The following is a 54495-nucleotide window of genomic DNA, read 5'->3' on the forward strand; positions in this document are numbered from 1 at the left end:
ACCTCGACAAAATCAACCAGCTCCTTAGCGACACAAATACTTACGAAAAACTGACGAAAAATCCCCTCCAGAACGTTCCCACAGAATTTTTTCGGAAAGTAAGATTAATTGGCCAAGACAAAAAGAGTATTGAACTATTAGAGAAATTTAAAGTAATTAATCCTAAATTACCCTACTTTTATGGTCTTCCCAAAACTCACAAAGACAATCTTCCATTCAGACCCATCATTTCATGCGCCGGAGCTTTCAATTACAAAATTTCTAAATGGTTAGCTGGCCTCCTTTCTCCTTTTTTAGGCACTTTTTCTCCCAGTCACATCAAACATTCGGAAGACTTTTGTCACAAATTCAGAGAAGCACATATACCACTTCACAACATAAAACTTTTAAGCCTTGACGTAGACTCCCTATTCACAAAAGTACCAGTACAGGACGTTCTTCAGTTTTTAAGAGAAAAATTATCCCTATTCAGATCATTTCCCTTTGGCACTTGACAAAATAATAAAGTTAGTTGAATTATGTGCATCTAATAACGTATTTTCATTCGGGGAATCATTCTACAAGCAAAAATTCGGGTGTAGTATGGGTAGTCCTTTAAGTCCTATTTTAGCCAATCTGTACATGGAATACTTTGAAACTACAGTAATAAATGCAATAAAACCCAAAAACATGCTGTGGATGAGATACGTGGATGACATACTAACATTTTGGGATAATAATGTGGGGTAATTTTAATGAATTCCTCTCAAAATTAAACGCATTAGTGCCCAGCATCAAATTTAAAGTTGAATGGGAAACAGACAACAAAATTCCTTTTCTTGATGTTTTAATAATCAGAGACACGACAGAATACAAATTTACCATATACAGAAAACCGAAACGTTCTCACTTTCATATATTCACTACTTTAGCTATCATGACAATACTATCAAGATAGGTGTAGCTAGCAACCTATTCTTAAGAGCCTTACGAATTTGTTCCCCAGATTTTCCTGGAAAAAGAATTTGAACTAATTCGCAAGCAACTTTCATCTTTAAAGTATCCTGACCATATAATTGAGAAAGCAATTCAAAAAGCAAACGTAATTTTCTACCGACCCCCTAAAGACAAGACCAGAGACACACCCAACAATAAAATAAAAATTCCCCACCTGGAGACGATTAAGAGAGTAACTCACACCCTTGGGAAATCCAACCCTTTTGCATTTACCTACCCAAATACCTTAGCCAAATCCCTGATTAACGTCCAACAAAAGACATCGCCCAAAGACTCTGGGGTATATGAGATCCCATGCCAGGACTGTGACCAATCTTACATCGGATTTACAGGTAAATCACTTCCCCAGAGATTAATACAACACAAACGGTCAGTTAGGTATGGACAACAGAACTCGGCTATTTTCAACCATATAAATGAACATAACCATAGAATAAACTGGAATATGTCACGTGTAATTTATAGCAGCAACTGCAGGTACAAGAGTCAAATGATGGAATCGGCCTTAATAAAGAGAAGCAGGTATGAACATCTCAAAAGGGAATTGGACATCGGACATCGTCGACGCAGTGTTCATTCAACCAACGCTTAAGAAGATTAAAGGAAGATTATCAGCGGGGGTGACCTAAATTGGCTTACTTGTGGACGAATCTCTTGGTATAAATACCACCTTTTCTGTAAACTTTTCTCATTCATATACCTGAAGAGAGAGACAGCAGTCTCTGAAATATAGTACTTTTCTCTCTACATTTTGGTGTTTTTTATGGGCTCCTTTTATTAGATATATATATATATATATATATATATATATATATAGATATATATATATATATATACACACAATGGGTACTTATTATATATTTTGACCATTTATGGCCATTATTTACTCAGAAGTCCGATTGTTAGTCCCTATATCAGCGACCGCCCCCCCCCCCCCGCAAATACACTGACCATCAGTTACCCATCCCTACCTCTCTTCATTCCAGAACAAAAGAAAGTCGAGAACAAACATGAATAAATCACCTTTCTATGAAGACCTTCGTGTTTTCCTCCAGCATGAAGCCAACCAGGGAATTCTCAGTAGATATGACGTCAGTTCTGCCGAAGGCGCTGCTGTGTTTATACGCCGGGTCGTCCTTGGACACCACGATGCCCATCTCATGGATGAGCTGCTTCAGGTTCTCGAGATGCAGGAAGTTCCGTTCGCCCTCGACTTCAGCTTCTCTGCCGGAATTGAGGTCGGTGAATTTTGGAAGTTTTGGTAATGGTTGGTATTGGCGTTGCTAGAGTGTTTTTCATTTTGTCACTTTTTAATTATCTTCTGGTTATTAGGGTGTTGATTTATTAAGACATCGGCATTTGGACGTTTGCATCGTTGTAAGAGAGGTTATTATTTTTGAGGTCGAAACAAACAAAATTCCCTACAGAAATTATAGAGTTTGTAGAGTACTGTGAATCAAGAATGCCAGTGAAAATCTTTACATTACGGATCATTATTCATTTGACAGTTTATTCATTTACCGAATCATTTCCTCGACATTATGAAGGCTCAAGATACTATCCCAGTCAAAGAAGTTTGCGAGACGCAGAGTATCTGATGATGCAGACGGCTCAGAAGCAGTTGAGGACTTGGTAACATTTCCGTTGCTGTTCAGCCTCTTAAACTCGTTCATAAACCAGGTTGTGTCTGAAAAAAATAATTTGTATATATTTTCTCTTTACACTCTTTAACCCCTTTAAGGGATTGGTGTTCTTAGGAAATATGTAGGGATGAGGTTGCTAGCTCTATGACCTTGACATAACTCGTAGGTGATGCTGCTGTCCATTTGTAGTTGGATCTAACACTGGGTGGTTTGCCAGGAGCAAGACACCAATCTTGACTGTGAGCTCAGCTCTAATCACAAAATTACTGCACCAAATATACTCACACACACAATTATATATATATATATATATATATATATATATATATATTATATATATATATATATATATATATTATATATATGAGGGCCTCAGAACCACAGAGTTGTAAACGCCACCCCCACCAATATTGAGTTAGCCGTACCAGTAGATTTGGCAACGTTTCCTCTGTCTATTTGTTGCATTTCTATGCTATTCAGGAGTTTCAAAAAGGTCGAAATCCCTACTTGAGCATTAGGAATTATCGATTTTGTCTACATGAATGAACGTTGTGTCACGCGGAGGTTACAGCCTCATAAGGGCTCAGTTAGAACCACAAAGAAGTACGTGCGCAGCTCAAGAGTGAGCCAATGAGAGCGCGCGTCACTAAGCGGGTAGTCAGCTCTAAGCAAATCAGCATTTTTCCCCATAAGGCGGCCGTAAGTGTCGGCCAATCACTGCACAGTTTACATTCCCCACCTCCCCTTGTTTTCAAGTTCTTTAGCGGATGTACAGTATTTTCATGGTGAGTACAGATTAAAATATTTACTTTTTTTTTTTAGAGAAGTAGTAGTGAGTGTAGTAGTATTATTTTTCTATAATTTTTTTGTTTTGATTATTATTATGATATTGGTGATGATTATTTTAATGGCTAAACATTATGATGATGGAATGTTATCATGGTCAACATCATCAATACTAATATTACCGTATTATCATTATTATTTGCTATTATCATTAATAATATTATTATAAATTTCTCCTATTATTATTATTATTATTATTATTATTATTATTATTATTATTATTATCATCAGTATAACATCCATGATTGTTATACCACGAAAATATTTTCATGGTGAGTACACATTTTATTTCAATTATTATTATTATCAATATCATTAACCAATATTACTGTATTAGCATTATTATTGATATTATTTTTATATTATATATTTTTTTAATATTATTATTATTATTATTATTATTATTATTATTATTATCAGTGCTATTATTATTGATTATTATTATTATTATTATTATTATTATATTATTATTATTATTATTATTATTATTATTATTATTATTATTATTATTATTATTATTATTACATCTATTGCTGTTATAACACGAATATAATAACACTTTATTATCCTTTTACACATTTAATTATGGTTTAAGTGCTGGTTATGAAGAAAATATACACAAATGTGGGGAGTTAGGCGTACATTTTGAATGCTAGCGCACAAGCGCACCCCACAATTTTTTTTAAATTTTCACCAAAAATTTATAAAGGGTAGGGCTTTCATATGAAACTTAGTTTAAATCAATATCTTTCTTAGAAGCAGAGTAATGAATGCTAGACTTTGAGGGCAATTTACTCATTTTTTAAAAAGTGGCGTTTACCACCTTGTGGTTCTGAGGCCCTCATATATATATATATATATATATATATATATATATATATATATATATATATATATATATATATATATATATATATATATATATATATGTGTGTGTGTGTGTGTGTGTGTGTGTGTGTGTGTATGTATGTATACATATACATATAAATATACATACACACACACACACACACATATATATATATATATATATATATATTATATATATCTATATATATATATATATATATATAATTTTTAGGACCAAAGGACACTCGTTTAAGCAAATTAAACAAACAGGCAACTTCACCTACCTCGTTCGTTGCACATCGTTCTGGCATTAGCTAAAAATGCAAACTGGTCTAATGAATCCCCGTAGATACAAAAATATACTTTTTATTTCCCAAATTAGCTAACATTAAATGGAACAAAATGAATACATTAAAGTGGAGTTAAAAGAATAAAGTCTGACCCCCAAAAAACTGTAAACTGTCATTTTCCTCTCCTGAACCAGGTTTAAATAAACACTCCCCTTAAAATCTCACTTTCTGATTAACTATGCCATTTTAATGGTCATTAAAGTCTTAGAGAACCCATTCTTTTATATGGTGCCATGAACCCATCTGAAATAAAGAGACATATTTATTACACCACTCCACATGTAAAAGTTAATTAAAATGAATGTGGATGCAATACACTTCCCTTTCTCTTTTCACTTCAAAGGGTAACTTTTCCAAAGTCTCGTATTACTCTACCTTGTGATGGGCATTCTCAAACCTCCTCCAGGTGTGTTCTGTACAATGACACAAGCAATCAAAGAGTGTGCTCTCTTCTTTGCATCACTTATCACCAAGGCCCATACATCATACGCTACGAACACTCGCACAGACACGCCTTGCGGAGTACCTAGCAACGACGGGCAGCCGCATGATCCAATCATGTGATCTCTGAGGCGTTGATAACCTCAGGTCGCATAGGTTACCATTCCTGGCTGTTTTTCATCTCAGCATTCTTCGAGAAGCCAAGTGCTTATCACTAAGCGCCTCTGTCTCTAACCGGAAAAAGCTGAGATTAACAATTCACTACCACACCTTTTTTTAAGATGGCTCGGCCACCTATGTCTTTTGTGCACTCCCATCACACACCACATCAGCAACTGGTATATACTGGTTCATAATGTTTGCAAGATAGACCCTATAACACATTTCGACCATCACTATGGATACCATAACAGGAATCACTGGGGCTGTGTAGCATTCGTCGAAGAAGAATTCATCCTCGTAATTATCCTCCAATGGTGGGACCGTAACCGTCTCCAAGATAGGTGGAACTTGAGCCGCCTCGTGGTTCCATGTAAGTGTTTCACGAACACCTTTGCCAAATAATTGCAGACCCAGGCTGAGCACGTGAACCATCTCGAAACAATTCAGCATGCGCCATTATTCAGCATCTGCGACCCCTGTAAGTGTATCCAACACCCCCGTCGCCGAACTGTAGATTCAACGTCTTCCGATGAAGGAATTGTAACCACCACCTCGTTGTCAACGAAATATCCTGTGACTCATGTAAGTGTGTCTCACACCCACCTCATAGAAGATTGTAGACTCCTGATTTGTCCTAGAACATATCCTGAGACGATCAACCGACGACATCTCGTTCATTGCAAAGGTGATCCATAACATCGCCGCTCGTGTGTAGATTCGACCTCTGGTACTATAGAAAGCTGTTTCCGTCGTCACCATTGCGTGAAGTTGGGAATTCTTTAAAGTCATTGTGCGTCCGTATTTGAAAATTCTACATGCTCATACAATAACTAAAGTCTTGCTTTACCACACGAATCTGTCATTAACTGATATACCCAATCTCATAGTCAATTATTAAAAATTTCTCACTAAACAAAATATGATTTTTACCCTTTGAATCCTCACAACTAATCCCATATCTGACAAATATAATATCAAAAACCCCCATAATTTTTATACAGCAAAACCCCTGTACTGTTTATATAGTTAACCTCCATCAAATATAATGCCGAATACCCCTTCTATCTGACACATATACCCCTATAAATTCTACCTCCTGTCTAAAATAGAAATGCTATGTAAAGCTTAACCCCGATTACAAATATCCCTTGTAGGAAGAAAAATAATGATAATTGAACTTTTCCCATTACAAAATGTACACGGTGAGAAAAATATATATATATATATATATATATATATATATATATATATATATATATATATATATATATAATCCAATGCTTTTCCACATAAACGCAGTATGTATCGTTACGGAATTTGCTGCCGCAACATATCCCATCGACCGGAATTGACCCCTTACATTCATCCCTATGGAATGTCATAATCGACATCCCTGAAAACAGTGCAAATCTACGAGTAATCAACTCCGAAAGGAAAAATCAGCAACCGGTCTCATCACAGCATTATCAGCATTAATCCACCTGTGAATACCTAATGTGCACAAATCACACTTTAGATTTATCTAGTCAGATTTGCAACCTCAGAAATCATTATTCACCAAATGGCCCATAAATTCTTTACTGATACTATATAACCATATTCCACAAAATTATCCTTAGGACATCCACAAAGGTACCCAGAAATTGTCCTTGAAAACATAACTCATTCACGATACTGCCACAAGTATATAAAACCATATACCCACCTCATTGGGATATAAACCACAGAAAACCACAATTCAACCATTATATACCGCCAAATATAACCACCGGTGAATATAAAAATACAACTTCTTCACAGGGACCCTTAAAACCAAAAGTACCACAATACCCACCTCTCGGCTCGTAAAACCACAGATCACTGCAAAAAAAAAAAAAAAAAAAAAAAAAAAAAAAAAAAAAAAAAAAAAAAAACAAAAAAAAAAAAAAAAAAAAAAAAAAAAAAAAAAAAAAAAAAAAAAACCAAAAAAAAAAAAAAAAAAAAAAAAAAAAAATCAGACCCAAAAATTCACCACCCAAAAAACCGCAAAAATTCAGCCCCAATAAACCCATATGCACAGAAACCACCACAGGCTTGTCATAATATTTCTCAACTTAACAGAAATTTGCCATACTTTTCAACCCGATTTTCCATGTGAAATAATTACCTCTGGTTTTTATGCCAAATCGCCGCAGTTTCCGCATAATAAGAAAAATAGTAGAAGAAATGAAAGAAAAAAAAACATTAAACACATTTCACCATCAATTTGCAAAACCAGAAAAAAATGCAACTGCGCAACATTATATTAGTTACCACAACCAACTCTTTTCCGTTTTGATATATTGGTTAATTTTGACCGACCTGTTTTTTCCTCTAAGACTATAAATCTGTTTCCAGTCTTTTCCTCAACGACTCTAAAAAGACCCTCAAATTTGGTACCCAATTTGTAATTTAGTTCATTTCTCATGTTGATTTTCAGAAATACCTTGTCTCCAACATTGATCTTAGGATCAGATGTTCTGCTATTACTTCTTTCTACCATTTCTCGGGTCGTGGCCTCGAGATAACGGCGGAGACAAGCATGTCTCTCTCTCGCTGTAGATATTAATGCTTCAATTATATCTTCCCCATGATGAGGTATAGTTAACAGATCGAATGTGCCTCGTGCTGGGCAACAAAACAAAGCTTCAAATGGAGACATTTTAATGGAATCACTAACCTTAGTGTTAATATTATGTCTAACAACATTAATATATCTATCCCAGTTTTTATCATTACCACCTACAGTCTTCCTGAGAGCTTTGAGCACTTTCCTGTTTGCTTGTTCACACAACCCATTAGCTTCAGGTCTGTATAGAATAATTGTTACTTTCTGTATCCCCATGACTTCCGCCAAACATTCTAAAGTTTTGTCTTCAAATTCTCTGCCATTGTCGGTCAATAAAACCTCGGGTGAGCCATATCTACAATTGATGCCATTGAAAAATGCTATAGCTACTTCTTCAGCTGTTTTATGTTTAAATGGAAAAATTTCTACTATCCTCATAAGATCATCTATTATTACTAACAAGTACTTATTCGCATATCTAGATTTACAAAAATTTCCTAGGATATTAATATGTATTCTCTGAAAAGGTATCGGATATGACCCTAATTTGCAGGAAGTTATCCTTGCAGGTTTGCAAGCATTGCATACTGTACAGTTTTTACCAAATTTTCCACATCTTTCCCCATGTTTTTCCAAATATATTTAGCGCCCACCTCATTATACGTTTTTCTATCCCCAAGTGTGGACTACCAAACCTGCAATGTACTATATCCAAAACCACTGGAATTAGGACTTCCGGAATTACGATCTGTGTCGTGTCTCCTTTACTTTCACTGGTTCTCAGTTTATATTTAATTTTCCTGGCCAATAGATTACCCTCTAACTCTAAACCCGGAAAAGGTAACTTGTAACGTTTCCCGACTAATTCCCCTCTAAGAAACGCTTTTGCGTCTGCCAAAATTTCATCTTCATCCTGCCTTTGCTGTATGAGACCCATATCCCATTTTATAGAATCCCTAGTGACTAGCACAACTTGAAATCCTTCCGTGTCATAAGAACTTCTACTAAGGGCATCCGCTACTACATTTAATTTGTGTTCTATATATTTGAGCTTTGCGTCGAAGTCTCTGATAGTTAGAAACCACCGAGCTCTTTTAGGCGACAAATCGGGCTTATTAAAAAGATCCAATAATGGCTTGTGGTCTGTAAGGACTTCTACTTTATTCCCCATCAGTAGCATTTTAAAATGAGCCAAACTTGATACTATTGCAAAGGCTTCGTTATCTATGGTAGCCATTGATCTTTCATTGCTGCCCTTTGTCCTAAACTTCCTGTTATAAAAGGCTATTGGATTGAATTTCCCAGCAAACTTTTGCATAAGACAAGCACCTATACCCTCCTGACTGGCATCAGTCACTATTATGAATGGTTTGCTGAAATCTGGAAATTTCAGAACTGGGGGATTCATTAACGTGTCCTTACGTTCGTTTTTGAAAACTATCACTCGGGTTTCCCCCATTGATTGAATGTCTTCCCAAAATATATCTGTTAGGGGAGCTGCTATGTAAGAAAACCCTTTCACAAACCTACGAAAGAAACCGGCAATACCTAGGAATGACTTAATTTTCTTTCTTTGATCTCGGGATGCTAAAATTCGCTATTGCTTTGACTTTATCGTCGATTACTCTAAACCCTTCCTTGGATATGACATGGCCTAAATATGTGATTTGTTTTTTCAAGAACGAACACTTAGCTAGCTTAATTTTCAACCCTGCTAATCTAAGCCTCCTAAGTACATCCTTAAGCACTTCCAGGTGTTGCGCGATTGTGTCTGTTGCGACTAATATGTCATCCATGTATACAAAAACATTTTTACCCAATAACCCATGCAAAACTGTGTTCACCAACCTGGTAAAAGTCATTGGACTGCCCGATAAACCAAACGACATCCACGTAAATTCATAGTGTCCCTTGGGCACTGAAAAAGCCGTATATTCCTTACTACTCTCACTAAGAGGGACCTGCAGAAAACCCTGCGCTAAATCAATTGAGCTATAAATATTATGTCCCCCGATTTCTACAAAAAGATCTGGTATGCACGCAACTGGATACCAGTCAGGGATTGTTTTTTCATTTAAACGTCGAAAATCGACACATACACGGACAGAACCATCCTTATTAGGCACTGCTAACAGAGGAAAGTTGTATGGAGACACATAGGCCTAATGATTCCTTCCTCTTCCCATTTATTGACCTCTTTCTCTACCTGTTCTCTGATTTTTTTATCACCTTGTAAGGCTACTGTATCCCCAAATTCTGCCAAGAGCTAGCTTACCGCTTCAACATGCTCACTATAATCCGCATTAGCTAAATGTTCTCTAAATATTCGCTTCCTTGATTGCATTCCTGCCTCTGAAAACTCAGATTTCCCCTCTACAATAGCCACTGAACCACTGTCATTACTCCAATCTTGGAGATCTACCACATATGGCATTATGGGTGGTGATACTGATACTAATATTGATATTATTATTGATACTAACAATGGGGTTAATGTAATGAGAACCACGGGTGGTGATATTTATGGGATCGTGAAACAGGGAAGTACTAACTGTATCATTACAGTTCAGTAATTCTACCCATGTAACACCAGTGTTTGATACACTGTTCACTGATGCCGTGCTATTAATCCCTCTTCATTCCTCACTGTCCTCAACTACGCACACATCCGCGGGCTTTTTCACTTCCCTCAACTTGACTTTTACCATAGTCTTTGAACCTGGCATTAAAACAACATCCTCTGATAAAACAAATTTATATTTGTGGTTAGTACCTCCCTGTTCCACGATCCCATAAATATCACCACCTGTGGTTCTCATTACATTAACCCCATTGTTAGTATCAGCAATAATATCAATATTAGTATCAGTATCCCCACCCATAATGCCATTGTCACATTCACCAAAATTATTACCACCATGGCCCCCAATATCTTGTTTAATATCACTGCAGTTATTCCCTGTATCATCAGTGTGGGTTTTGATATTACCACTCCTCCATGTCCCCAGTATCATCACCATTAGCACCGCCAAACGCACCCCCTTTTTCAATAATCTCCATATCCTCAGTTCCAATTACGTCCTCATAAGGAAGAAAAACACCAGGTATTCCAACCATTATACCACTAACACCTGCATGGGCCGAAATCTTGTGTCTCCTACATGCAGGATGACCCAGCAAAAGTCTGTTGCCCAACGCAACCCCTTTTATAACCAAAAATGATTCTATTAACACTATCACCGAGAGTAAACCTTATTCTAACACAACCCAGGGTGTTTAATCTATGGGCTTGCACATCACACATCGTCTCCATTGAGGGTTTCAAAGGGTAATGGGAGAACATGGATTGATACAAATTATGATCCATCAGGTTAATACTTGAACTGGTATCAATAAATACCGGGATATCAACATCCTCCACTGTTCCATAAACTATAGGTCGGGGCTCTGGGGCATCCCCCACGAGACCACAATGGCACGTACAAATCATCTGTACCCTCTTTGTTGATCAGCTTTCCAAAAATTTCGCCGATCCCTTTGCCCTCTTAAGTGACCTGCCTGGGAAGTTCTCGTTTAATAACTCCCAGAACTTTGAGGTGTAGGTCTCGCATCTTTCCGTATCTGAGACTCACAAGTTTGCCAATAGTGATCCACACTCTTACACATTCCACAATATTTGACTTTACACACTCTCTTTAGGTGCCCTGGTTTATTACAATTGTAGCAACGCAACTGCTGTTGCCTTTGATCGATCAATCTTATATTGTACCTTTGCACACAAATGGGGAGAAGAAAATTCTGTCTCTTTTCACTCTATTTCCCGGACAGGTCCCATTAAGAAATGTACTATCTACGGTGGGACATTTAGACATGTTTCTGAATTTGGGCATAAATTAATTCTTTGTCTGATGTAGGTTCAATCTCTTCATCAAAACTGTCCACTATTGCGTCCGGTACATCGTGTAATAGCATCACAAAATGGATCAGTTTATGTAAATTGTCAAGTGAGACACTACCGCTGTTAACCCACTTAGAGGTTTTCAATTTTTGTATAGCCCTCTGAAATCTCTCACCATATCCCATGTTCCTTTGAGCCATAAGCTGCTCTTAAAAATGCTTGCAAATCAGACCATGACCAGCATTTTGCATACTGAAAGCTTTGACAGTGAAAGGAAAGATCCCCCTTATTGAAATCTAACATGGCTTACACCTCTGTGAACGCCTCTATATCATCTGTAATCCATTAGGCCCTTAAATAATTATTCACCCCTTTAATAAAAATTTGCACCGGTTGTGAAAGAACTCCATCCACAACCCCGAGGAATGGGCTCACACACGCATTAACATTTGTAATCCGGTGAAGCAGAGTTTGCATACCACTTGCCTCAGCCATTTTGCTCTCTTTACGAAAACCCTTATACCTCACGATCTTCCCCGATCTTAGAAACATTAATATATTTATGCACGCACAAATCCCAATCTAGAAAAATTAATAATAATCATACACCAATAAAAGTTGAAAATAAACATGCACCGCACCCAGCAAACCACCATAACAGCTGTTAATATGAAATACAAGGTCGCACTGGGAACAAAAAAAAAGGGAGAAGAAAAAGAAGGAAAAAAAAAGTTCGAGAGAAAACCGCTTCATTCAGCATCCATTCGCACGGTTGCCTCTCTCTCTCTCTCTCTCTCTCTCTCTCTCTCTCTCTCTCTCTCTCTCTCTCTCTCCAGGGCGTAACCCACAGTACTAATTTCCCCGTATATCTTACCATAAAACCACTAATGTCCACTGAATCTCGAGGGACATCAAAATAAAACACTTATTAGCAAATTATCACCAATAAAAAGAGAACAAAAAGAAAGGAAAGGAAATATAAAATTATACACTCACGTCTTCATAGAACTGGGACCAGAACTTGTTTACCCATTGCAAATGCACGTAATTTATTCACGATACCCTGTAAACACTTTAATATGCCAAAAATTACACTTCACCTTTCTGAAACCCTGAGACACGACTTCACACAAACCGTTGCTAGAAAGACTGGCTGGCACACACAGAGATACACAGCCACACCCCCGAGTATCTACAATCAACAATAATGCGAGTTGCCGTGACATAATACAAACCTTCTTCCAAAAAATATGCCTAATCTATAGTCTCTTCAGAAGCGTACCTACGGCCTACAAAAACCTTTTAACGCTGCCACCAACTATTAAACGAGTTTTTAGGACCAAAGGACACTCGTTTAAACAAATTAAACAAACAGGCAACTTCACCTACTTCGTTCGTTGCACATCGTTTTGGCATTAGCTAAAAATGTAAACTGGGCTAATGAATCCCCGTAGATACAAAAATATACTTTTTATTTCCCAAATTAGCTAACATTAAATGGAACAAAATGAATACATAAAAGTGGAGTTAAAAGAATAAAGTCTGACCCCCAAAAAACCGTAAACTGACATTTTCCTCTCCTGAACCAGGTTTAACTATGCCATTTTAATTATCATTAAAGTCTTAGAAAACCCATTCTCTTATATGGTGACATGAACCCATCTGAAATAAAGAGACATGTTTATTACACCACTCCACATGTAAAAGTTAATTAAAATGAATGTGTACGCACTACACTTCTCTTTCTCTTTTCGCTTCAAAGGGTAACTTTTCCAAAGTCTCGTATTAATCTAACAAGGGCGTTCTCAAACATACTCCAGGTGTGTTCTGCACAATGACACAAGCAATCAAAGAATGTCCTCTCGTCTTTGCATCACTTATCACCAAGGCCCATACATCATACGCTACAAACACACACACATAGACACGCCTTGCGGAGTACCTAGCAACAACGGGCAGCCGCATGATCCAACCATGTGATCTCTGAGGCGTCGCCAACCTCAGGTCGCATAGGTCACCATTCCTGGCTGTTTTTCATTTGAGCATTCTTCGAGGAGCCAAGCGCTTATCACTATGCGCCTCTGTCTCTAACCGGAAAAAGCAGAGATTAACAATACATTACCACACCTTTTTTTAAGATATATATATATATTATATATATATATATATATATATATATATATATATATTGTGATGAAGTACCAAGTATCTGGTTACTACACTTGCCAATCATTAATTGTTACCTTACAACAGCCAGACACCTGAATCTTCACCACAGGTACTAAACGACTGAATACTCTAAAGGCAACAGTGATCCCTTAAACAACTTACCAGTATTGCAGGAAATCAGACTAAGTTCATTGAAACAGGTGTGAGATAATCTCATATGCAATTAAATTAATTAAAGGGCATCACTCCATCAATAACTTTAAAAGTCAAAGTATTTCCCTGATTTCAGAAGTCTGAGTACTTCCCTGGTTCTAACTCACTTCAAGTAAATTGAAGGAAAACAGCTCAATTACCACTCTAGGTTTCTACTTATACAAATCATACAATTATTTACTTATACTGGTGAAAAAGAAAACACTTATAAAAATTTAAAATACAAAAATTTATTATCAAACTCAAAATTTATAAGTGAAATTCACATTATCATGGAAAATTACTGTTACTTGAAAACAAAGTAAAGTTTAATTAATTCTTGAATTGAATTAATAAAATTAAATCAAAATTAGTTTATCACAAAATTCAAGAAAATTAATTGAATCGAAATTCAAAAGTGTTAGGCAATAATTAAAATTTGGGAATTAATTCACAAGGGCTAAACAACAACAAAACTTGAAAAGAATTCTAAGTAAATGCAAATTAATTCATGTGTTAAATTCAATTAAATGTGCAATGATTAAGTAATGAAAACAACTAAGTTAATTAAATTGTGAGCGCAAATGAAAACACAGAAAAAGGTGTAAAATACCAAAATTGCAAAAAGCACTAATCACACTGAATATAAAATAAAAACACACACTTCAATAAGAAAAAATAGATAAATGCACACACAAAAAAAAATCACTTCAACAAGAAAATGGATAAATGCACAAGAATCACTTCAATTGAAACAAACACAAAACATAAAAATTTGCAATGTGTAAAAATTTAAACTTTCACCAAACCATTGTAACTATTAGTTCTCTAAACCATTGTAACTATTAGTTACAACTAATAAAGACTATATAACATTACCTTGGTACCAATTTTCTTTCTGCTGAAGCGCGTTTCACAATTTCACCAATTCACAATATTTCTCAAAAGAAAAGGCGCCGTTACACACTTGTACAATGTTTGTTCAGATTCCAATACTGAATAACTCTAAGAAATCCAAAATCTAAAATTCACGAGTGACCGATGTCTAAGTATAAATCTTTACGTTACGTTAATATCAAGTATGGCGAGAGAGAGAGAGAGAGAGAGAGAGAGAGAGAGAGAGAGAGAGAGAGAGAGAGAGAGAGATCTAAATGCTATGAGGATTTAGGTCTGAATAAATATTTCTCTTCGCACGAAAACTGAACAGTGGATATCACACAAAACGTTTAGGCTTGCAAAAGATTATGCAATCTTTCTAGAAGCTTCTAATATGATGTAACTTTACAGAAAAACCGTGAAATCTCCACGTGCTATTCGGCAAAGATGTACGAGTATGAAACCAGTCATGAACGTATGCTCAACAAAGACACTCAATCGAAGCAAAAGTCCCTTATCAGACGTGATGACATGTATGTATATCTTTCTTGCAGCATAAGACCCTACGAAGTTGAAATTGTCTTGGACGCCGTTCTTAAAAAAGAGATCTGAATACACTTAAGAATCTAGGTAAACGTGAAGATCTAATCACTTCCAGACCTGATAAAGGTAAAGGTGTTTTACTGCTTAATAAGCAGGAATATATTGATAAGGTTAGTCACTATCTTGCAGATAACTCCAAATTTCAGTCTCTCGGTGAACAAAATTTGTTAGAAATTTAGAAGAGGGAGGATAAAATTAACAGATTCTCAAAAAAATATAAAAATGAGGGCATTTTAGATGAAACCACTTACCAAAAACTATTTGTAACAGGCTCTTCATTTATTATTTTACATGGTCTCCCTAAAAGGACGATGTTCCCATGAGACCTATTATGGCAGAGTACAATAGTCCAGCCTATTCAATATCTAAATATCTAGTTACTTTACTTAATGAATTCGCTTATAACCAAATCTCACTGAAAAATGGATACGAGTTCCCAGAACAAATAGTTACAGGATGGTGATCTACATATGACCAGTTTTGATGTAGAATCACTCTTTACAAAAGTTCCTGTAAATGAAACTATTAAGATGATTTTAGATAAGATTGGTTACGAAGATCATATAACTTTTCACGCTTTTAACAGACAACTCTTCAAGTCGCTTCTTGAGCTTTTTGGGCAAGACTATGTTTATTTTCAACTGTCAACTTTTCTCGCAGGTGGACGGAGTTGCTATGGGTTCCCTTTTGGGACCCGTGTTTGCTAACATTTTCATGTCTTCTTTAGAAGAAACTTTTTTTAACTTAACTGCCCAGATGTGTGTTAACCCGCATACTATAGACGATATGTCGATGGCACTTTCATGTTATTCAAAGAACCTTGGTAAAAGGAGAAGTTCCTAGATTATATCAACACACATCAAAATATGAAATTTAATTTGGAAAATGAAAGTAACAATTCTGCCTTTCTTAGAAATTAGTCAGTAGAGATAATGGGGAATTTACCACGTTGGTATACAGGAAAAAATCCTACACGGAACTTGCCAATAATTTTTATAGTTCATGTTTTAAGAATTTTAAATCGAACTCCATTTACAATATGGTTTACAGGGCTATCCGTTAATCTTCAAGCTGGTCCCTTTTCACAATGAAATAGAGTTTTAAGCAAGTTTCTTTTCACAGAACTCATAACCAGACAATTTGGTTTATAAAATTATTAACAGACTGCTTTCACAAAAAAATTTTAAGTCGACTCCCTCTTACAATGAAGAAAAGAAAAAACAATTAGCTACCATCCCTTTTATCTCATATAATAAGTTTTTTAAGTAAAGTAAAACGTATTAGAGTTTGGCTGCCTTAATATGCATCTTATCCCTATCATATTTTTCAACCACATAGACAAACTGCCGACCTTCAGGTGATCCAACATTATTTACAAATTTAAGTGCCCGGGATGTTCCGGTATTTAAGTTGGTTCTTACCGAAGGTTGTTGCAGATGATATTGCTTTCACATGGGATATAGTTTCAGAACGGGATAGAGAATTAGCAAACCTGAATTCTGTAATATTAGGAACTATGAGTCCATATGCAGGAATCAAGTCGATAAGAAACATTTTTCTATTATTGGTGGTACAAGCCACAGTAACTACCTCACCATCCTTATCTTTATACATTAAACCGCTAGTTCCGTTTTTAAACTCCGTGTCTGCTGCTCCTCTACATCTAGCATAACTAAAGTCTTGGGTAGGTCTGCAGTCTTGGTCATTCGTTCTTCCTTCTCCACTCTAACAGGTTGTTAGGCACTGGGTCTCTCTTTTACTATTGACACAATTCTTATGACTTTTTTTTTTAAGGTAAAGTTAACTATTAAGTTTTTTATTTAATTTTTTTTATTTTTATTGTACTGTCATTTATAATATTTTTAATGAGTATATTTTAATTTTATAGACTGATGATGCACTAAGTTTATGTGCGAAATGTTTCTTTTATGATTACCGATATATATATATATATATATATATATATATATATATATATATATATATGTGTGTGTGTGTGTGTGTGTGTGTGTGTGTGTGTGTGCGTGCGTGTGTGTGTATGTGTGTATGTATGTATGTATGTATATATGAACAAAGTTAAAGCCATGAAGGAAAATTGGAACACTGGAGATGCTAAGTACTTTCGTCCTATTACCAAGACCTGGTCATAGCAACTAAAGATATGCAGAAGCAAAGGCCAATGTAAATGGTGGGTACAAGTCATAAAGGAATACAAAAAGTTTGGGATATCACAGAACGGTTAGCAGACAAAAGTCGAAATCTACTATCTCTCAGTTCCTTTTGCAACATATGTTTTATGACTGGGTCAAAAGAAAGTAATCCTTGACTTTCATGAAAATTATTCACCCAGGTTAACTGAATAAAAACAATTCTAACAAGTTCCTGGGTGAATAATTTTTATGTAAGTCAAGGATGATTTTCTTTTGACCCGGTCGTAAAACATGTTCCAGAAGGAATTGAAAGATGGAATAAAGAGGATTACCAATAAATAGATTTTTTTTTATAATCTGCTGACTGTTCTGTGACCTCCCGAACTTTATGTATTCCCTTATTACTTATACCCACCATTTATATAGGCCCTTGCTTCTGTATATCTTTAGTTGCTGTAACCATATCTTGGTAATAAGATGAAAGTACTTAGCATCTCCAGTGTTTCAATTTTCCTTCGTGGCTGTAACTTTGTTCGTACAATCATAACGTTTTTTTATTTCTTCTGATTTAAAATTAAACATATATATGTATATTTTATATATATACTATATATTAATATGTGTATATTAGATAAGTATATGTACCGGGTGTTTCGAAATTAGAGGCCCCCTCCACAGAACAAATGGAAAGTTATGAAGTTTTCTGCTATAGCCTATCTCCAAGTACATCATATTAAGTTTCTATTCAGCTATTTTTCATTTTACATTTCTTGTATTTTCAGACTGAGTGACGGAGTTAGATACAGCCATGGCGAATGACTCGGAGGAAATCAGACACAGGAGCTGCTTTGAAACAGTGGTATTGATTTCTTCTCGTCAAGTCAATTTCCAGGTAGCTCCCCTGACCTTAATGTGTGTGAAAACATTGGTAATATCTTAAAGGATTGTGTTGAAGCGTGCACAATGAACTATACCAAGCCTCGACGACCTGCGAAGCGAGGTGACAGAAGTGTTCAGGGAAATGGAGTTCGAGTCTCAGCTTTTTTTGCGATTTTGTGTGGTTTCCATCTGCTTGTACCACAGTCTGCATTCTTGAGGGATATGATTTCAGTAAATCACAGAAACGCTGAGAATCGAACTCCATTTCCCTGTGCACTTCTGTCACCTCGCTTCGCAGGTCGTCGAGGCTTGGTCCATCATACTTCATTGTGCATGCTTCAACACAATCCTTAAAGATATTACCAGTGTTTTCACACACATTAAGGTCAGGGGAGCTACCTGGAAATGGTGGTCAGCTGCCTGCTGTTGGCTACAGCCAAGGTGAAGTGTATGAGGCTAGTAACGTCACCCCAAAAGACTTTGCCAAATACTGAAAAGATTGTTTGTATATATATAATATATATATATATATATATAGATATATATATATAATATATATATATATTATATATATATATATATGTATATATGTATATATATATATATATATACACAATCTTTTCAGTATTTGGCAAAGTCTTTTGGGGTGATGTTACTAGCCTCATACACTTCACCTTGGCTGTAGCCAACAGCAGGCAGCTGACCACCATGTGCCTATTTCATGATAAAGTTAACAAAGGCATTGTGGTTTAATCTTGACTCTACCTCAGCTCTAAAATACTCTTGTTGTTTTTTTACTCAATAGAAAAAATGAATTAATTCCCTTTATTTGAAGTAAAAAACAAATTAACTGTCTAATCTAATTTACTATAATAATGATTTTATTTCCTTACCTTTAAAAGGGAGGTCAAGATTCAAGATATTCCTAAGGTTAGCGTCCTGAGGAACACCTCTATTCTCTTGAAGACATGTATAGGCACTCAAGCACCTTTGCCCCGCGATCCCATTGGGGGATTGAAGAAGCAGCAGCAGCAGCGACGAAAGGGGCGCCAATGTAAACAAAAGCTTCATGGTCCCGTTCGTTCCGAAACGCGATTAAAAATTGGCTCGTTTTCTGAAAGTTGATTTTGGTTGAATTGATTTGGAGCGGGAAGTGACTAAATATGCCAGGATGATTGTTGTTTGTTGTAGATTGGGAGAAGTTCGATGCAGTTATTGTATTCGTCAAGGAATTCATAGGTTTTATTTGACTGAAATTGAATATGCATTTGCATGAGTCTGGGTTATTCTCCTGAGATAATTGAAACTCTTCATAAATTATTTGTATTAGTTCTATTTTTAAAAGGTTCATATGATTGTGAAGTACTAATATGTCTATATATATATATATATTATATATATATATATATATATATATATATATATATATATATATATATATATAATCCCATAAGAGGTCAAGGCTAGTCCCTATCATGTAACAGGTGAAGAGGCAAAACACAATACATCAGTTGCTTTATTGTTGCCAACATTTCAAGACTGTGGTCTCATTTTCAATTTCTAAGGCCTACAACCTGAACCTCGGGTTGTAAGCCTTGAAAATGAGACCATAGTCTTGAAACGTTGGCAACAATAAAGCAGCCGATGTATTGAGCTGTTTTGCCTCTTCACCTGGTATAAATATATATATTGTTCAAGATTTTAAGCCAGAACCAAGGAAAGTAAGGTCTTTTACCAGTTTCAGGCACCCTTGTCTATATGCAAGTTGCCCCTTTGAACTGAAAGCATGCATTCTCTAGAAAAGCTATCTCTTCTCCCAATGGCTGTTGGAATTACCCCCACAGGGACGAGGACGGATCGTACCAGGAGAAAGTTTTAAAAGGGGCAGAAGCCACTGGCTCGGCCTCAGAACTATGGTGGAGCTCGGAGTGCTCAGAAGCTCCCTACCGCGCCCTGCAGACCACACTTTGCCTCTTTTGTCTCCTCTGGGAAAGTCCAAAGTATTTTTATATGTCCATAGTGCTCAGAAACGTCAAGGAGAGAAAGACGTTCCAGCCCAGGATTTCCAGGTACTGTGAGAGTAAATTCCAGTACAGCCAAGGAATTGCTTTACCTTTGTATTTCATTTCCATTTTTCCAAGGCGACTCCCCCCTTCCTTTATTTAGCTTCTCATTCTCCCCATCTTGGTTGAATGCTGTGGTTACTCCCCTTGTGATACTAGTAAACATCCCCTAGTAAATTCAAGTAATGAAATAGTTCTCTTCGTGTAAATTCCAGTCATTTTCCTTCCCCCCCTCTGAGTGGCCTGTAAACTTTTGATTGAAAGAAAGTAGGGTGTAACGTTCGCCCTTGAGTGCCCCCTGCCTTATGCCAGTGTCCCATCTCTTTGCAGACAAACACCGTGCCTGATTGTGGTAGAAATTGGAAACCCTTGGAGCAAGCCTTGCATTTTTCAATAACCCGTTCACGTAAATATCTGAACGCCGTGTCTGGTTGCTCCAGCCACGTGTTTCCAGTGGATTGACCAATCGATCCCCTTATTAGTCTCCTGGACCTCTGTAAATTAATGTAAATACAGTGCATTTAAAACTAAAGTCCAGCTTTTATGTAAATTCCTCCTTCCTCAGTAATATCGGCCTTCTGCCCTAGTAGTTTTTTTTCTCTTGGTTCTGATATCTCGTTCCTGCATTCAAGGCCAATTTTTCCACTGTTAAACTACCTTTTCTAGGAGTGAACGAGCAGTTCAGAATAATATATATATATATATATATATATATATATATATATATATATGCCTTTTAAAAATAAAACTAATACAAATAATATATAAACAGTTTGCAAGTACTTCAGTAGAAACCCTGGATCATGTGTATGCATACTCAATTTCAGACAAATAAAATCTAAAAATTCCTTAACGAATACAATAACGAATAACGAAAATCTCCTAATATATCTATATATATATATATATATATAATATATATATATATATATGTATATATATATATATATATGTATATATATATATATATATATATAGATATATATAGATATATATATACTATATATATTATCTATATATATATAATAATATATATAATATATAGATATATAATATATATATATATATATATATATAACTGACTACGAAATTTGGAACGTTGATAAATCCATAAATAAAGGTATAAGCCATGAAAGAAAAATAAACAAAGAAAATAACCCTATGCGGCCTATTATCAGTACTGTTGGTTCAATTTCATATAAACTTTCGAAATATATCACTAAGATCTTGTCCCCGTTACTTGGAACCATCTCCGATTCTCATATATATAATTCTCTGGATGTAGTTGATAAATTAAACAAAATTACTCTTTGCCCCACTGATAGATTCATTAGTTTTGATGTATGTTCTCTTTTTACTAAAGTCTCTTAGTGATGAACTAACTCAGCATGAATTACCTCTACCTATAAGTCACATTATTTTACTCACTAGGTTGTGCATTTGCGATTGTAAGTTTATATTCAATGGTGAATTTATCAACAAACATTTGGCATGGCAATGGGCAACCCTTTATCACCACTCCTCTCAATCTTGTACATGGAATTCTTTGAAAAACGCTACTTACCTAATATCATTTATGTTCCTGTAAAGTGGTATAGATATGTTGATATTTTAGCTGTTCTGGCTGCTGGTATTGATGTAAATGATTTACTCTCTAAATTAAATAACCAGGTACCATCGATTAAGTTTACTCTAGAATTGGAAAAAGACAATTGCCTCCCTTTCTTAGATGTTTTGATACATAGAGAACCATTTCAATGTAAATTCAGTATTTATAGGAAACCAACCAACAACTTAACTTATGTTCAGTTCTATTCAGGCCACCATCTTAGCATCAAAATATCAATTTTTTCTTCTATGTTTTTACGAGCATTGCGTATTGTCAGTCCCCAATATTTGGATCAAGAAATTGAATACATAAGAAAAATAGGGAAAGATTTATGTTATCCCTCACATATCATAGATATTTGTTATAATAAAGCCCACAAAACGTTTTATAGTGTAAGTAACACGGAGAAAGAAACTTCTAAGAACATTCTCAGTTTGCCTTATTTTAATGGATTTGAAACCATTAAATCATTGTTAAAAGCCTTTAAGGTCAACCTTGTTTTTTCCTATAATAACACACTAAAAGGAATGTTAATAAAAAATGGCCCCAGAGAAAGCAACAACATAATATATAAAATTCCATGTATGTACTGCCTCTCATTTTATCTCGAACAGTCGAGCAAAAGCTTAGAAGTAAGATTAAGCCAGCATAAATATTCTGTAAAAACTGGGCAACATCTATTGCAATATTCATTCATTTAAGTGAAAACAACCACTGAATAAATTGGATTGGTAGTCCAGTAATTGCAAGGTCAAAAGATGCCTTATCACGAAATATTTTGGAATCTGCCATAATACAACTTACTTCTCATTATAATTTTAATATTAGTTGTGGCCTGTTTCATTTAGACCCTTGTATTTGTAACATGTTTAAGAATGACCTCAAAGATATAATTACAGACTTAAATACAAATTGGTTGCCTTGGAGATATCTTCGTTGTATTTGTATGTTTAATATGTATTGTGAATATGTTTTTGTTTACCAAAGTTCTGAATAGCGGTTGCCCTTTCTAATCCTTTAATTGTCTTGTCCTTGTGTCTGAGCAGATTGACTTAATCGTTTTTTTTTAAATTGTACCCATGTTTATGCTTGTTTGGGAAGGTTTCTCATTTTCCAGGTGAGCCGGATTCTAGGTACTAATCTCCTTATAATCCCTATCTGTCAGTTACACGACCTTTCTTGTACTGTCAATTCCTCATGTAAGTCAGTTTATCTGCTGAATAAAGGACGGCAAGTCAAAAGATCTTGCAGGAACTCCGTTGTTTATTTTTCCTTCGTGGCTTATATTTATATATATATATGTGTATATATATATATATATATATATATATATATATATATATATATAATGGTATAAGCCACGAAGGAAAGTGAAACGCTGGATTAGCCGCAAGATCTTTTGACTCAACGTCCTTTACTTAGCAGACACACCCTGACATACATGAGAAACTGAGAGGACAAGGAAGGGTCGTATAAGAGACAGATAGGGATTATAAGGAGTTAGTACCTATAATCCAATACACCTGGAGAATTAGTAACCTTCCCAAACGAACATAAACATGGGTCTCCAGGTGTGTTGGATTCTAGATACTAATCTCCTTATAATCCCTGTCTGTCACTTATTCGACCCTTGAAATGTCCTCTCAGTTTCTCATGTAAGTCAGTCAGTCTGCTAGGAAAGGACATTGAGTCGAAAGGTCTTGCAGCTAATCCAGTGTTTCACTTTCCTTCGTGGCTTATACTTTTATTTATGCACTTATCACGATCCAGACTTTCGTAATTCCGATATACTACGTTCACACCACACACACACATACATAAATACATATATATATATATATATATATATATATATATATATTATATAATATATATGTATGTATATATATATATAATATATATATATGTATATATATATATATATATATATAATATATATAATTATATATATATATATAGAGTATATAATGTTCACAGTTGTCTAGTCATTTGGAGAGAAATACATGTAATTGTCAAGTCGTCCGGTGAGAGACCGGGAAAGCGCTGACTAGCTGGAGAGAAGTGTTTCAATGGAAGGGCTTTAGTTTGTATAATTTCTGCAAAAGAGGACCTGTTCCTTGGTTGGTTTGTCTCTCCATCTGTCTGTTCACGTACATGTCGGTTGTTACGATATACGTTTAAAATACTTATGTTTAAAGAAATACTAGGTTACAATTTGATGAAAGTACGGGTCTGGATTTAATTTTGTTGCTTTGTTTTTTTCACATATGTGTGCATTTGCTAAAGGAAAAAAAAAACTCTTGCTTGTTTGTCCAAGAGAACACAAATGACGAGAGTTCCTCGGGAACTTAAATCATCCCATACTCGCCCAGTTGATCTGAGGCGTTAACATCAGAGTGCTTTGGTAGCTATGTTAATTGCATCCATGTTTTTATAAGGGAAAACGTAATTATCAGAAAATTGGCAACTATGTTAATCCCGTAGACGGAAGTTTGCATCCTCAGACAGCTCTTGTTAATTAAAAATGATATAGTAGAAAACAAGAACATTGATTCATTTGATTTGAAAATATATAAATGTAAATAGAGTGCTGAAAATCTCCACCAGAACTATGAGATCTATAGTTATGGAGAGAATCTACTGGCCCCTTATACGCGATGAATGTGTAGTTTTATAGTCGCAATACCTTGCAAGTTTATCGAATTCAACGACTTTTTTGGATACAAGCCTATATCTGAGCGGGATATGAACGACGATTTATATATATATATATATATATGATATACATATATATATATATATATATATATGTATATATATATAAGATATACGATATATTTGTAGTTGTGCAATTATATGTAAAAATTATATGTTAAAGAAAACTTGAGCCACAATATTTCGTTGAATATACGAAGCCCAATATATATTGGCTAATTTTATGGAAATTTTTAAAATATATAATATACCATATATATAAATGTGTATGCATGTGATGTATATTATGTGTGTAACAGTGTATATGCGAGTGCATATACTCGTTCGGTTGAATAGGTTATTGACCTCAATAACAACAACTGTAATTCAAACCAGTTCACCTGATTGTTCGCCAAACGTTGTGACAGACTGATGTCATATCAACAGAACATTTCGAATTGATTATTTGTAACTCTGAATGGAATGTCCTTAGTGAAAGTGTATCTATTTCCTGGGCTGAGTTCAGAGCTCCACACCAGGAGTTTTACATGCTTCGAATCCTTTATGACAGTTACAGACTACCATTGCACGTTGCAGTGGCCTGTATTGGGGATCATTCTATGAGAACTTGATTATCGCTACAATTGTTTCTGTTATAAATATAGTTAAGTGTCTGTTTACGAATAACACTTTCGTTTGAACAGACGCAAAGTTTGACATGAGTTGAAAATAGGTTCATAAATGATTATGAATAAGAATCACAAATGGAACATGGATTATGAAAGAGAATATACTTAAAATTATATTTATTTAGAGATAAAATTTGAGATTTTTGTTTGAGGTCAAGAAATGTCAATTAAAATTCTTCATAAAATATTCAAAGAAGAAATTCTTAAAATCTTACTACAACTCAAGAATGAAATATAATTAGGTCATGAAATTTATTACAAGGAAAAAAAATAAGGAACAAAAAGAATATGGAAAATTACTTACGAAAAATATTAAAATTAACATTATTATATATAACTAAAAAAATTGTGAACTAAAAAAGTCTTGGACAAGAACTATTCAAACTTAAAGAATAAGGAAATTCATTATAATAAACAAAAACAAAAAAATTATTCAACCCATTTACATAAAATTAATGAACCTAAAAAAATCGCTTCTATTTTCGTTCTTGAGAAATGAATAACGGCAGTAACACCATTAGAGTTAGCAGCAACTATTAGTATATGCATAATAATACAGAAATTAGGCAAAGTTCTCACAGGATTTATATAGACACACCGAGGCTTCCACCAGCACAAACTCAGTCCAGCGTGAAACTGAATGAAATGGAAGCTTGCATCATTATTTAAAAAGATAATGTATCCTTTATGAGGACACACCTGTCCAAGAATGTGGGAGCATGGGTGGTAAGTAGGCAGGTGTGGCTGGGTCAATGATCGATATTAGCGTAAAGCCAGGTGTTTTGGTCAACGCGATTCGATTGTTTGCCATTGTGCTATGATAGATAGTGGGCTCATTCTCTCTCTCTCTCTCTCTCTCTCTCTCTCCTCTATATATATATATATATATATATATATATATATATATATATATTGTAACAGCTATATTGCCCTCTTATCAAATTCTTCACACGTTTTAGATACACTCATCACTTCAAGGCCTAAAACCCAAGCTTATGAAATATGAGGCAATTCTGATGTCTGGTAGCTTTAATCAAACCCGCATCCCGAGTAGTTAGAACGAGATCTATTACCGAGGATACATACATACATACATACATACACACACTTGTCAAATTCAGCTATATTGATTAGAGCTAGAACAGACTCATCCTCACCAGCGATTGCCCTCTCGGCTTCGATAGTGAGGATGGGTCTGTTCCAGCTCTGATATATATATTTAAATTTAAAAGTTTTTATTTAGTGCATAGGCTAGCGTGAATCGTTCTACTTGACCTGTCGAAAGTTCTTATCATTCAAGAACTTGTGAAAAGTCGACTAAAGATTGAAAACAAAGCACACAATGTAATATATTTTAGTAAAATCTACAGTTTTATATATAAGAAGAAAAATATATTTTCATATTAAGTTTACTGCTGCTGAATCAGATTGACTTACCATTTTCTGTCATCAAATCTTCGGTAGAAAATTCTTATAGAGAGTCAGCAGATTGCAAACCCAAGTAGACTCGAAAGAAATCAGCCTGCAAGTTGTAGGAAATGATGATAAGTAAAGAAATATGAGAGAATTAAAAATAAGCAAGTAAAAAATGCGCGGCAGTTTCTTCAACGCAGTCAAGTTTTCTGTAGTGTATAATGCAGTATGCAACTTTCAGCCACAGCCCGGTGGTGACCTTTGTTATTGATACCTAAATTAGTGCCAGACGCATGATCATGGCTAACTTTAACCTTAATTAGAATAAAATTTACTGAATTAGAATAAAATTTACTGAGGCTAGACAGCTACAGTGTGGTATTTTTGATGATTGGAGGGTGGATGATCAGCCTACCAATTCTTGATATTATGTAGTTTGAATTCCACAATAGGCCGTTGGTCCCGTTGCTAAGTAACCAATCGGTTTCTAGCCACGTAAAAATATCTAATCCTTCATGCCAACCATAGGAGAGCTGTTCATCAGTGGTCTGGTTAAACTAAGATATACTAAAATGCTTTTTACAGAAAACTAAAAACCGATAGGCACACCTGAATCCAGGAGACAGCAGCAGAAAACAGGAAGGAGTTTGCTCTTTGTATAAACAACCAAAGATCAAAAGATTCTACAACTATACAAGACAAATTATTCCTCATGTTTTTGTAGCCTAGATAAAACTCTTAGCAAACTTAAGCCTATACCCTTCCTCTCCACTTCCTCCTTCGCCTACCTTCCCCCCCTCAACAATACAGGATTATATATATATATATATATATATATATATATATATTTATATATATATATATATATATATATATTATACACACACGCGCGCGGTAGTGCCTACTCTGTGGGGACCTTGTAAGAGATAGGTTCCCCTTAAGCGGTCCCAGTATAACAAATATTTTTCTTTTTTTTATAGCGGACAATGGTTGTATGGGACGGATGGGAAGTCAAGTCACTGAACCTGTGAATTGCCCTGGATGGGGTAGATGCTTTGAGCGATGTTAAAAGCCGAGTCTTTGCTGTTAGTCGTTAATTAATTACAAGTTATATATGATTACCTTTGCTTCCTGATTCTTTGCTTATAATGCGTCTGGCAGTGATCAGGGGCGGATTTAGGGTGGCCGGTGACCTTAGGGACCCCTCTCATTTATGGGTAAGCAAAGAGGGCCCTTAGAGAAGGGGGTCGGGAGGTGTTAGGTTTCCGGGATTTATTTTCTAGTTAATAAAAATCTGCTGTAATATTTAGGGATGAAAATGAAAAGATATTAAATTTTTAAACTATATATAGTATATTATATATATGTTTAATATATTATTATGTAATTGATTAATTTTGATATGTTGTAAATTATTATTATTATTATTATTATTATTATTATTATTATTATTATTATTATTATTATTATTATTATTATTATTATTATTTTGCTGAGGTCTGGGGCCATGACCTGCTCGGCCTCTCCCCCTAAATCCGCCTCTTGGCTGTGATGCTTAGAGCATTGTGGAGATACGCTTTCTACGCAAAGGTTGTTTTTGAAGAAAACTTATTTCGTCAGCTATCCAAACGCTTGGTAGATCGACTACTGAACTGTAGGCCTATTGAATACACCACAATACTGTGACTTGAAGTAAAATACTGCGCATGTAATTATATGTCGCATGTGACAAATATTATTAAGATAAAATGAAGAGATAAGTTGATCCAAAAATGATACGTACTGTTTCCTCAAAATTTGCATGCCAATTATATAGGCATTTGACACTTGCAGGGGTCCAGTTCCTTCACATGGCAGATTTTCTTTGTTGAAATCTGTAAACTGGCTCTTATTTTGTTATATATTGGAAGTTACCAGTTAGATATAACACACACATTATATATTACATACATACATAATATATATATATATATATATATATATATATATATATATATATATATAACCATATTAATATTTATATATTATATATGATATTATATATATATTATATATATATATATATATATGATATATATATAGTATATATATATATATAATTATATATATATATATATATATCCAATCCCAAGTCTAATGGTAACTTACAATAAATACAAAATAGTAGCCAGTTTACAGATTTCGACAAAGACAAAATCTTCCATGTGAAGGAACTGCAAGTGTCCAGTTCCTGTATATTTGGCAAATAATTTTGAGGAAACACTACCTATCATTTTTGGATCAACTTATCTCTCCAATCTCTTCATTTTATCAAAAACATATTTCTCATATGATACATATAATTACTTGCGCAGTACTTTACTTCAAGTTACTGTTTTGTGATGTTTTCAGTAGGCCTACAGTTCAGTAGCCGATATACGAAGCGTCTGGATGTCTGACGAAATAAGTTTTTTTTCAAAAAAAACATGTTTGTGTGTGTTTTTCTTTCTTTTTTTCGTCTTATCACATCAAGCCTTCAGATCCAAGTGCAAGAAATATATATATATATATATATATATATATATATATATATATATATGCGGAAAAACTCAAAATGTAAGCTTACAGAATCCAATGCATCAAATGTCATACATAACCTACTTTATATCATCAGTTCAGTGAACGAATGGATACTGGTTATGCATTTCAGAATAATTTAATGTTCTTTGGACGAAGCAACATTCCACATAAGTGGAAAGGTCAACAGGATAATCCGTATCTGGGGAAATGTGAATGAAACCACTTGAATCTATTTTTCATTATGATAGAAGATGTCAAATTGGGTTTACAGTAAAGCCGTAATTCAGCTGTTCGAAGGGGGCTTTAGGTATTATTCCTCTCTTGATGATTTTTGTAATCGCCTTTTTCTCTTCCTCGAGTCTATCATTATATTCAGTTCTTTGGTAAATTATGATGTTCTTATCAATGTCACCTGGTTTCTTGGTTTCGTTGGTGTAGAACAGCTCAATGTACGGCTTTACTGTAAACCAATTTGACATCTCTCACAATAATACCAGCCCGAACCAAGACAAGTGGAGAACTCACCAACGTCGTTTACCGTTTTATCTGCGCCGAGAGGATGTGCCAGTCCTCCGGAAAAACGTATGTTGGTCACACTTCCACAACACCTAAAAAGAGGGTTGCAGGCCGACAGGAATATTGGATTCATCCACCAACGCCGCATAGACCATCACAACCGCAAACCTACGACACAAGAACTAGTAAAGAATACAGATATCATTTACCTAGAACATAGCAGTCACCAAGAAGCAAAAAGTTCACTCCCATCTAGCAGACGCCCTACAACACAACGCAAACATAGAAAAGAACACCTAAATGCACGGTTTCTCAACAACCCCTCCCCACTTCCACCACAATCCTTTCCACTTTTCCTGCATTCCTAATACTGTTTTGTTTGTTGGTGGAGGATAATATCACAGATAATCAAGGTAATTGTGCAAATCGTGATACAAACATGAAATTTTGCACAAAAGCCCACTAAACTATTTTATACACTTTCAAACTCCTTGCCAAAAAAAAAAAAAAAAAAAAAAAATCAGTTTTTTCAAAATGGCCACCCAATTTTTCAATATGGCGGTTTTTGCAATGGAAGAAATCTGAATTGTCGACTTCAGGTTATCTGGTAACGTTCTTTTCAATAAAACTGATGAATTAATTTATGTACTTTCTTTCTAGAATGTCCAATAATCAATAATAAGTTAGTTCCTAATAGTTTTGTACTGTGCATGCTAAAAAAAATAAGAATAAAAACACAATTTTGACTGCTTAAACATGACTTTTTTTGGTATTTCAACATCATTTGAAACAAAACACATGAATATTTATTTTTTTGTTGCCCTTGCATTCAAATTTCAGAATGATCTCAAATAGTATTTGCGCATGAGCATTAAAATAAGAACGATTTACATGCACTACCAGGGCACACTGGTGTAAATCGTTGCTTGTTGATAATCGGCATGGGGTTCCTTGTAAGCTCATTATGAGTCTCCCAAATACTTTATGGTTTGCCCCTTTGCACAACCATAGAGTCGTGCCTGAATTAACAGGGTGTGCTGACGCGGGATAGCCGAGCCAAGGAGGAATGGGCATATTACCTCCGGATGGTGTACAGATTAAACGGGAGTTAAATTACAATGGATGAACGATCGGGCTGAGTGTAGGAATGCCATCGTCAAACTCAGTCGAATCCCTTACAAATAATGTGAAGTTTCAGGTGGTAAAAGGATAAACCCTCGGCCTGTAAACACTTATCTTAGTTGTGTATTTATAGTACTGTCCCTTTGTGTATAGATTATTTTGCATTTAGATTTTCATTTAAGCATAGCGAAAAGAATGCGCCTGTTTTCAGTCTCAACAGATAGTTGGGAAACTAATTGGTTTTAAAATGTTGTTTGTGTCTCAAGAGTGTTTAAATGAGATGCAGTGCAAGTTTCTTCCCTTCATTCAAACTAGAATGATACAGTCACAGATACAAGTTCAGCAATGAAGACTACGAATCAATTTGAAGTTCTGTTGACTTCAACTGCTCTGGCTCTGCGTAGCTGACCTACTTTCGTCACGGCTGTGCGGCGGTCCTTTCTTTTTCCAACTGGTGCTCTCCTTTGCTGGTGTCCTTCTAGAATAGGCGGGGATAAGCTTTTTGTCCCTCCTGTTGGTCATTCATATTGGTTGTAGATTATCGAACGCCGTCCTTTAGGTGTGATGGATTGACTTCATTCCTACCCTTGTGGGTGGAACTAATGACGTCACCGGAACTGTCGAGTTTCTGACGAGAGTATAGAGGTCAGGTCACAGGTGAAGATTTTTATGGGAGCGCTTAGATTAAAACTTTGTCCGTATTATGGCTACTGTTCAAGACTCTACCTGTGACTAATTCTCTCTCTCTCTCTCTCTCTCTCTCTCTCTCTCTCTCTCTCTCTCTCTCTCTCTCTCTTTGTCTTGTTTCTCTCTCTTTGATATTTACACTGTTCCTAACTAACATTCTCTTAGCTATCATTACATATATATATTTTGCATGATTGGGCCAATATCTGTAGAGAAGGCAGGCGATTTGGGTGATAACACCCAATGCCAGTTTTTGGAAACTTACAAATTACGGGGTTAGTTCCTCGTTGGACGAGTGGTTTTCGCGTTCAGCCACCAATCCGGTGGTCCGAAGTTCGATTATCGGCTTGGCCATCGAGGAATCAGAGATATTTATTGCTGGTGATAGAAATTCATTTCTCGATATAATGTGGTTCGGATCCCACAATAAGCTGTAAGTTCCGTTGCTAGGTGACCAATTGGGTCCTAGCCACGTAAAAATAACTAATCCTTCGGGCCAGCCCTAGGAGGGCTGCTAATCAGTTATCAGTTCAGTGGTCTTGTAAAACTAAGATATACTTATGTTTTACAAACTATGGCTATATGTAGCTAATTTTTTAAAATACTAACGCAAAATACAAGCTGGCATCTTGAAGATGCAGATACTTTCACCAGTGTAACAAATTCATATCCAATAAAAAGCTAGAAAGAGAGAAGCACAGCAAAAATATCAATAATAGCACAGAGATAAAGACAGAAAAAAATTGATAGAGAGAGAGAGAGAGAGAGAGAGAGAGAGAGAGAGTGTGTGTGTGTGTGTGTGTGTTTCTGGGTAAGTGGTAGCCAAATAAACGTAACTACGAATATTTTTTCTTTATGTATTGTTTGACAGTTTTGTTGGCGGTCGGAGGTTCCAGCAACGAAAATGCGCTGGGAATTGAATAGTCTTTTACCTGTCCAGTTGTTATTATTCTTAATGTAGAATGCCACGATCATGAAAACTACTAATCCACAAACAATATTATGGTGAGGACACTTTTTAAACTAACAGAATAGCCTATACCAAAGGTTTAAAGATAACGCTGCCCATACGTGCGGTAAGTGGTATGTATACCTTTGATAGAAAGTGACTTGGGACAGACACGCACAAAATTTGACAGTGACTTGTTCCGCACCCTACCATCTACTGCTACTGACTTAAGCCACTTGATACCATGAAAACGTTGTAGAATAGAGCCTGACATCGACATCAGGAAACGTAACGTCATATTTACTTAGTTCTTTACCATTATTCAATCCTTTCAATTGCGATCATAGCAAACTAGTATTATTTGAATGGATGTTGTTCATTGTTAACACCGGTTGATCTTTGACTGGCTAGCATATATAAACCTTAAAACAGCTATAAGTCCTTCTTTTCCTTTGCATGAGAAGGTTGCACAGCATTTGACACTAAGGCTAGAATACTGAAAGGCGATCCAAAAAATAGAAGAAATAGACCCTGATAAAATTTGTTGAGCTAAAAGCTGCAGCCTAAGATTGGTCATATAATACGCAACCTAACTCACCAATGCCAAGGAAGCAGATATTGGTTCCAAACCCTCCCCAACACAAGAACTAGTCAGGGAAGGGAAGGACCACTGCAGTTGAGTTGACTTTCCTGGAGGGAGAAGTTAAATTCCTACTATAACATATTCGCTGGTAATAGCTTTTAAAATATTTCAATCAAAATTGTCAGCGATAACTAACTCGTTTACACATTAGCATTAGTTACAACTCCATCGGCACTAGAAAACTATTTTGCTCCTTGAAACAGAATCTGAGTTAAGTTATTGCTTATTACAATGCATCGTGAAAACAATGAAGAAGATATCATTAAGAAAGATATTTTGCGATTGCCCTCGTGATAAAACGAAATTAATAAGATGAGGCTTGTTCACTACGGTGTTAAACTATAAAAGAAATTGCAAGTCTCTCTCTCTCTCTCACATAATTTTTTGTCGTTATCTCTGTCCTACTATTAATATTTTTTCTCTGCTTCTGTCTTTCTATCATTCTACTAAATACGAATTTGTTACATTGGTGGTGGAAATATCTTAATATTTCATATTGTGTTAGTATTTCAAGAAAATCACCTATAGCAGTAATTTGCAAGTGAACTGAAAATTTTGCTAATTTGCTGCTATAGATACTGGGTTTGAGTGTAAAATGTGCAGCTAAGGAAATATGCGAAATGTATATGAGAATAAAAGTGCTCAGGAAGTCAGTATTCAGAATTAGCATTTCCTATAGATTATTGTATCCTATCAACAGACGCGACTGTCCACAAGATCGATACAAAGCTTTCACCAACAGTGTTAACGGTGGTGTTCTGTAATCTGCAAGCCACCTCATATGTAGTGTCTGTTGATAAGATACGATAATCTATAGGAAATATTTTTTTTTTAAATCATGAATACTGGCTTTCTAAGCATTTTTATCTTATTCATTTCGCATATTTCATTAATTCCATGTTTTACACGCAAACCCAGTATTGTCAACAGCAAAAACTTTACGCTCACTACCTTAATTAACGATATTAGATTATGGAGACTATTATTTGTTCAAGAAAAATACCTGCTTCCACTCCTCCTTCCTTGGCCTGACGGTGCGACATCTGTTGATTGCTTAATTAGTTACTTGTTCAACTGCTTCGGGGTTTCATAGTCGCGGACTCGTGTTCACTCTGGATCAACGGAGGGAACGAACTATTGTGCGCGATAGTACATGCTGTGGAGCCCCGTATTTGCAGACTCACCAATTTGTGGGATTTTCTGGGTAGTATACTAGCTAAAAATTAGTAAAAAAATCGGCGATTCGCGACTTTTTGTTGAGAAATATTCACCAATTAGTGTATTTTGATGTTTTCATGACTAAATAAATTTTATGATAAAAAAAATTATTTACCAATTTTCAATTATTATTAAGATGAATGTTAACTTGAATAAAATTAAATATTTTTATGCATAAGGAATTATGTAGTGTATTTTGGTGTTTTCATGACTAAATAAATTTTCTTATGATAAAAAAAAATTATTTACCAATTTTCAATTGTTATTAAGATGAATGTTAACTTGAATAAAATTAAATATTTTTATGCATAAGTAATATGTATGTTTGTTTATTTGTTTTTTATGATAAATAAATGATTTACCTAATAAGTACTAAATTTCAACTATTAGTTAGATTAAGAAGATTAAAATTATAATATTTTCCATGCTATAGTTACAATTTTTTGCATGTGTATAGTGAATTATTTAAAATTTTAGACAAACAAATATAGATTCCCAGTCCTTTTTCTGTGGACTTCGAGCAACTGGGGGGTTAAATGTTAATTTAATTGACTGTTTGACATACATATTGACTGCAGGGGAAGAAGTGTTGCTGTAATGACAATGCTTTTTCTATATTTTTATTGCATCACATCATCAAGCCGCGTTGTTCTTTTAACCATTCTATAGAGCATTCTGCGGCCTTTCTGCCGATGTATAACTCCTGTAATTTCATTATTTGTATGCCTTATTATCTTTAAATGTATGTCTGTAAGAAAACACAAATCTACTGTCTCAGAGTCATTTCTAGTCTCGGTGCGAGTCGTTACTACTTATCCGTCCGCACCTATCTATGTCAACCCAGTTCGTTTGTAATAAATTATTTTTACGGGCTGCTCTGTGAGCAAGAGCCCGTGCTGACACAAGGTCAGCTTAATCATAAACAACAACATAATAAATTATCAGTACCTAGCTACCTGTCTTACTCTCTGGTCCTCACAACTGGTGACCTCCAGAAGTCGGTGACACAGCAGTTTAGGCCCAGGCTTTAACAGACTAATTACTGCCGCTCACCTTCATAGAACCTTTAGTGGACTCAATATGGCAACACAGTTTAGGTCTCTGAAAAGCTCCATTCTGAGGATGACACCGACACCATCACAGCACAGCTTCCAAGCGTGTTTTGGCGTTTTACGAGGATGGGTAGCTGGGTGCTGGTCAGCCAACAAAATCAGGTGGCGGTCTATAAACGTCCATCCAACTTCGCGGTCTCCTTGGTTCTTCCCCCGGTGCCATTGCCATTGCTGCACCTGCAAGTCCCCAGGCAACCTCCCAACGCCACTGCTGCACCCCGGGTCCTGCTTTACCCATCCAATGATGCTGCCGCACATGTGGGCCTGCTCGGCCCCCGATGTCGCTGCCTGTGGGCCTCCTCAACACCCTCCCGACGCCGTCGCCTGTAGTCCTCCTCGGCCCACCAACACTGCTGCCACACCTGTGGGCCTCCTCAGCCTGCTGACACCACTACCTGTGAGCTTCCTCGACCTTCTGACACTGCTATCTCACCTGTGATTCTGCTCTGCCCGCCGTGCGCCGCTGCCGCGCTGGGGACTTCCTCAGCCCAACCTACGCCGCCGCCGTACCTGGGGGTCCCCACAGCCCGTCCCACACCACCACCACACACAATGCAGCTCCTTCTGCAGTCTCGGTTGCCTGTAGTCGACAGTAGAACCCCCCAGGCAACCGCCAGAGGAGGTATCCTGTCAGCCAGCAATGCCGAAGGACTCGGCATTTGATAACTCCCCACAACAAGTGTCACAAGGATGCGGGGTTGCCTCCTGCCTCCAAGATATTTTTAATCCAATCATTATTCCATAATCATTGTTTTGGGGGGGAGTATTTGTAAGGACAACTCTTTTTCTATATTTTTATTGCATCTCGTCATCAACCCACGTTGTTCCTTTAACCATTCTATAGAGCGTTTCGCGGCCTTTCCACCGATGTATAACTCTTGTAATTTCATTATTTGTATGTCTTATTATCTTTGAATGTATGTATGTAAGAAGACACAAATCTATTGGCTCAGAGTCATTTCTGCTCTCGGTGCGAGTAGGTACTACTTATCTGTGCCGCACCTATCTATGTCAACGCAGTTTGTCTGTAATAAATTATCAGTACCCAGCTACCTGTCTTACACTCTGGTCCTCACATTGCCACTGAAGCACATGGATTTCCCTTTTGATATCGAAGAAGTTATTCTCCTCTCTCTCTGTAGACCATAATATATTAGCAAAGAAAATTTTTAGGAAGATGGATAAAAGAAGTTTTACACAACAGAAAACAGATAGCTATTGCAAACGATTAGAAGACGGATGAAGCTAAGGTAATATCTGGTGTGCCACAAGGTACGGTGTTACCTGCATTGCTGTTTGTTATTATGATTGCAGACATAGACAGTAATGTTAAGGACTCGGAAGTGAGTAGATTCGCCGATAACACAAGAATAAGCAGAGAAATTACTTGTGATGCTAGAATAGAAGAAGTTAGGGATCTTGGCTATACTGGGAAAGACTACATTTTTTAAAATTATATAGTCTAGAAAGGAGAAGAGAACGCTACATGATAATACAGGCATGGAAACAGATAGAAGGAATTGCTGAAGACATCATGGAGCTAAAAATATCAGAAAGAACAAGCAGAGGTAGATTAATAGTGCCCAAAACTATACCAGGAAAACTAAGGAAAGCGCACAGGACATTAATCCACTTCACACCAGCATCGACAATGCAGCGTCTATTCAATGTGTTGCCAGGCCATCTGAGTGAGCATAGATGTGTTTAAGAATAAGCTCGACAAATATCTAAGCTGCATCCCAGACCATCCAAGATTGGAAGATGCAAAATATATCAGAAGATGCATAGCAATTCTCTGGTAGACAATAGAGGTGCCTCACACTGAGGGACCTGGGGCAACCTGAACAAGATGTAAGGTCTGTAAGTTATTCTCTCTGTCTCTGAAATAATTCAAATAATTTCTCTTGATATAAGACAACCTCATCTTCTCTCTCTTGGTACTGCAATGAAATATGAATTACAGTAAGGTATTAAGATAACTTTTAAATGAAGTTAAAGTGTTTTGGGATCATGATTTTGTCATATTTAGAGTTTGAACTCCAGAAATAAGCATTTACTGTATATATTAGCATTCTTTATATAAACGTTTTTAGAAGGGGTGTCGAGTATTTGCGGATTTGAACTATTCGTAGGGGGGTGTCTGGTCCCTATCCTCGTAAACACAGGGCGTTCACTGTATATATAGTATTCATTCCCATTTCTCCTTGTTTTCAAGCTCAGGGATACAAAAGATCCACAGTAGAACTATACTATAGGTGAGTGCAACAAAAATTGTTTGAAAAAGGAATCCAAAACTAAAATTGAACACAAATTTTGCAACTCAGAGAAAAGATAACAAATATCATAAGCGGGCTGTGCCCAACACAGTCCCTGTCAGTTGAAAATGTAAACTGTACTGGTGCCAGCTATTTGGATTTCTTAGGCCAATGATATTTTTCATCGAAGGATGTCCGTTAGGTTGACTGCCAACTTCCTGAAGTGTTCGCTTGGCGCTATGGTTTCCTTTTCTTTGCCACAAAATAGCTTGTAACATTTACTTTTGCTTTTCTGGCATTCTTTATACTATTCCCATCAAGTGCCAATGCACGTGTGGCACCTACAACTTGGCAACATTTCACAATTCCTGGTTCTTTTTCATACTCACACACACATATATGTCAGTTATTATAATTTTCATTTCCATCTTACATAGTTTAAAGCTCACTTCAAGTGACTAAAACTGGTTATAAAGTCCAATATAAAAAATGTAATAAATGTGCAAGTAGGATGAGTCAACCTCACTGGGATACCTACCATTTCTGGCCCTCATTGAAAGACTGGTGCCTGGTCGAGTGACGTAACTCCATGAGTTATCAACCATAAGTTTGGTGTTTGGAGTGACCCTACCTTCTAGCACTTACACTGGGACATTTACTCAATGAGCTGAATAGACACATACTTTCCCTGGAATTGATCACGTATCCGGATAGGGAGTTTGTGATTAAAATGCTACACGAATTTCTAAAGAATAACAGCTGGGTTTTTAAATACTTTAATTATTTACAAAATTTTATTAAAGGGAAAAAACGATTACAATGTGTAACATGGAATATCACATTTAGTAGTCAACACCTTTGATTATTATTACTCTGAAAAGAAGGTGAAAGAATGTTTCACCAATATTTCATGAAATCTTACACCATTACCTGCCCACAAGGCTTGCTGTTCTGCATGATGCAGTATATCCAAGAAGAAAAGGTGTTTCATAAATGACCATGTATAATTAGTACTCTCTAGACAGTATAACTACATTATACAATAAGGCATAATTTCTCTCAGTACCTTCAGAGTGAACTTTTTGTATTGCGATTCACTCAAGAACAGCAAACCATTCCATCTGAAATGAGTGGGGGATTAAAACATATTCTTCTGCCACTTAATATTCCAGAGCATGACTTCAATTGTATACAAATATAATGGTTTCAACAAAACTTGATTCAAATAAAAAATACTGGATGGTTTTAATCAATTTAAATGCTGATGAATGGTCACACTAGAGACTAGAAATTACTGTTAATTTTATCATAGCAGATATAATAACTTTATCTGGTTGATGAAACACCACTTTACTCTCAAGTGGTTTGACGAGTTCCAGTATGAATCAGTTCATATTACCTGATACAAAAACGTAAAGCATCACATTGCCCAAAAATACTGATTTATATTTTTCTTGTATTATGACTGTAATTCCAGTGGTCTATGGACTCATTAAAATATAATTTTTGTATTTTCTACTCCAAAATTACCCTACATGCTTGTTTAGGAGAAATTGCTATGATTATTATAGCTACTGTGCAAAGAGGTCAAATTTCCTTTAGAATGCTTCTCTCATTACTCTGCACCATTTACGTACTATGTTTAAGAGAGGAAATATTTTGTCAGTGACAGCGCTATTGGTCTTCGGTTAATCCTGTATTGTGCAACATCGTTTACTTGATAATTTCACTGAATAAATTGTTGGTCGGCACCACTGGACAAAATCAGTTTCCTTCTGAATAACAACTTTTTCTGATAGTATATGCAGGACTGAACGTTGCCACCTTTTCCTTTGGCACAAAAAATGCAATCTGGTCAATACTTGCTAAAATATAGGATGCACATGTTATCAGATACAATTTGAAGTCCTCTGGGAAATATAATCTCATGTTCTCTGGTATTAAATATTTCATTAATAGCAGCCTCCATGTAATTTTGCACTAAATATCGTTTAATCTCAGTTTTTTTCACACAACAGGAACGTGTACTGCTAGCATGGCACTAATTTTAGCTTCAGTATTATTAAGAGACATTAAAAGAAATTTTTTGTATAGTACTAGTGCATGAGTCTGTTTGGAATAAATAAATTAATCATGCTTAAAATTACTTCTTCAAGAGGCCTTTCTTTTGCTTAGTTTACTTAAAATATTCTATGTTACAGTGTTCAAATTGTATCTGATAACATGAGCATCCTATTTTTAAGCAAGTATTGACCAGATTGCATTTTTTGTGCCAAAGGAAAAGGTGGCAACATAATAAAAGAAAGGAAATGCTAGTTAGCCATTGTTTCCTTACACAATAAAACTGCTCAATCAAATTTGTTAAAGCTTTACAGGGCATGCATTTACTTTCTTTATTCTACGTGATAGCAATTAGAAATGATACGTAAGTAAATATTAATGACTTCGTTTTGTTACATAAGTATATTCAGTTTTATAACAAAATTGATTGCAAGTGAATTCACACGCTATACACTTTAAAATTGTTGAAATCATATCAAAGGTGTGCTGTGGTTATTTCTTTGATATTCACTCTGCCTCATTTTCTTTGTTAAAGCTCGCTACTATGAAAGTTAAGATGCCTTTTGCCTTGCTCCTAGTAACATGTGAAGACTATGAATATGTAATAAATAACGATTATAACATTTTTATAATACTGATCGTGATAAAAAAAATGATTACTGATTTGATGATTATATATGCTAATATGATGCATTTCAGCAGTAACTGTAAAACAACCACATTCATACAGACAGCAAACCATTGCCTCATTAGGGTGAGTTCACATCTGTGTAAAGAGGATAGCCATTTTATCATTTACCAAGATTTTGTTTTCTTAAGGGGTGAGAGATTTTCTGTGTGAACTGATGGAATTCATACATATTTTCATGTGAGGAACATCCTTCTTGCCCTTATGCAAGTCATGCCATTTCTAAAGAAATAAGGTGTTTTTTTTTATATAAAGATAAGTGTAGCACAATAATCTAAAAGGATATTTGTCTCTATGGAAATACCGTATGTTTCTTACGAAGGTATGTCACTATTTGCTCTCATTCCAGAATTAGCATAGCATAAATCTCGCATGCCTCTTGTTCTAGTTTAAGAATCATTGTGATTAAATTTTTAAAGACATTTATATAATACTGTTAGACAAGGAAGATGGTTCAGGCAGTTTTGCATGGTCTCATTCTCCCCTTCTCTTCATTGTGCTATTTCATCAAGTTTGCTGGTTCATCATGATTGCTGCCTCACCATTGTTTTCAAGGCTTGCCTAAACATGAGTTGAGGAATTCCATGCAGGTCCTTTGTGGCACATGGTGATGACGATGATGCCGATGGCTTATTTTTTTGTTCTCCATACCATTACTTCTGCTCACTGCTATGTAAATTCCAATTTTCCAGAAACCTCCTCTCATCCAAGCTATTGCTATAAAGCCAATTTTGAAGTTGCACAGTTCTTAACACCTTACTGAGATGGGGAACTGCACACAATAGTAATTTTTTCTAGTTTTCTTCACTGAAGGTATATGCTCTTGTGCACAGATCTTCACTTCTGATATGTGGCTGACTGGATCAGTGATAATAGCAGACACTGCTGAAGTTTACGGTCCCTCCGACAGTCCTCATCCTGAAATGTTTTCCTTTTTAAGAAGATCACTAAAGAACCATAGGGTCCTCACGAACTCTGTATTTCTTACCTCTTGAAGTGCCTTTCTCATTTTTTATTAGTGCGATTATATATTGCTTGTGAAGTTATGCAGATTTCACATTTAGTTGCCTTGTATCTAACGAATGAATACCCCCTTGGTCTCTTACAGCATCTGGTTTAGGGTCCCTTGTTGTGGTACATTTTAGCACACTTGCATTAATTAATTTAATTTCCCTTTTATTATTTCACAAATATATTTTTAATGTTGAATATCCTTTGCCTTTCTTTTTGCAGTTTTTGATTTTTACACGTTAGTCTATTTTTATAATTCATAATTAATAATAATAATAATAATAATAATAATAATAATAATAATAATAATAATAATAATAATAATAATAATCCAAGAGGTCGAGCTTTCCATAGTTCCTCAAATAAGTCATGATCCTGAGACACTCCATTACTACTCTGGTTTCCACGGAACCTCAAGATGTTACCCTTGATCACTCGGCAGCTGACTCAGGTGAGGTGTCCCTTGGTTTTCAACCTAAGTCCTGGAGTTAGTTAAGGAACTCTCTCCCAGAACCAGTGTCTCTGTTGGAACATCTAGTTTTGACAAAATTTCTTTGTTGCTGCAGGGCCTCTTGTCCAACTGGAAACCTAACCCTGTCAAATATACAACACTCATACTGTTCCCCTTAGCTCAGATAAGACAGTTTTTGTTTTCTGGAGACTAAGAGGACTCTTCATGCAAGTCTGGAGCACTTAAGCTCCTTTCTTGAGCACTAAGGGCCTGCTCAGGAAAAATTTGAACAATTTAATTTTTAATTTCTGCTGCACTCTTATCATCTCTTTATTTCCTCTACTTAACTCCTTCCTCAAGATAAATGACTACATCCTAAGGGTGGAAAGGATCTTCATTTCATCTGTCAGTAATGTCTATTTTCAAAACTGGCTCTCCTTCAAGGTTATGTGTCACAGTCTTCTTATAAGGTACCTGACTAACCAGACACTTGTGGACAAATACAAGACAGGGTTTCTTCACATTCCATTTGAATCCATTTAAGACCGAGGACCTATTGATCTAGAGATCAATACATCTGTCCCTTTTCTGGATTCTGACAAATAACATTTGATGAAAAAAAATCTAATGCTGAAATATTTATTCCTACTACCTCAAGAATTTCATAGGTCCATTGTGTCCACTAGTTGTCTTTCCTACAGACACCACTACCATAGAGATATCAGATTACAGAGCACCAGATTCTCAACTGCAGAATATTGGATTCTATTCCAAAGTCACTGGGAGAAATAACTTGCATTGACAAAGACTTTGGATAACTCCTTTGTTGCCTTTTTGGATACAGACCATGTAACCATGGGTGGTAAGTCCTACAACCCATTTATAAGCTTCTCTTCATAAAAAATCTCTTCTGCTATCACCTTCCCAATCATTTTCAAATTTAGAGGTATTAAATCACATTCATAGAGCTCCCTTCAGGATGGAGAATGAATGTACTCAATTTACAAGGAAAACTGCGCAGCCTCTCTTGAGATGCAGAAACCATACCTTCTTGCAAAGCCCAGTTATTAAGAAGACCCCCAGATTCTTTCAAGGACCTGTTTACCTGTTGTCCTAAAAACTTTTCTCAAGGTTACTTCATCTTTCAACTCGTCCTGCCCCATTCCACCTCTACACAGACTTTATCTGGGGATGAATATTACCAAGGTGTCTACTCTGGTTTGCCTCTCTAAAAGGAAAGGGACAAAATTAAATCTGTCTGTAACCTCTTCCCAGAGAAGGAATGTTTGCTAGTCAAGGAGTGATAGATTTTGCCAAGGCCATCTTTCCTTATTTGGGAAATTGATTTCACAAGGCAAATGAAGTACATTCTTTAGGATCTCTTCAAACAGAATTGGAGGACTTTACTCTTTTTTTCCACACGCAGACTTGAGAAATTACACCCTTGATGGTTACTGGACTGCAACATCTTCAAGAAAGAAATTTTCCAACCCATTTCCATAACTAGTCTTGTTCCTAAATACTTTTCCAACAGGTTGGGGTTCTCATATTTCAGACTTGACAGAATAAGTCCCCAGGACAACTACATCTATTAATTATACCTTGATCTGTGTAGGTTCTCCATAGGAAAAAGTTCAGACTTGCTTTTGCTTTGTCACAGGTTACTATGTTATTGAGGACTTCCTTAACCAAGAGCGGCAGATGATGACTTCTATTGTTTGTGAGGAGGTCTTGACATTTGGGGTTCATCTCAGGTGGGTGTTTCTGCCCAACAATTCCTCCCCATTTGCAGATGAAGAGGTTGTTGATAACATTATTCATCTTTTTGATGAATAATGTTATAATGGCTTGTGCCATTTTTCTTCTAAGAAAACAGATCTTTACTGGACAAGAAAATGCTTTGCAAAAACTACCAAGTGACTCAAGACCCTGTAGTGGTCTCAGCAAAAGGTGCTAAGTGAGCTTCCCTGACAGACCTATCCTTGGAACACCGCTGTGGAGTAGTCTCTGCTATTAACCATCTGTCATCATTTTCTATTAGAATTTAAAACCCTCCTGCAATCTTAGAGAAAGGCTTTTCTGACAAGGTTATTACCTGACTACCTCCACCAATATGATCCCTACATTCTTGAAATGTATACCTAACCTAATGACAGGTTTACACAAATGGTGTATTGGGAAGGTCCTCTTTTCACGGCAATACTTTCCCTTACCAGCATATTTTCTATTTAGAAAATATGCTAGACAAACTTTTCTTGTTAATCTTGTAGTTGTTGTGAAAAATAGGTGGCACCCATTTCCAGGTTCTCCTCTGTGGGACTGGACCTCTTTTATTTTTTGTAAAACTGACAGAGAAAGAAAGGTTATAGTATAACTAAATGCTACACATACCAAATTTTTTTATGCCCTCACTCCAAAGACCAACTGGTAAGTAATCCAGATGACGTTTGGGATCCCTTTTCATCTTTTTTGGATCAAGCAGGGACAGTTTTGAGATGTTTCTATACCTTATTAGAGTTATTATAAGGTTTATCAATGCTAACAAATTGCTAAGCCTTATTATAGATGCTTATTAATTACCAATTTATTTAATGAGTCCTTCGGTAAGGATTTCCTGTAGGAATTAAATAAAATCCTTCCCCTTAGCTTTTGCATGTGGCAAGGTATCAGAGCAAAGATCGTAAATAATTTCACATATCACATAGTATGCCTTTCATCTCTTAATTTCATTACAAAGAATGAATTGCAACATTTTATTGATTATTTCAAGGGATCCTTTCCCAATCCATCTCCAGCATCAAAGCTATATGTAATGGGAATGGGATTCTTTTGTGCACTATTGAAGCCCTGAAAAGGTAGATCCTTACCACCAAATTGGTTTCACATTAACGCTGTTACTTTTTTACCTTTCCATAACCTTCACGCACATTAATGTTGCTATCTTATTTATGGAATGCTTACTAAGGGTGAATTCTTTCTTCCTAAAAGGGATGCAGCTCTTCACTTTAAATAAATAATAGGTCAAACAAATGTGACCAATTTAAAGTTAGGACAGAATGATTTCAAATATTTAATAATAATCTTATACTGCACAGTCTACATGCAGAAATTCAGTAATTAGTGGGTGGCCATAAATTAAGTCTCTAAAAGATAATCCAAAAAATAATACCTTTTACATTTGATGAAGAAGAAAGACAATGCTGGACGGAACATTTCCGTGACACCATGAATATGAGATATGAGGAGAATAATCTGACTGAAATACGTAAATGTGGAGAAGACCTGTATATACTTATCAATGAACTCGCTGTTTCTGATGCAGAATAAATAATAAAGAAACTTAGGAGATCAAAAACACTAGGCAATGATGGAACCACTGTGAAGATTATTTCAGCTGATAATAAAATGACATCTTGGATACTAACTGGACCTCTTTGTTTCTTCTTTCAATATTCTCAAAAAAATTCTAATGATTGGGCACTGGAACTTACTGGAACTTATACCAAAGGTATCCAATGAAAGGTGACCTGATCAAATGTGATGACTAAGGAGGTAATGAATTTGTGTTAGTTGTGGTGAAATATTCAGTATGTATTCTTATGTTCAATATGATGGAGAATGAAACAGATAAAATACTTAAAAGAGATGAAAAAGCTGGTTGTAGACAGACAGGAATTGCACAGATATATTGTCATGTTGTGCAACAATTTATGAAATTTAAAAATCCCCTCTGTTGATTGCCACAACAAGAGGCATTTAACAAAGTCCACAGACCAGTATCACGGAAGGTCTGACAACACTATGTCATTCCTATTAGTAAATTATCCATCCATAAATGTAATAGATAGTAGGTTAATGTTGATGGGTATCTTGTCAAGTGAATTTGCAGTAATTAGTGGACTTTACAATGTAGAAAGTGATTAAAGATGGAAGAGAAGGTTGAGATTTTAGTAACAATGGAATTAGGATGTGAAGATGATGCTGTCTTAACATGCAAAACTCCACAAGGTTTACAAAGCTTGCTGAATATAATGCATCATATATCATATTAAATTCTATGCCGTGTTAAATAGCTTATACAAGATGAGTAATGCTGAAACAGATGATATACCTTGGTAAGAACAATTCAAAGCCTATAAAAAGACAAAATGAAACCGTGAAATTTTAGTGTCAAGAAGGAACACAATGATGTTGTAATGAATATGAGGCTGGCATCAGGCACCTAAACATGTATCTTACAAAATAATGAAGGTATACAAAATGATTTAAATAATGCTTACAGAAACATAAAATACCTTTTGCAAATAGATATTGACAACAATAACCTACTCCCTTTGGGCTGTAACAATATTTTCCTTTTCAGAAGTAAAGGTTGAGAGGTTTTCCTGATTTTTAGAGGACAGTGTACAAAAAAGATAAGAGTAGCTGATGCTACACATATCTGTACATAATTCATTCCATGATACTGCCAACAATTAAGTGGTCCCTTTACTAATTATAAAAATGAAGTTTCACATGGTTTGCAAAAATGTTTTGCAGGTACGGTTATTTCTGAGATATCAAATAGACCTATCTTAGTTTAAGATTTCATTTTAAAATACTGACGGTGTTTCAGCCAAAATATTTTTGGACAAGAGTGATGCATTTACAACAGAGATAGAAACAAAAAGTATTCCCTGTCTACATATCACAATAAAACAATTATTACACAGCCATTTGTACAACAAAAATGTCATTCATCCTTGCAGTTCACCAGCACAATTCTGAACAAAAGAAAATTTCTCCCATAAAAAAAAAATAGACAAGGAGCATAAACCTGACAAGGTTATTGGACTAACAATAGCTGTTAATGTTTACTGGATGGCGTAAAACCCACTCTTGATCCCTAGTTAACCCCTCTCCAACTCCTACAAATTTTCTAGACCTTATATTATAAGTTTCCACACTTAATCTTATTCTTAATTCTATTTTGTTTCCAGTGACTTATTTTTTACTTTTGGACATGGCACCATCTCATTACATAGTAAACACGAGAAAAGATCTTAAAATATTTGTTTAGGGATTACAAGGAAGGCAATACTAAAGTTAGTGATACCTGTCATAATGGCCAAAAAAGTAAATATTTATAAAGTATGCAAAGAAATTTACTGTGTCAAAGCCATTTTAAAATTGACCACCTTAAGTTTACATTATTCAAGGTTACACCTCTTAGTTTTGTTTTGCAGTTCTTGGTCCTTGCTTCAAGTATTGTCAAAATATACAGCTATCTTTATCTGCAGCACTGATAGTATAAAAGATTGTTCTTATACACATATCTCACTCATTTTTCATTGAGGCAAATTTTACAACAAACGTATGTCAAAATTATCATAATTCACAATTATTAATTATATATTATTTGTATTCTTTATGACATCTTATGCATAACACTAACACACCACAAAAACATCTAAATAAAACATGCATAGATGAAGACAATATTACACATTGCATGAAATCATGACATTGATACTCACAGTCAATATCTTTGTACAGTACAACATCATAATTCCAATCTAAATAAAACTTTTGGCATATTCTTTTCCTCAGATCTCATGACACTACTACCTTTACATGCATGAGTTTACCTACATACATACTTACATAATAATATATAATGACATATATACTATTGTATTTATGTATGCACAGTATATTTTATTTAGTTTCAGAGCAGCATGAACTTATCCAGGTGTCATACCTCTTGTAGATAAATATTTTACAGTGCATTCCTTAATATACATGAAAAGGAACAATAATACATCAAAGACGAATCATCTCTTGAGATAAAAGTACCAGACAACTTGGACTGGAACCCAAGAGACTGAATTCTCAAGTCTCCAAAATTCCAACTAGCCAAATCACTGTAAAAAATACTCCAGCTAACCTACAGTAGTAAAATAGTGGATTCTCTTTTATTGCATATCTATATACACAACTTTCTGTGATGCTATATAAAATGCGGGAAAGATAGATAATAGTTAAAGGATGCATCCCAAGGGAGAAATATATCGAGTGTCCTATTGTTGAATAACGAATTCTTGACAGTGTATTATGTGATCAAAACAGCACTGTAATTTGAAAGTACATAATCTATTTTTGTGTTTCTGGACATCTCACAATCTAATAATTTCACCCAAAGAACAGTGTTATATATCTTAAACTAATCTGTTTTCCACACTGAAACTTGTGTTTACCTTGGTAAAATAATTTTGTTCTTAAGCATAACAATTTTCTCTGGAAAACCGAAATGCAAACCTTGGGGCCTACAGACATAAGGAAATCCACATGCAAAGACCTAGTTTGATGACAAAACTTGTTTTTAGATTAGGTAAATAATACTAAATGCACCAGAATAAATTGAGTTCAGATACCTACCATGGGGTTACTGAGGGCTTTAAAAAATGAAAGGTGTATTTGAGATTGTTAACATTTGGCGAAAAATGGTAAATTTGAACATTGGGCTGTAGTAAAATCTTAGGTAACCCTCACTTCACTATGATCTCTCTGAATAAGTTTAGGCTGAAGTTATTTCATGTCAATACTGTGCACATTTTAGCAAACTGAAAAAAATTTGCCCCATGACAGAAATGTGATATATATAATTTTTCTTGCTTCAAGTACTACCCTTGTATTTGATTAACATCTTACTATTCACTGGATATAAATAACATGGAAAGTTATAGAAATTTATCCAATTCAGTACCAATCAATTTAAATATCATGACTATTGGGACTCGTGAATATGTAGTAGTCAAGCTTATTATATTAGTGATGTACTAAGCAGTAGGGAATTACATTATCATAGAATGACCATTATATTCTAGAACCGGAGTGAGAGATCATACTACATATTTTTAATCAATAACTGGTCTTTTTATTTCATTTTTATTTCGTTGTACATGCAATTACACCTTGAGCTGGCGTGCCTTATCAAGGGTCTGCATTGAATGAATACATAAGGTTAATTAAAAATATATTCCTTATAGTACATATTTCATTCAATCTTTCCCCAAAGAATACTTGATAACTATATGTATCTGTCAATTGACTGACAACATTGTCTCTACAATTTTGTTATGCTAGGACTTGAAAACATCAGATTAAAACACAAGTGTGCATTCTCTTTGAATATACTAAGGGCAAATCTCTAAAAAAAACTATGTAAATAAGTGTTACTAAAAACCCGCAAACACTTAGGTATTCACAGACTTTGCTTCCATTCTTGCAGTTATATGTATAAATAAAACTTGGACTACAACAATGATGCTAATAATCCATATGCCAGGTACTTAAAGATTAAAATAAAAATATAAATAATTTCTATATATATACTATATATATATATATATATATATATATATATATACTATATATGTATATACGTATATGTATATATGTATATGTATATATATGTTTGTGTGTGTGTAATTATATAAACATACTGTAATAAATAATTTCTCGTTCATATTTATACATATAAATGATTTATGTACAGAGAAATATTATGAAAAGGTCTCAGCAAAAAAGGACCACTTTCAACTCGATATAAAGGCCACTTAATAAATTTCCTTCACCTTTGAGATGGGTTCTGATGGTTCTCTTAAATGAAGGCACACAGAAATGTTAGGTCCTTTTATTTAAAAATTTCTTTTTTTCTTTGTAATCTATTACAGACCTTTAGACTTCTGCATGTCTAGTCTTGTTGTCAACTCCATATTTTTATCTTTCAATAATTGGAATCACTAGTGTTGAAAAGCAAAGGAACTTGTTCCAAGATTATGTATGTAGGTACATATTTATTAAATATTTCAGCAAGATCATACCTATCAATTAAATATTTAAGCAAGATCATACCTATCACAAATTATTAATTCTAATGTTATCCTCATTTCACTAAAAACCAAAAATTCTATAAGAATGTTTCATTTTGTGGGGCTAAAGAAAAAAGATTAACCTAAGAGATTTGATATGGTATGCCAAAAAAATTTACTTTTATTTCATTAGCATATTTTAAAGAACCAGCAGCAGTACAATGTTACATCATTACAAACACTTGTATACCAGAGCTAAGAGTTCGTTCACTGGAGAAGAGGGAACTGTATGAGCAATCTTGGACAGTAATTCTGAAAATATTTAATTTTTTACCAAAAAATTCAACAAAAATCAATGATGAAAGTCAGCATAGAGAAATTTACAGACACATTAATGAATTTTTATCACATTATCGGAGTTCATGCTAGGGTTATAAAGTAATTCATGTGAAGGCTCAAAGCTTGTGTTACAAAATCACACAAGCTGTATACTGCTTATATGAATGATAAGAGGTAAAAATGTACTATAGTTTGAAATGCCATAAATTTAAAAATAATAATTATATTTACGAAGGAAACTCTCCTGTTTACACTTTATTAAGAATTATGGTTGCGTCAGCAGAGATTAACTTTCAATGAAGTTTTTGTATTTTCCCAATAATTACTCTTTCTGTAGGGGAAAGATCATATAATAATTGTCATATATTTATTCTCCAAATTTTGTGGAAAATGTGCTGGGGTGAATTGCAGAAAAATGTTAATGGCTACATTTTAATGTTTTTTATTTTACAGGAAATTGTACATGTATGATGGTAAAATGAAAACATTCCCAAATGTCTATAGTATTTCTTCTCAACATGAAGTGAATTCTATAGGACAATTGTTATGTGACCTTTCTTCTACAGAAAGGGAAATTATTGGGAAAATGGATAAAGTTTTCATTAAGCTCTGCTGTTGCAGCCATAATTTTTAATGAATTATTAATAATAATAATAATAATAATAATAATAATAATAATAATAATAATAATAATAATAATAATAATAATAATAATAATAATATTTTTTTAAATTCTCTGCAAGTTCCAAATCAAATGATCAAGAAGCAGTTCTTTATTCTATTTCAGTTACTATTCCCATGGATAAAGGAGTATTAAGACACTCCTCCCATGAACTTGGAAGGTCTGCAAACATTTTAATGTCTTGAGGCTAAAGCATCACTGGAAAATTGTTAAATTACTTCAGAAAATTGTTAAACTACTTATAACTGTATCCAGCTGAGAATCATCTTATCCCATCTCTAGAACATTCAGACTAAGACCATCTAAACTTCACCATTTGTCATCATACCTTATTTATTATTAAATCAAAGGATGTAATAAAAAGTAACATTCTGTAAAACAGTAGTACTACATGAAAGAAACCTAAAGAATTGACTTGAGGGGCTCTTCTCATCCAACAATATAAAAAGATAAAGAATGGTTTATTGTTTCGTGGAGACAGACGAAAAATCAAGATGAGAATGACCTCACCGTGGTACCACATCCGCCATTAACAGGCTTGTACTTCACTAGAGACCTTGGGTCTCCCCTCAAGGTGACATGAGAGGAGCTGCCTTTGTTACTGCTACTACTGCCAGAGCTATGCTTTGCTGAAGGGCCTGCTCGTGATGGACCCTCTGGAGGGCCACACTCTGGATCAGAATCTGAACTTCCAGTGGGTGACACTAAATGATCCTTCGGAACTTTGGAGAGCTGTAGTCGCCTAAGGAACCTGCAATGAGACATCCATGTTTCAGCAGCCCCCACAACACACACAGAAACTGGGGCAAGAAGTAAGAAGCTCAGGTAGCTGGAATTAATGTGTGGGGAGGAAGGCACTGAGGTGGCTGTGAGGATAAGGGAACGATATTTATGGTAGTTACCTTCCGTACAGTTGAAAATATCAGGTAAAGTGTTCTTTCATGTAAAGCTACAGTCTCTACCCAAAATGTAGTAGTAGAGTAACTACAGTTCTGTACTCTGATTACACCAAGTTAAAGAAAATTCTATAGTGTATTCATTTAGGAAGAAATATTGAATCCCGTGTAAGTGGAAAGCACACTCATCTGTAAATATAATGCATTAACTCAACTGTATAACTATAACCTCCATCTGACTTATGGAGTTTGTAGCAAAATATGTTCCTCACTCAAAACTATTCAAGTGGAAAATTATGAGATGAATCTTACTTGTGGCAAGGGAAACCGATTCCTAGGTTTTCTATGATGACATTCACGGTAATTATTGAAAATCAAATGTAAATGAATGTTCTGATAAGGAAAAGGCATGCTTGATTAATTTAATAAGTATTTTCCAGAATTACACTGAATGTGCCCAAATCTAGAGAGAGAGAGAGAGAGAGAGAGAGAGACTCACGGTAAAACTCCAGTTAAGAGTATATCTTTCGTTACTCAAGTTAAAACTCCAATTAAGAGTATACGTACGTATATCTTTGGTTACTCAGGCTAAACTTCCATATGTATAAAATTGGCTACTCTAACTAAAACTCCAATTAACGGTATCTTTAGTTACTCAAGCTAAATCCCAAATTAAGAGTGTATATATTTAGTAAGTCAAGCTAAACCTTTTAATAATTAAGAGTACAGTGAGCTTACAATTTATTTCCCTAAATTATGAGATCCTTTCCAGGTGTAAAGGAGACCATCACTTGATGTATGATATTGTATTTTCCTCTTGAAATACAGTACTTTTGATGCCTACTTCAGTAACGTTATTGTGCCATCATTTAATGATAATTTCCACCACAGAGGTTAAATTGCTAATTCTACATTTAACTACGTACATACAGATCTAAAACGTTTTCTTGGGTAATAATGCAGTTCCAGCACTATGTGATGGAATTCAGGCAAATCTGTAATCCAGTACTTTATTTCAATACTGGAAAAACAATTCTAGCTTTTCAGAAGAAAGATTCTCATTTCTATCCTGAGGAATTTTTAAAAGAAGTCACATAAATGAAGCTGAGAAAGTGTTTCACAAGAATACAAAATGAGGCAATTCTATTAAATACAGCAGCAATAAAAATGTCTTTCCTCAAAATATCTACAACTGGAAATAAAACCTTTAAAAAAATTTGATACATAGAAAATGTTCGCTTGGATGTGAAATAAATTCCTTGTTTTTGGAAGGTAGTATGGTTACTTATACAATTATTGTATCATACATGTACATCATGAGGTAGCTATTTATTTTTCTTAGAAAAAAAAAAAGTCTCTAAAGTTTTGGTGATTTTGAAAGATATGAGTTAAACTATATTTTTATCTCCCATACTTAAAATAGATTCATGGATGATGTTCAAAATTCATGTTAGTTTGTACTATCATTCTGACTGAGTATTTCTTGTGTAATGCACAATATCTGATTCAAGTTACATTACCTAATGCAGTGAAATTGTTAAAGTGTATGTGGTAATTATGGGAGCAATTGCATCACTTGATTGAAATAGTTCTCATAGAAGCGTATTTTGGATTTACTTCAGTATCATCTTTAAGGATACGTGCATTGTACCTTTAGAAAGTTGATTAAAATCAGAAGTTTCAAACAAGGTTACCTACACTGCAAAGTTGGCCGATATATAATTTCTAAACGCTTATCAAGGCCTTAAAAAAATTTCATAATCATTAAATTTTCCAGGGTCTTCAGAAAATGTCCATGAGAAGTTGGTTCATTGAAACAGCTTGCCTAAATTTTGATATAGTAGTTGGATAACTAAGTAGTTAAGAGGCCAATGGATGAAAGGCAGAAAGCAAGACATGAGAACCAAAGAGATGATGCAAAGAATCATTAGCACCTAGTACAGTATGAATCGCAATGTAAGCCTGTATATAGTGCCTCTATGGGAACTGTATCTAATGAAACAATAATTAACCTATGTATGAAATCCATTATAAAGCCAAAGGATTTCTTTGGGCTCTTTTACACAACTAGACATACAAGAGAAGCAATTAAGAAGATATACACTGGCTTAAGTAAGTTTTCATTTATATATTTCCATTGATCAAAAATGATTCCAGCTATTAAATAAATTGCTTTTCACCATCTCATTAGGAAATTACGATTCTCGGCCATTCCATTGAGGAGTGAGTTATGTGTATTTCTGGTGATGGAAGTTCACTCTCGACGTGGTTCGGAAGTCACGTAAAGCCGTGGTCCCTTTGCTGAATAACCCCTGGTTCAATGCAACGTAAAAACATCATAAAA

The 54495-nt window shown here is 35.1% G+C and overlaps 2 protein-coding genes across 2 annotated transcripts in view; both read right to left on the reverse strand.

Moving 5' to 3' along the window:
• Nucleotides 1–1988: 1988 nt before the first annotated feature.
• Nucleotides 1989–19749, reverse strand: LOC135216178 (uncharacterized). Its single transcript, XM_064251311.1, has 3 exons — nt 19535–19749; nt 2518–2683; nt 1989–2220 (listed from the first exon to the last, which is right to left on the reverse strand). The coding sequence occupies exons 1-3, from the start codon at nt 19710–19712 to the stop codon at nt 2016–2018; spliced, it is 549 nt and encodes a 182-aa protein (XP_064107381.1). The 5' UTR covers nt 19713–19749; the 3' UTR covers nt 1989–2015.
• A 24960-nt stretch (nt 19750–44709) lies between these two features.
• The window catches only part of LOC135216596 (uncharacterized), a 987502-nt gene continuing 977716 nt past the window's right edge, over nt 44710–54495 (reverse strand). The window contains 1 exon segment of the mRNA XM_064251975.1: nt 44710–52006. Within this exon segment, the coding sequence (XP_064108045.1) occupies nt 51745–52006 (262 nt within the window). The 3' untranslated portion in view covers nt 44710–51744.

Source organism: Macrobrachium nipponense, chromosome 6, assembly GCF_015104395.2.
Source record: "Macrobrachium nipponense isolate FS-2020 chromosome 6, ASM1510439v2, whole genome shotgun sequence".
NCBI classification, from domain to species: domain Eukaryota; kingdom Metazoa; phylum Arthropoda; class Malacostraca; order Decapoda; family Palaemonidae; genus Macrobrachium; species Macrobrachium nipponense.

Bases quoted from the DNA above. Each gene is read 5' to 3' on its own strand.
- LOC135216178 (XM_064251311.1), bottom strand. From the start codon at position 19,712: ATGAAGCTTTTGTTTACATTGGCGCCCCTTTCGTCGCTGCTGCTGCTG. The intron at 2,684-19,534 runs GTAAGGAAATAA...TATTTTTTTCAG, and splicing joins TCTTGACCTCCCTTTTAAAG to ACACAACCTGGTTTATGAAC. The intron at 2,221-2,517 runs GTAAATGAATAA...CAATTCCGGCAG, and splicing joins AATGTCGAGGAAATGATTCG to AGAAGCTGAAGTCGAGGGCG.